This window comes from Malania oleifera, chromosome 1 (genome assembly GCF_029873635.1).
Source record: "Malania oleifera isolate guangnan ecotype guangnan chromosome 1, ASM2987363v1, whole genome shotgun sequence".
Lineage (NCBI taxonomy): Eukaryota > Viridiplantae > Streptophyta > Magnoliopsida > Santalales > Ximeniaceae > Malania > Malania oleifera.
The window spans coordinates 118,088,979-118,161,067 of NC_080417.1; the positions used below are offsets into that span (position 1 = coordinate 118,088,979).

Consider the following 72,089-nt stretch of genomic DNA (forward strand, 5'->3'; position numbering starts at 1 on the left):
AGTATACCATAGGGGCTTTTTAGTAATCAGGTAAGGAAAATATGTTATGCTAGGTAATTTTAAAATATTATACTGTTTATTAAATTATGAATATTATGTATTAAAGTATGGTATGGCTTGAGAATATGAATATAGTACGGAGATATGTTCTACGAATTTCAGTACCATGATTATACTAATTCTAGTACCATGATTATATGAATCTTAATACCATGATTATACGAATTTCAGTACTATGATTATGCAGTTTTCAGTGTTATGATTATACAGTTCTTAGTACCATGACGTATGGATTACAATTACAATTTATGCAATATCATGGTTATTACAGTTATTTCAGAATCATGGTAAATCAGATAGTTGTATATAGAGATATATTATATAGTATCAGACCATGTTGGACTATACAGTTACAGAGCACGGTACCGTTGCTACAGATATTATGTTATGTTATGAGTGCAACCACCTATTTAGATAATACGTGATAGTAGGTCGATCACCTAGGGCCTTGACGTGGACAAGCTCCCCATCAGATATGGGTTAAGGTGGGCAGATCAAACCGATGGAGTATAGTGATTTACCCTGGTCGGCCAGTCAGTGTAGATCCCGCCTATGGGCCGCATAACCCTGTCATGAGGGATTAAATCATGACACACAGTTATCCACAGGGAAAGTTTTCAGCTACTATTACGTATATACAGATTTACAGAAATAGGGAACATACTTATGTACACTAGAAGTATTTGGAATAGTAACCTACGATACTGTTATGTTAAGCAACATGGAAAGGGGTGGTGGATTTTATCACTTGTACTGTATTTACATATTCAGTTATACATGATTATATGAAAACATATTTTCCTAATATTGTAGCTCATTTGCCACACACTAGTAATAGCATATTTCGTCTTACTGAGCGTTGACTCATCCAAGTGTTAAATCATTTTTCAAGTGATCTAGGTAGGCGAGCAGACCAGGCTCGCAGATAGAGGGGCCACAATACTGCCTTGTCAGTAGATAGTGAGTATGTTTGTGGAGGATTTTTGTATATCCTAGTATAGTTGAGGGTATTTTGGGAAACTGATATATGTGTATATTTTGGGGAAACATGTTAGTGCTCTGGTATTGTATTGTATATATATATTTACATATGATTATGTCTATGTGATTTCTGCTTCTCGCTGCTTAGGATGATGATTGGGTTTACCCCCAGTATGGTATTAGAGCATGAAGAATGTTATAGTATATATAAAAAAAAAAAAAAAAACATGGAAATTAAGCAGGTTGTTACACTGATACAATCTATAGTGTCCTGACCCGACCCACCACGTCGCCCTGGAGTGCTAGATAATACATAATTACTCTCTGATACCAACTGTAGCATATATATATATGCAACCCGCCCTAACCAGGGAATCCCAGGTGCACGTGCCATTCCCGAAATTAAACCATACAGCGAAAGATTTCTAAAACATCCAACCACTTTACCAAAGTTCTATCTATTCCTAGATACATACATACCACTATCTGTCTACATATTACAATCCTGAAATAACAAAATAAGACATCTGGTATCTCACCAGTTCTGATAACCACACCTAGAAGTCTAATCCCAGCCCTGAGGAAAGCTAGGTACGGTTCCCTAGAGGACCTGAAAAGTAATTTGTATAATGGGGTGAGACACTTCTCAATAAGATGGATTATATTACTATTAATGTGTGGCTAGCATGAGTTCTCATGTAAATATAAAACTTCCATTATTTAACTGTATATGAAATGGTATTTAAAACTGCACTACACTATATATCTTAAAATACATAAATTTTGAATAATAAATTTTCAGCTCAATATAACCCTTTTTATAGTAAATTTGCCCATATATGCAAAAAAAAAAAATACAACCTGGACTGCTCTATTAGCGTCGTCACGCTATCATAAACTCATACAACATGCTTCCCCTTATGATGGGTTGTGCGGCCCGAAAGGTGGACTCAACATATGGACGGCCGACCATAGCTGAGTCAGTAAAGGTAGTAAGTATGATTGAGCCTACCTATGGTCACCCGGAAACTACCTCGGATGGGGCTTTCCGGCAAAACCTCGAAATAGTACTGTGGCCCAGGTCACCAAATCATCTATCCATCATCACGCTATCATCCCAGTGTGATTGCACTCCCTGCCAACATATAACTACGGTACCGTGCTCATCATATCTCATTTCATATCAACAAGGCTCTAGAATCATATATGGAAATTTACACAATAAAAATTTTATTTTATCTCATTCCATAATAAAACATGTTATTCCATAAAAACCTGGCCCCCAGCCGTTATATCACTCCCTACCTCCGGTCGTTATGTAAAACCCGGCCCCCGGCCGTTATATCACCCCCGGCCCCCGGCTGTTATATCAATCTTGACATATAGTCATCATATCATATTACATAATACTAGTGAAAAACTTCTATTCATATATGCCATTTAAACCTTACTCATGCCACACAAATTTTCATCTGATAAATTATAATTATTTCATCAACTGAAACACGTCATATCATACTAAATATCGGCTTAGATAAAAATACGAGTTTAATTATCTTCACAGATTTTATTTCAATAAAATATATACGTATATAGGAAAACGGAGACAATCAACTCTACTTACTTTGACCATTTATAAAACACCGATAATAATTTGAAATCAATAATTCCAACCGGTCAAAAACTTTAGAAAATCCAGTACTCTAATTCAGTAATCTCATATTTAAATTTAATCGATTGGTTTCGAAAATAATATTTATTAACCGAACCCTAGGCTCGAAAACCTTAGTTTGAATAGTTGGATTGGAAAATAAAAGTCGTAATTAGTTGCATATGAATATGTACTGCATTTTAATCGGTCCATATTCCACAAAATAGCTAACATAATATAATCCCCTTACCTATTTTCTCTGAAACGATCTGAAACGGACGAAACCCCGAAGCCCTAACTTTTTAAACCGGCCAAACCACAAGATCCTACAAGCTGGAAGAAGGGAGAGAGAACCGAGGAGCACTAGCAGAGAGTTCCTGAGGCTAGAGAGAGAGAAAGAGTATTAAAACCCTAATTTTAGAGAAAGAGGAAGAGAGAGAGAGAGAGAGAGAGAGAGAGAGAGAGAGAGAGAGAGAGAGAGAGAGAGAGAGAGAGAGAGAGAGAGAGAGAGAGAGAGAGAAAGTTGTAAGTTATAAAAAATAACTTAACTTAGCCCTTAAGGAAGCCTGCTTGCAGGAAAACCGTCACTGGTTTTCCTAAGCTTCAGAAAAACGGCACCAGTTTGGCAATTGACTCTCCCAATTGACCGAAACTGATGACGGTTTGGGCCTTACCAAACCATCTTCCATATTTTTTCTTTTATTTTCCTTTATTTCTCTCTTTTATATTTATTTTCTTTTATTTTCCGAATTCGGGTTTCTAAAATATAGTTCATGTTAGTATAGAACATCAAAAATGAGTTTTCACATGCATACCGAGTCATAAGATGTCAAATGAGCTTTCAAACATGGTTTCTTAAAACAAGACATCTTATACTCAATTAAAACGTCATTAGGACAAGTTTGAATCATCATTAGAACAAATATATCTCATTGACACTTGTCCTTGCATGGGCTACTTCACTTAGAGGCTTATTAGTGTGAAAAATAGGGGAATAGTCGACTAATGGATTGCATTTGTCGACTAAAAATTCTAGTAGCCTAAGTTGAGTTTCTACCTAGGCGAGTCGTCGACGAATGGGGGCGATTCGTCGACTAGGGAGGCTGACTCATCGACAAATGAGCTCGACTCATCCACAAATGAGCTTGGCTCATCGACAAAAAATTTCAGTAGCTAAATATGCTTTCTTAGCCGAGGTGACTCGTCGACGAAAGAGGGTGACTCGTCGACAACTGAGGGTGACTCATTGACAAATCCATGGCATTCTTTGATGATTAACAATGAACAAACCCGTAATAAATAAGTTTCAAATGACTATTTTTTGCTTTGTCTTGCATTAATAAATTTCCAACGATGAGACAATGGATAGCTCATCCCCTTGCCCATAAATACCAATCATTTGCATTTATTAAAGTCATTGATTGAATATTGGTTGTTGATTAAGTTGGTAGTTACATTCAAAGCTCTTACATTTGCTCAAAGCTCTTTTGCTCTTCATTTTTGTTTATACATCACTTGCTCAAGAGAGTAGTGTGAGGATTTGATTTGTATCATAAACCCAAGAAGGAGCATTTTGTGTATTCTTTACATTTATAATTATTTATTGGTTGTGGGATTAGAGGTTCTTGGTGAGCCATTTGTAAGGAGTTTCTTGGTGAACTCATTGTTTTCAGCTCTTGGTGAGTAGCTGGGTTTGGTACTCGATTTGTAAAGGCTTTTCCGTTTTGAAAGGATATTGTTTAGTGGTTTTGACAATCCTTGAGTTGGTCTCAAGGTGTGGACGCAGGCTGAGTGTCGAACCACGTTAATATCTCGGTGTTAAGCCTCTCTCTCTCTCTCTCTCTCTCTCTCTCCCTCATTTACCTTATTTGTTTTGTGTTATTTACCTTGCTATTTATTGTGATGAAAATCACTTGTATCTTTCCAAGATATTTTGTTTTTGTAGAAAATTACATTATCCGTGAAAAGTGTATATTCACCCCATCCCCCTCTAGATGCATGCTTGGGCCGAAAATGGTCATATGAATTTAAATATAATTAAAATATAAATATAAATAATTTTTTTTTAAAAAAATAATAAAGCCAATTACAAAATACTTTCACCATTTTTCAATTGTCACATTCGAAAAAATTTTTATTGTAAAGTAAAATTTAAAAGTAAAACATTAAGTAAAATAATTATAACAAATTTTATTTTTATTATAGTAATTTTTAAATTTGTATTATTTGTAATGTATTATTTTAATCATATTTTTATAATATTATTTGATTTAAAGATGAAAACAAATATTTTTTTATTAATTTTTAAATTTGTATTAGTTTTATAAATATTAACCAAACAGGTTACTGGTTTCTAGTTTTTGTTTTTGTTTCTAATTTTCAGTTTTCGATTTTTGACAATGATACTAAACGACCTCTTACCTTTCCATTCATTGTCAATTGAATATTCAAAACAAGTCATGCATTTAAATGAACCAAAGTATAAGATGCCTACCTCTTCAATTCATCCTCCTTATTATTTCTGATGTTGTCTCCTTTTGTTTTCTGCTTCCTTTACTTTCAACAATTCCAAGTTGTTCCTTCTTCCTTTGCTGTTTCTCAGTTACTCCCAGGTGCTAAACTTTGGCTTCCTTTACTCTTAAATTTTCAACACTATCTCTATTCCTCAAATTTCAATCTCTCAAATATCTCGCTCATTTTCTTTTCCAATTCTCTCAAAATTTTCCCCCCAACTCTCTGAAAATCACTATTTATAGGCCTAGAGGAAAGCAATACATTAACTCCGATTAATCAATCAAATTTAATCTATCAATCAAATTAATAACAGATTGATTGATTTTTTTAATTTTAATTTTAATTAGCAATTACTATCCATTTCTAACTGAAATCTCGTCCTATGATGTGTGTAGGCACAAGCATGGAGGAGCTGACCCACCAATTTTTTTTTTTATATTTTCCATATAGTTTTTATTCATTTTTTTTAAAAAAAAAATTGTACAGATGAATATTTACAAAATAATATTTGGATTTGAATTGAATGGTGAGTGTGATAAAATAATAAATCTACTTTTCTTTTTTTTTTTTCTATATAAAGTTTCGAACAAAGTATCTACAATTATGCCTCTTTATAAGTTTGTTGCTTAGGATGACAGAAAGATTTTTCTTTTGGCATCCTACAATAACAAATCTATAAAAACAAGAAACATAAATTTTGTACTGGGCATTGTATGGCAAAACCCTGGAAAAAGAGAATGTGTGGATTTACAAAGGTGTGTTGGATTTAGGTCAATTCAACAAACTCACAGAGTAAGGTGTTGACCTAGTTTATGAAGAGATCACTATCCTGGATTTGGAAACTATGTCACATATCTCCGAGGTAGGCAAGCCAACACAACTTGAGAACGACTACCCAAATTTGAAAACTAATGTCATATGTCTTCGAGGTAGACACATAGGATAAACGCCTACTTGAATTTGGGAACTAATGTCATATGCCTCCGAAGCAGACAAATATGATTTGGGAAACGACTATTTGCATTGAAAAACTAATGTCACATGCCTCAGAAGTAGATATCACAACTTGAAAAGTGATTACTTGGATCTCCAAGTAGACATCACAACTTGAAAATAACTACCTGAATTTTTAAGGTAAACAAATAGATTTGAAAAAATTACTACTTGGATTGGGAAGAATCTATCCCTACACCCTAAGTAGAACACAATCATTCTAATTTACACAAGATCGAGTTAGATACAAAAATGATAAAGAGGAACCTTGAAGTGTTAGAGAAAGAAAGGATTTTATGAGATTTTCTTCCAACACATTTTGCTATTTAATTTTGAAGCAGATTGCAATGATGGATCCATTTAACATTTTGATATTTGAATTTTTAACTGAGAAAATTAACATTCTTATCATTTAGTCCATGAAATATCTACAAATCTATCCATGTGGATGAGTGGACCCCTTAGTTGGTAGCATGCAATGGGTGGCCATTCTTTATTGTTGGGATGGCACTATGATAGATTTTGACATAGTATTCTCAAGTCTTATAGAACCTAAGGGCCATTTGGTTTTGAAAAATATTTATTTATTTTTTATTTAATTTTTTTAAAAAATATATTTAAAAATATAGATAAATTTTTTTTTTTACTTTTATAACATTTAAATGAAATAAATAAATAATAATAAATCATTTTGATACTATTTTCTTTGAAAATAGTTTTATTTTTTATTTCTAATTATTTAAAGTAATTAAAAAATGCTACCTTGTTTTCTAATTTTTGAAATTTATATAAAAAAGTTTGAAAACATATTTTCATTATTTTTTTATGTTTCTAACTCATACTTTGCGTATGGAAGCATGGAATTCGTAATTTAAATTTTAGTTTGTGTTAATTATATATGGACTTTTTTCTAAATCCACATTAATTCAAATTGAAGTCCCAAAATCCATAATCCTAAAAACTACCTTATGTAGTTTTTTAATTAAAAAATAAATTACCATTTCTATAATTATTTTAAATTTTATAAATAAATAAAAACTATTTTGCACATTTAAACCAAATCTTTATTTTTCACCATTTTAGTATGAATCTTCAAAGAGTAAATAGAGTCAAAGGGGGGGGGGGTGAATGGACTCTTTTTCACGTAATCAAGATTTTCTCTACAAAACTAAAGTCTTGGCAAGATACAAGCAATTATATCACAATAGATGAAATTTAAATCATGCACAAGACAAAAGTAAAGGGTATATGGAGAGAAAATCAATACCAGTATTTTTACGTGGTTTGACACCAAGCCTATGTCCACCCCTTAGCATCAAGCTAAGGAATCCAATATCCACTAAAATACTCCTTCACCGACGGAGCAAGCCTTACAACTCAGGAACAAATCCCTACAATCGGGAACAGATCCCTACACTCGGGAACAGATCCCTACACTCGGGAACAAATCCCTACTGCTCGCACAAAGCCTTCACCAAACGGTTCACAAAGAACCTTAATAATGGTTCACAAAGAACCTTACAAGAAGAAGATAATTACAATGAAAATGTTCCTTGATTGAGCAAATATCAAATACAAAACAAACCTAACACTTAATCTCTTAAGGAAAGAATCATACAAGATAAGTGTGCAAGAGAGATGAGCACTTGTGAATATGTACTAAATGCAAAGTGTTAGGTTTTGGATTCAAAGATGTTTTTCACTAAATGCTTGTAATAGTAATCAAAACCATTTCAAAACAAGCCTAATAGCTTGTATTTATAGCCAAAACACCCAACTAGCTGTTATTGGACCATTGGGAGCAATTCCCAAACAAAACTAGTTGTTTTTGTTCATTAGCATCATTCGGCCCTTTGGGCTCGTCAATTAGTCCCCTGCACTTGTCGGACTAGTGATACACTGTGACTCGTCGACTAGTGCCCTACACTTGTAAACGAGTGTCCTGAATAAGAAAAAGGCATCAACATGAAAGTTGTGGATTTTTTCTTAACTTTTCAGGGACACCAAGATCGTCCTTTTTAGAATTTTCTAGCAAAAGTTATGCCCCAAATACCAAGGGGTGTTTAGGACTCAAGGTTGCACTACGTTAGTCGACGATTGCTTTATTTTTCTTTGTCAGAAAGCCTTTTAAAGACTTAAAATATTCTTGGACAAAAATATATAAAAGATATTAAGTATATTAAAGATTAAAACTTGTCCAATTAAGTTTCCCCTTGAATATAAGATATCTTGTTTGATAAAACACATTTGAAAGCTCATTTTGATATCTTATATGTCAATATGTCCTCTAATCAAAATATGCTTGACTTCTTGAAGCTTTTGGACATAAGACTCATTTTGATAAAACCATGACTAAGTATGAAGATGTTCAAAATACTAAGATGTTGAAAATTTGTCCCTTTGAAAAATAACTTTGAGTTTAGGATTCTTTTGACAACCTCTTTGATTTAACTTTGAAAACCATGTATGTTGAGTTTGTGACTTTAGGTGAAATCATGTCCTAATATGCATGCATTTGCTCAACTCTTACTCAGAAATCATGTAAAAAACAAAAACGCAAGAGTTACAAAATAGACTACCTCAAACACTCCCCAAATACATATAAGACTACATTTAAGCTTCCTTTGGTCGCACTTAAGTTCTTTCGAGTACATGTTTATTTGATCTTCCTACTCGACATCAACTCGGTCCGATCCTTACCTTTGATCTAATACTTTATGAATGTGTCACTTGTACATATACTAAACATGATCTGTAAAGATAGGAAAACACTAGGAATAACAAATAGGTTAATATCATCAAAACACATTAAACCATGATAGTGTAGCCACTAAGGCTAATAATCTCCCCCTTTTTTATGATGTCTAACCTATTGAGAATCTTCTTAATCTTTGCAATTTGAGTATGACTTACGATATCTTATTATGTAAAGATAAGCTTACCTAGAACCACTAATGAGTTGTTATCATTAAAACAAGACAATTAAGTTCACATAGCCTCTAAGACTAACATTCTCCCCCCTTTTGATGATGACAAACCATTGGTGTTCTCTAAGGGGTATATTTTAAGCTCCCTCTTAAATTATACATATTCTATAATTAGACTAAAATATGCTCCCCCTTACTATATGAATGTCTACAATTTGCTCCCCTTTACTTTATGCATATAATAAACATTTAACTATATTTTTCATATTCGTGGAGCTTTAATATGCAATTCATAAATAGAAAGTTCATGCAGATGAAATAAGTAAGCAAAAGAACTTTCATGCAACCATATGCAATCTACCCCATGTGTGCATTGCATTCTACCCCACATACATTTTTCACTTCTCCCCCACACATAACACCAAACATCTTGTTCCTAACAAATGGAACACCAAATATCTTCTCCCCCTTTGATCATCATAAAAAAGAGAGGTACAATCTATTTAACTAAAATTTCTCTCCCTCAAGATATGATTCCATGGTGGTGAGGTGAGTGTGCAAAAACCATATGCCAAAAAAAATTGGTGCTAAACCATAACATTTGAAATGTCAAGAATTACTTTCTTCAAAACTCGTGAATGATGATCTTTAAGAAAAATATCATATGATGTTGGATCAAACATTCAATGCAAATTTTCAATCGTTGTTATGATTAGCTTTTACTAAAGCTCAATTCCATGAATGGGACATGTTATGTTATGCTTAGACATCTTAAAATGTATCCAAACAAGAGCATATATCATCAAAACAAATCATAGCATATTTTTGAATAAAAATTTGAAAACTTAGTAATTCACATGAGAAAAATAAGGTCTTTCCATTTAATAAGCTTGTAGCACATGCTCTTTCATCCCACAAACAATAGCCAGTATTTCCAACAAGAAACCAATTGATAATGACATATATACAATTAAAGTATTACATTGGTTTTTAATTCCAACTCATCAATATTGACATGATTCTTCAAAAAATTTCTTACAAAATAAATTAAACAAATTAAAATACAAAAAGTGGAATTTTCTTATTTTGAGCTCCATCCTCAAAATAAGTGTTTTAAATTCAACATGATTTCTCTTGGATAACACTTATTTTAATTCACCTAGGTTTGGTTAAATTTACCTAAATCCTATTTCCTAATCCTAGGTTCTAAGGAAACAATTCAAGAATCACGTGTTTCCTTTGGATACTCATTCTTCCTTAGGTGTCAATGGGTTTTTCTTTACTACCCATTCCAACTTCTTTTGTTTGCCTATATATCCTCTATATGGGTAAAAATATCTTATGTGACCCTTTCTTTCACAATATAAATAAATTTTGTTATCATGTGAGGGTCTTGACTTATTTCCATTATTTTTGCTTGTTGAGGCATGACCATGTGATTTACAAGAGATTTTAAAATTCTTTTTGTAAAAATCATTTTTCTTAACTCCCAAAGACTTTTGGGAGTTTTCTTTTCCTCTTGTGGTTTTACCATGATTTTTAACTTTCCTTTTCAAGATAGCATTTTCTTTCAAAATATTTGCCATTTGATTTTTCAAATTCCTTATCTCTTCTTGAGAAGATCCATGGTCTTTTTTAGCCTTTTCAAAAAACTCCTCATTTTCCTTTTTAAGAGAAATATTTTCCTTTTTTAAGGTGGAACAAAGGCAAAATTCTTTTCCTTTCTATTTTGACAATTTATCTTCCAAGTCTTTGATTTTGACTTCTAAAGTTTCATTTTCTTCTTTCAATAAGGATTCCCTTAGTTTAACCATAGCAAGTTCTTTCTCAACATTTTTGTTCCTTTTTTTTTTGTTAAGATTAATTCATCATACAATTTAACCAAATTATTTGCAACTTCATCATATGAAGGAATATATCCATCATCATCATCCGAACTAAATTCATATTCTTGTTCATTAGCCATGAAGCACTAACGTGCTTCTTTCTCATTTTTTCTTGTTTCTTCATTCCTTAAGTGTTGTTTTTCTACAAAGAATTTCCTAAAGTCTCTTATGAGTGATTTCATACCATCCTCACTATCTTCATCATCTTCTAGCATTTCTTTGAATTTTGGATTAGATGATTTAAGAGCAACACATTTATCCTTCCTAGGCTTTTGAGGATCTAAAGTCGTATTTTTCTTAAGTTCATAAGTCATAAGTGATCCAATAAGCTCATAAAGTGTGAATTCAGTTAAATCCTTTGCCTCCTCAATGGTGGTAGATTTAGCATGTCATGACTCGAGTAAAGATCGTAAAACTTTTTTAACATTATTCTCCATAAAATAAGTTCTACCGAGTGCTTTTAATTCATTTATGATGTGTGTGAACCGAGTGAACATGGATGTGATGGATTCTCCCTCATCCATTTTAAACATTTCATACTCATTGACTAACATATAAATTTTGGACTTCTTAACTTGTGAAGTACCTTCATATGTGACTTCAAGTTTTTCCCATATTTCTTTACCGGTATCACAACCACAAACACGATTATATTCATTATCACTTAAAGCACAATAAAGAAAATTTTTGGTTTGAAAGTGTTGGAATTGATGTATTCACAAAGGGGGGGTGAATTGGGTATTTAAAAATTTTTCCTCTTAGGTTTATCCAAATCAGCAGTATTACACAACCTAGGGTCTGTCTAAGAAATTATAAACCTAATCATTCATAATACTAAATTACAAACATTAAAGTGCTGAAATTTAAATTGCAGAAATTAAAAGTAGGCACAAGAAATGTTATCAGGGTTCGGCCAATACTGCCTACGTTCCCGCCTCTGCTCACAAGCCTAAGGATTCTACTACGGCTTACTTAACGGGTGCAGTGGCACCATTTACAACTAGGTCAAAGTCTCAAGGCTAACCTTAACCTTTACAAACTCTCCTTGCGAGGCGGAGAAGGCCCTAACAACTGATCCTTCAGGGTTAGATCAAACCCCCTTAGGTCATGCTTGGAATACAATTAATGAGTATGAAATTTTACGTACAATTCAAATGCTTCTTAACTAAGCAAACTATGTTCCGATTCAGCACAGTATAATCAATGCACATCAATCAGATAAAAACTATAAGCTCAGTGCAAATATGTGCAATACCACTCAATGTAATGTCACTAAGCAATCAAGTGCAAAAATGTATTGTCAATCTATCTTTGAAACAATATACCAATATATATGAACCAAAGAGAGGGTTTCAAAGTTTTTGAATAATGTGATTAAATATCTTAAAATGATATTCTCAAAATATAAGCATAAGAGATATTAGCAATCGAAACTTGCAAAAAATGTTTTCTAGAAGAACACAATACAAGCTCAAGAGTCTTGCAATAATAGTGCAAAGACTCACATGCTCTCAAAATTTCCCCACAAATGAATTTATGGATTAAAATCAATAGGGAAAATTTATAGCTTACTCTCACAAGAAAATCAACACTCAATCAAAACAAAGAGAGTATAGCTTGTGTAGGGGATTGTAGGTACTCTCAAGATAATCTCACTCAACAAGATTTTGCAAAGGAATAAGTAAACGAGGAGTATTTTGGCTTGGAGTATGAAGAAGGGCTCTCAAAAAATTTAGAGAAAATATTTGCTAATTAAATCCCTAATTATATATTAATCTTGCAAATGAGCTCCTATTTATAGACATACCCAAAAAAATAACCGTTGGGGACATAAGGGTAATTATTAAAATTATTTTAAATGTGTTTAATAAAATTAACCTTGTTTAATCCCAATTAATCGCGGTAAAAATTTAGCCAACCCGAGAGTTTCGATCGACTAAGCCTTAGGTTCGGTTGTAATGCCCCGGACCCACCGCGTGGGGCCCGAAGTGTTATGAGACCAACCACACGTCTCTGATACCATTCACACAACAAAACTTAATTAAACAACCTCAAAAAAAATATCAAAGTACTATATTTACATATGCAAACCCATAAAAAGGTACATCCATGTTCCATATTACATAACGAGGACAAAATATTAAACACAGTCTATACACATATCCATTCTTTTATTTACTCACAAAACTACCCCGCCTTGGAGCTTTCTAAGCTCGACCACTTGGAGATCCTGAAAAGATTAAATATCCGTTGGGGTGAGACACCTCTCAGTAAGGAAGAAATAAGTTACAACAGTGTGCGGTTGAAGTGTTTGATATACAATTACAACATATACATACAATTGTATTTCACTATCAATAGCAGCTGAGAAAATGCATTCTTAATCACATCACTGTCGACTTCTCTGTCACCCAATCACATACGCATATACATAATTATTTTTACTGATAATTCCCGATAATAGGGAAGTTTACCAGCCCATACAAGTAGATTCCCTCTACTCTAGTGCTAATACCAGGGCACTCACCTTTCTCAGTAAGCCCTTTGGTTATGTATCCAGGTAAAGTCTCCGAGAATAGGGAAGGTCACCCGCTAATACAAGTGGCTTCCCTCTGCTCTGGTATCCACAAATAATTACCAGAGCACTCGCCTTCCTCAGCAAGCCCTCAGATGGAGAGTTCAACTTTACCATAAATACTCATTTAATTAAAGTTACACATATCCAATGCTGTCATTTTACAAAGTTCCACACATATACGCATACCATAACCAATCCATACAGGATAGTTCGTACAGGTTTCATTCACACCCACACAGGGTTTATATCACACAGAATATAATGTCCACATGTGACTCTAATCCATATAAAATACATGTCCACATAGGATTGGTCCACACAGACTATCAACCACATAGGTTACACAGTCCACACATGACTAATCATCACACAGATTACAACACATACTACCTTATTCATGGTAAATAGGTAAAACAAACTCCTCATACCACTGCCATTGTTTTACCCCCCAATATAAACGCCCATATAACAACCTCCTCATACCACTGCCAACGTTATATGATGGTTATATCAAGTACGATATAACGACCTCCTCATACCATTGTCAACGCCATATTGCAATTTACATGAACCACAAAACAATACACATCCAGTAAGGTAAACACATCAATGCATTCCCATTCACGGTATTTAATTATCCAAACAGCATCACAACCAAACAAAATTTGCAATCCAAATAGTATCCACAAGTATACATCAGTCAAAATCAAGTAGCACCCACAATCATTTAATTGTCAAAGTTGTTTTCATGCCACACAGTTTTTCCCAATATAATATATAATCAAAAATAGTATTTTCTAGGCTTGCACCAATCAGGATAATTGACCTAAATATATAGATTTTTATACCCAAAAATTAACCAGTTTAAAATTAAATAAAAAGCTGTTATAAAGTGTTTCCCCTTACATGCTCCTCAAATTCCTGCCTAAACTGAATGAAAAACGAGACCCTATAATCCAAAATTACCAACTCACTCAAATCTTAGAAAAATGCTCATTTAATGCTTCCTAGGCTCCAAATAATTATATTTAACAAGAAAACTCCAAAATAACTCACTTACCCTGATTTGGGATGGGGTGCCCCGAAACCCCAAATCAACGATCTGCTCCAGCAGCCTTGCTGAGAACAATCCTATGAACCTTATGGCAGTTCTGGATTGTCAAACCAGACTAAATCCAAGCCAAATTCGAAGAGAGAAGGCAGAGGGGCCATTTTTCTAGAGAGAGAAAGGATTCATGCAAGATTTTCTCACTAAAAATGAAAGAAATTGCTATTTATAGGTAGGGACTCGTCGACGAGACACGTGGATTCGTCGATGATCCCATGAAGAACACTCGTCGATGAGATCGTGAGTTCATCGACGAGTTTTAGCATACCTCAAACCCTCTCAGTAACTCCTCATCGACGAGACATTGCCCTCGTCGACAATCCAAAAAAGAATGCTCGTCGATAAGACCAGTCGATTCATCAACGAGTTCTCACTAACACCCTTTTAGATATTCCTTTTTCTTCTCTTCTCTCTTTCCTTTCCTTTCCTTACTATCGGCGTTGCATGGACAAAATGCTATTTGGGTACTTGTGGATTAACTGACGAAGACTGCCCATTTTTTGCCAATTAGAGTTAACTACTCTATGGACAGATTGACTGAATTATATATCTAGGAGATAGTTAGATTCCATGGCGTCCCAGTGTCCATAGTTTCAGATAGAGACTCATGGTTCACATCCCATTTTTTGAGGATTTTGCAAGGAGCCATAGGGTTCTCAGTTGTCATTTAGTACAACTTTTCATCCTCAGACATATGGGCAGACAGAGAGGATGATACAGATTCTGTAGGATATGCTACGAGCATGTGTGCTGGATTTTGGAGGTCTTTGGATGCAGTATTTGCCATTAATCAAGTTTGCGTATAACAACAACTACCAAGTCAGCATTGGGATGGCACCGTATGAGGCATTATATGGCAAGAGGTGCTGATTCCCATTATACTAGGAGGAGATTGGGGAAAGACAGATTTTAGGGCTAGAGCTGATACAACAGACTCGGGATAAAGTCAAATTCATGAGAGACAAGATCAGAACAGTACAAAACTGGTAGAAGAGTTATACAGATTCTCGCTGGCAAAAATTGGAGTTTGACATAGGAGATCACGTATTCCTAAAGGTGGCACCGTTGAAGGGAGTTATAAGGTTTGGGAGGAAGGGTAAACTGAGCCCTATGTATATTGAACCATTCAAGAATCTTAAACGGGTGGGTCCAGTTGCCTATAGGTTGACACTGCCACCGGTCCTATCTAGGATCCATGACGTATTCCACATTTCTATGCTGAGGAAATACGTCCCAGACCCCTCCCATATGATCAACTATGAAGCACTGGAGTGGGGTGATACCTTAGCTTATGAAGAGGTGCTAGTGCAAATTTTAAACTAGAAGGAATAGGAGCTACGCACGAAGAAGATTCCACTAGTAAAGGTGCTATGGCAATCATGCAGTAGAAGAAGTTTCATGAGAATTAGAAGAACATATGCGCTAGAGGTACCTACATCTATTCAATGGAGCTAGAATTGAGCCAATCAGAATAAAAATGAATAATAATGTTATATTTTGATTTGTATAGTGTAATATAGGATAAATATAGTTTTTGGTTTTGGGTGTGAATGGCTTTGGGAGAATTTTGAATAGTTGTAATCTCCCAAGACCCTCTTTGTAATCACGGTGTTCCTCTGCCATAAGTGAGGGTAATTAATAAAATTGGGGTGTTTTCCTTTAAGGATGAAAATGTGAAGAATAGCAAATTTTGAGGATGAAATTTTATAAGGAGGGGAGAATGTAAGGAACCCAAAAATATTTAGGTGTAGTGATCTTAAAAATTAAAAAAATAAATTAAATAATATAATATAAATTATAATATATATATATATATATATATATATATATCATTACTTACCTAAGTCTTCAAGTAAGCTTCAGGATTGTAGAGAAGCTACGTAGCCCCCACTTGACCGTCTCTCACTTGCTCCTCCGTCTCTCTCTCCCACTCTCTTCAATTTCTCAACTTATATTCGCCCGATCGAAAATCAAAAAATATCGCTGGATTCCATTTTTCGCCATCGATATTTCTACCGAAACGGATTTTTCACAGGAGCAACGTAGGCATATTCCTTATGGTAAGCTAAATGCACACTCTTACCTCAATTTTTCGTAAATCTTAAGCCTAATTGACGATCGGACACCACTACGAGAATCTAGGGATGATTCTCTACAAGTCTAGTGGAGCAGATTTCTCGTGGGATCGTTGTAGGCATAACCCCAAAATTAGGATAAGGGAGTTATTAAGGGACTAATTATTATTTAATTAATGTAGATTTAGAAATGTTAAAATATTGGACATTCTGAGGTTGAACTAGAGTTATTGAATTTAGGGTTCAGGTAAGCGTCGCGGGTGTAATTTTGGGACCCTGCAGGTATAATTTGGGAAACCAGGTAAGGGTGTTAAATATTAGTTTAAATGTTAATTTGGAGTATATGAAGTCTAGGGAAGGTTATATGAGTATTATTTTGGGAAATTAATTAATTAATCCGGGGAAAACGTGAATTGCAAGATTTGAGTTTTGGGCGCGAGGGGGCGTAGGATCTGGGTTTTAACAAGACTCTCAGTAAGTCAGGTACGGGGAATAAATTATAGCAGTATTTTTTATATTATTGATTGAATGAGTATGTGAAAAATGAAGTTATGATATTTTTCCCTGTGAAATTAGTATATTATAAATATTAGATGAAAATTGTGTGGCTTATAATGTATATTGAAAAATGTGAAATTTGATGATGAGTATTTTATGAGAAAATGATGAAATGAGAACTATCAATATGTTTGCTGGAAATGATTAAAAAAATATATAAATACATGTATAGAAATGATTTTATGAAAATGGGAAAGTATGAATACTGATTTGAGTATGTTGAGAAGTATTGAAAAACGTAAAATGAGTTATATACTAACGTGAGAATGAAATGAATGTGAAAAGAGATATATATGTATTACTATGAAATGAATTTTGAAATGTGGGAATATTGCAATGTAAATTCTGTAATATGAACATTGAAATGTGGGAGTTGAAATATGAATATTGAAATGTAAATATTGAAATGAGTATACTGGGAAATGTGAACATTACAAAGTGCGAAAGCTGCAATGGGATCATTGGAAATATGATTGATGAAATGCCAATACCGCATAATGATTGCGGGTATGTGGTAATGATAACCCTAATGGATGGATATGGAAACCCTAATGATGGGTTATGATATTGAGCATGGTATCGTTGCTAGTGGTGTTAATGCAACCACACAGACTTGTGGAGCGTGTGGCGTGACAGTCGACTGAGCTGTATAGTAGAGTTGTTGTGTCACCTGAGTCCGAATCAGGGCTATAGGCTAGTCAGTCGTACTACAAATACGGGATATGTGATATGATATTTTGATCTAACCGAGTCGGCCAACTGTAGTTAGATCCAGCCTTCGGGCTGTACAATCCTAACTACAGGAGGAAGCATGGAGTAGTGAATATCCTCAGGGTAGCCATGAGTTACAGACACAAGTATATTGGTTATCAGGGACACTTATGAGCTAGATGAAAATGGAAATGCAATGAAAGAAATGAGAGAAGAAATAGTGTGAGTTAATAATATAAATAAATGAGGCGAAGTAAAACTCTCCGCCTGAGGGCTTACTAAGTAAGGTGAGTGCCCTAATAATTATCAGTTGGAGCTGAACCCGAGTAATCGGGTAAGGTTGCAAACGGCATCAGGGCAGAGGGAAGCTGCTTGCATGGGTGGGTAAGCTTCCCTATTCTCAAGAACTTTGCTGATAAACATGAGTTGTGTACGAATGATTTTAGAAACAAAATTAAAAGCTTTTAAAAGCTTGTGATGTATATCTATACGAGTATGAACATGAACTTGTATATCTCAGATGGAAATCATTTTAATGGGTATTTTAATATAACTGAACTCAAAGTGCCACACACTGTAAATAATTTATTTCGTCTTACTGAAATGTGTCTCACCCAAATTATCTAAACTTTTCAGGGAATAGAGACAGACCAGGTGATAGGTTTCCGAGATAGTGTAAAGTTGATACCCTGATATACAGGGTGAGTGTTGGACTAGGGAGGTGTAATTCCCCTAGGGTTGTGTTGTTTTGGGTATGATAGAAATGTATATGTTTATGTATAATGATACTTAGGGTATTGTATTCTGGATTGTTTGTATTTTATGACTTCTGCTATTAGGTTAATATAAATGAAATACCCATTTACACGGTGCCAAATGTGGTCGGGTCATGTGAGTGGTAGAGGTGTTGACGTGGCCGATATATGATTGTTTAATATTATTTATTTTTTAAAAAATGGTATGAAAAATCGGGGCGTCACAGACATTGTAGCCATGGTGAAAGGAAGAAAAAAATAGCAGAAGATAAGCAAGAGGTGTATGGATAATGCAGGAACCGTGATTTTTTTTTTTTTTGACCTAATGTTCACAATGGCTCTAATACCATAAAGAGAAAATGAGAATAAAGGAAAATTGTATTTCTCATTCCAATGAATGAAACGTGAACACTAAGTAGTTGAGGAGGATACAAGAAGGGGTATTTAAACAAGATTACATGATATGGTTGCAAATCAAGGAGATATCTTAAATCCCATGAAATCTAAGATAAATGACTATTATAAATCCCATAGAATTTGAAATATTTGCAAACTTTCTGAAATATTCATAGATTTTATTAGGAGTCTATAAAATCTGCTTTGTTGACATCTATGCTCGGTTATTTTTTTATTTTTTTGAATCAATAGGCTCTGATTTGTTAACATATATGGTCCTTAGATTTTTATTATGACGATTGACTTCTAGTTTTTGATGCTCCTTAGACTTTATTATGACGATTTACCTCAGATCTTCGACATTTAAATCTGCAGCGGGAAAAATCGTTGATAATTTGATGAAACAGTCAACGGTTTCCTTCTGAGTTTGTTTCTACTTGAAACCGGCGATGTAACCGTCTACAACATCATTCTCATTGAGTGTGCCGAGATGTGATGCATTGCTAATAATAACAACTACAATAATAAATTATTAATTCTAAAAATAATAGTAACTACTATTATAAAAATAAAAATAATAAAGATGTCAGTAACAACAACGATGATGACGACAATACCAACAATACTAACAATAACAATAAACAGCTGCAACAATAACTGTAGAGACCCAAACCTGAATAAGCTGGGTTCGTTGACGAAGGGTCACGTTCGTTGACGAATTCCTTCAGATCCTTATCGACGAAATTCAGAACCTCGTCGACGAGCAAATACCGAGCGGATCAGAGAATATATAGAACTTGGGCTCGGCAACGAAGGGATGGCCTCGTCGACGAACTGTGTGGTGGATTCGTCAACAAAGACTCCGCCTCGTCGACGAGTGGGACTTGGTCAAAGGCCCTATAAATATCTATTTTGGTTGCTTAAGAGCTAAGGTTGCTTCCAAAAGTTTTCTCTCTCTCTCTCTCTCTCTCTCTCTAAGGATGGTCGCCGTTCATCGTCCATTTTCAAAAATGGAGGGTACTGTGTAGATAAGAAGAGGAAATTCTACAATTTTAGTTGACCGGATCATCGTTTTGAAGATTTTCGGGTTTTTTTTCCCAAAAAATCGAAGTAGGGATTTGATCTTAGTTTTGATTGGATATTTGAATAGTAGTAGAAAATATAATAAGATTATATTCTGTGGTTTTAGGTTTTGAGGATCCCGGGTTGTCGGTTTGGATCGTTTTCATACGAAGTTCGTTTTGAGTTTAAGGTAAGGGGAATTTGATACAACAGTATTTTTGGAAAACTAAATCACTAAAAAGTTAGTTTATACTTATATGCATGATTTAACTGCTTATTTGCTAAATTCTACCGAGTAAAGATGTTAGTTTTACGATTTTTCAGTTTCTGGTAAAAATGAGGAATTTCGACGTATGATCTCCAAACTTTACAAAATCATTTATTTGCATTTATACTATAGTAGGAGATACTCGAATTCTTTACTTAACCATTTAAATGAAGTTTACTGAGTTTTATCATTTAGCGGGTTTTGGATTAAACTTGTGTGATATATGTTGAAATGGAAATGTATGAATTTTCTATACTATTGATATAGATATGGGAACGAAGTTCCAATTTTTTATACTGAGTATGTTGAAATGGAAATGTATGAATTTTCTATACTATTGATATAGTTATGGGAACAAAATTCCAATTTGTTATACCGAGAATGTGAAAAACGGAGGCTAGTGAAACACCAAGTTGAATCAGTAAATAAAAATGGGTAAACTAAGTGGAAAGGCGCCAGTTTGAACCCAATGTGATTATTTGAATTTGTGAAAATACTGGAATTACACAGGTTACTGTTTTGTTATAAATTATATATATGATACTAGAACCACAGCTTGTGACTAAAAGAAGTTGAAAGAAACTTCAGTAAAAAGGGGTTGAAAGATACTACAGTTCGGGGGTTGAAATAAACTCTTAGGGCTAGGTATCGATGCTGGCAGTGCAACCATACATGAGAAAATCAGTATGGGTATATTAGATGGTTGACCTGCGAGAAGTTAGTAAGCTGCTGGTAAAAATAAACTAGGGGGCGGTCAGACTATAAAGATGCTCGGCTTTGTCTACACGAACAGGACACTGTTAGAGGCAATCAGTGCACAACCTGTGCCACGGGGTAAATAGGCAACTTGTCATATCAAGGTGGAGGTGTTCTAATAATTATATGCATGATTTAAATATTTGATGTGCAGATAAATGTATATGATACAGTATTATAAATAAATGTTTTAAATGTATGAGTTTGTATGAAAATGTGCATATATGCAGTCATACACCGTTGTAACACTTTCTTCCTTACTGAGAGGTGTCTCAACCTATCTTACAACCTTGTTTTCAGGTCCATCAGTACGTCGGTCCTAGTAGCTAAAGGGACTGAGGAGGTTATTTTTGGTTTAGCTTACATAAGCATATGAATCTTATATTAAACTTAGATGAAGTTCCTTCTTGGAGGGTTGTAATAACATGATTTACTCTATGCCTGAATTTATGTAATTGTGGATGTATTAGTAAACTATGGTATAAGACTAATAGAAATCCCAATGGATGTTTATGTTTTTCTACGACATTTACATCGAAATTATGTATGATTTACACCCGTATGTCCCTATTTAGGGCGGGTTGTCTATGTATCATGAACATGTACAAGTATTTTGTATGAGTGGGTGACACCTGGGTCTGTATAAAGGGTCGGATCGTTATAATAACAACAATAGAATAATAATGGTAGGAATAATTGTAATTTTTATAAAAATAATAAAAATAACAATAACAACAATAGTCACAAGAATAATAAACAACAGTAATACTAACAATAGTAATAATTATTATTATTTTGTGTTATTATGTACTACTACTATTACTCTTGAAAGATAACAAGAAAATCCAAACAATATTATTATTATTATTATTATTATTATTATTATTATTATTATTATTAGTTGAAAATTATAATAGGACTCACAAAATGCATGTGTTTTTAAGGATAAATATGTTGAATTTAAGTATATATTTAGAAGACTATAAAATTAAATAATTTGTACTAGGGGCATTTTTGAAAATTGACATACTTTTCATTATGATATAATCACCATTAAAGAATACCAAATATTTAAAAGGAATAAAAATGCAATTCCTACAATAATTTTGTATTATTAAATAAATGTAGCAATTGTATTTCAACAATGATTCCATTCCTGCCTTGGTTTCGTTCCAATCCCGATTCATTTCTCGCTTCAAATTTCACAAACTAAATAACTAAATAAGGGATTGATTATGGATATAGCGAATTCCTCGATTGGTAAGACCTACTACCATGCATCTATGGAAGGACTTTAAGTTAATATGGGAGAAAAATCCTAGGTAATAAATATAAAACAGTGAATGGAGTCTTAATTCTTTATATATTTACTACTTTTAAAGTAGACACTCTCGTGAATGAAAATGCTCTATGGTCCTCATTGATTAGAGCATGAGACTTCTAATTTAAGAGTAGCTAGCATGACACATGTTATTCATCCGTTTCTCCTAATCTTAGTTATTTAGAAAAGAGGAAGTGTTCCGACGAAACAAAATCAATTGAGAATTTCAGAAAATTCACTCGAGCTTTTACTAGGAAAGATGGACAAAGGCCACAAAGCATATGATTATAACTATATTGGAAGAATCATTTTTTTAAAGTTGACTCCATAATCTATTAATTTAAAAATAATCATGTCTTTTTATTTAAAATTCAAATATATAAACAGACTGACTTGTCATTATTCACTATAAAAATTTTAACCCCCTTTTAATAAAATATTTTCCTTTTATTCAAATTTCAAACATCTAGATTAATTCAACAAATTCATAAAAAAAAAAAAAAAACAAAAGCAAATAGATTAACCTATACAAAAAAAAAAGTGAAAAATTTTGGGCTATATTGTAATAAACCCAAACTTAGGAGAACCAAAAAAAAGGGTCCAAATTAAAATGACTAGTTACAATTCATTCAAAAATTTTCTTTCTTTAGCATTTTCTTTATGGGAAGTATTTTCCTTTCATACAAACAACAAATTCAACAACCCGAGAAAATAAAAAGGCGAAGCCAAATAAAAGAAAGACGTTTGGGCCACAGCGTAATAAGCCCAAAGTTGAGGGAAAACAAAGAAAAAAAGCCCAAAGTTGTTCATTTATTTTCCGAGCGCTTCCCTCCACGTCCATCCGAACTAAAATTCCCTCCTTCCCTCGTTCCCTGGTTTTCTCCTCCCTTTCCCAACCCCTCTCTTTCCCTCTCATCCTAACTCAGATCCCTACTCTCTTTCTCTCTCTAGAAAATCTCTCTCTCTCTCTCTCTCTCTCTCTCTCTCTCTCTCTCTCTGCTTGATTGATTATCTCTGATTCCACAGATTCTCAAGTTCTCTCAACACAATCTCTCTTGGATCCTCTCGGAAGCAGTGTTCGAATGTCTGGCGCTCGAGCCGCCAATCACACGGCGGCGGCGGCGCTGCCTGCGGCGGCTGGTGGCCAGATCCCGCAGCCGCTGAAGCGCCGCCTCCCGTTCTCGACTAAGCCGCCTTTTGTTCCTCCCAACGACTACCACCGCTTCTCCGGTGACCCTTGTGTCGGTGCTGCCGATCGTGAAGTCGAAGCTATTGTTGTCAAATCTCCAGTTAGTTTTTGTCTCTGCTGTTGATTTTAGTTTCTTTAAAACGCATTTATAAGTTCAGGTTTCGCAAATGATGTTTTGGGTATAATTGTAATGAGATTTGCAGTGAAATGTGTCCTAATGCTATTGAGCTTTAACCGTTGCTGGATTTGCCTAGCTTCTACTGTTCGTTCTGGGTTTTGTGAAGTTGATTTAAGGGAAATTTATTTTTTAAGTGGAGTTGATCCAGGGTTGGTGTGTATTTTGCGTGAGCGTTTCTTGTTTTTTATTTTCAGGCACGTACATTTTGGCACCTTGTGCGTTTTTTTGCACAATTTTGTGGCTTTTGTGCCAGATTTTAACAGTGGTTGGTTTCCCCTCACTTCTTTGTTTTCTAACACTTTAACTACGAGAAAATAGAAAAGAAATGATAATGATTTCTTTTAGGCCACGTTTGTAACTTGAAAAATATTAGGGAAAGGAAATGAAAATTTAAAGGAATTCACTTTTTTTATGTTTGGTCAAGGAAAGAGAGAAAGAAAATAAAAAAAAAAAACACCAAATCAATGATCAAAAATTTGATTTTACATTTCATTAAGATTTGATTTTTCTTGGTTTTTAGTCATACTAGAACAAAATTTTATTTTTATTAGTGTTTGATATAGAGAGAAGATGTGGTGAAAATGAGTTTCTTTCTTATTTTTCTTTCTTTTTCTTTACCCAAGCAAAATACTTGATCCAAATGGACCCTTAATAAAGAGAAAATATAAGAAAAGGGAGTGATTTCTTTCCCCTGTTGTTTGGATAACTCAGAGAAAAAAAAAAAAAATTTCTCTCATATATTGTTCAGATAACAAGACAAAATAAAAGATTCCATATTATCTTACCAAATGAACCTTTTATTTATTAACTAAATTAATTAACCTTATTGCTATATTAATTTTCTTTCTTTTTGTTCAATAGCCATTTTTGACATTTGAAATAAAAGCATGACACAATAGATTTCTGTTCTCTCCAAATCTCTCCACTTTTAGAGAGATTCAAAAGCGAGTATTTCTCTCCCTCCTTTTCTCTTCGTTTCTCTTCATTCATTTATAGAAAATGTAACCCAAGCAAGTGATTTGGAGAGGAAAGTTCTCTTTTCTTTTCTTTTCTCTCCAAATCATTCAATCCAAACAAAGTTAATGTGCAAAATTAATCGTATTTGACATCTCCATTTGTCTGCATGAGGTATCATGCTGTCTTCAAGTGAATGATTTTACTTAGCAGTTTGGTTCTTCGAGAGGTTTATGGTGGACTATGTCATGCTAAGACTATTTTTTGAAGTACACGTTGACACATGCACGAATTGTTGCATCCCCTGGATAGTTGTTTATGTTTTGCATTGCTTGATTGGTTCAGGTCACTGGTTTTTTTTTTTTTGTTTTTTAAGTACTGTATTTAGTACATACAATCCAACATATTTAAATAAGAAATTGTGTATATCATTCATTTACTAATGCATTTGCATATATACGTTGCATACATACAACTGTTGAGTTTGAATATTTAGATAATCAACAGATGATACACACATTTTAGGAGAAGGCTGACATAAGGAACTGAAAAACCTGTTGGAGTGTATTGGGTAATCATCCAAATTGGTGTACGTGCAACACATTGCTACCCCCCCGCCCCCTCCTTGCCTTGCAACAATAAAAACAGTGGGATGATTTCAACAGTGAGCTTCTTTTGAAGTTTGAAACAAGGTGATATAGGACTTCTGGTCAAGATTTAGGAAGTTAATCAACAATAGAGTTGTCTTGAACCTTTTCAAGTATTGAGTTTGACATGTTTCATGTGTGGAACTGGATTCACACCGAGATATATAGCTTCCAAATTCTTAGGAAAGTGTGAAGGTGGTTGATGAAGTAGAACATGAAGCTTGCAGAAATTTTTTTTGAAGCTAATGGTAGTATGAGTGTCAGGCTGATCGCTTGAATGGAAATAACCTTCTGCTTGAGAGTTGTTCCACTTACCAAGTTTTGTCTGAAGAATGGTAGCCTGTGGGGAGCAATGGTCATCTGGATTGCTTGCCCAATTTGACCTAAATAGGCATGAAGTGAGAAATCAGTAGGGGCTGAATATGGATGTCAAATTGGGATGACATGTGTAGGTAGCATACCACTTTACAACTTGCCTGTTTACAAGTGGGATTGGTGCATGTATTATAAAATTTGTTGATAGGAAAGTTAATTTCCAGCTGTGTGCCAAAGGGCTTTTAGCTGCATGCATCTGCACCTGAGATAGTAGGTCTTTGATATATATGTATTGGGAAAGAAAGAGGCTGTTTGAGTTCAGTGACCATCAATGCCCAAGAAAATATGCAAGCTATGATGGTCTTTGACAGCCAAGCTTTGCTGAAGATCAATAAGAAGCTATGACTGATGACATAAAATGGAGCTCCTTGTGACAATAATATCATTGATATAGATGATCACCAAAAGAGCACTAGTGGGTGTGTGGTGGACAACGTGAGATGTGTTGGAAACTGCAGGTTGCTATGGAGGAAGGAATCTAATTGCCGCAAATCCCAGCCATTTGAGAGAGCAAGGGATAAAACCACCTATATTGAAGTAGCTTTAATAATGGGACTAAAAGTGGTCCCTAGTCATTATATCAAAGCGTTCTTATTGATGGAACTCCTTATTAAACATTTAATACACTAAACTCATTTGTAGTTGATAACATCGCAAGATTGTAAAGATGGAATGAGTAACCATGTGCCATTGCTCATGAGTGCAGTATATTCCTAATCCATTGCTGCGTGTCAAAATTGTGTCGGTGGCATAGTGTAACAAGTTGGTTCAATTGTGACTAAATCGACATTGTTGGAAGGGTGAGGGACATTGGTTGAGGCATGGGCTTTAGCATGAGTAATCATGGAGTGCATCTTAGTTGGAGGATGTGAAGGGATAGATGGTGCAGTTTTGGGAGTGGGAAAAGTTCATTGTGATGTTGAACTCTTGATGGAGATGTGGATAAGGACAATATATGGGTATGAAATAAAGGATTTGGTGGACTTTTGGGTATGCAAGGATTGTGGAGGATGTGGCAGCAGATATGGATGGTTCTTTTACATGGAACTGAAGCACATATGAGCATGGCACATACAGAAACTGGCGGCAGCAAAACCATGAGCGGATAAGGGGTTGTTTGGCAAGGAGAAGGCTATGATGACAAAGGAACAGGTGCATTAAAAAAAATAGAATAGAAATTTACCTTTGTCAAAACTAATGTGTTGAGAGTTATAAGCCTGCTCAGTGGCAACATGTAGACATTTTAACTTTTGTGGTGGGGGCTATATACTAAGATGAAACATTCCAGCGAACAAAATTATAGGGGGTGAACAACAGCCACAAATGGCATTTAATTGATCAATAAACAACAATTTGGAAGGCGTTATCGTTATCCTAAATAGATACCTATGTTGAAAGGGTTAACTCGATTTCCACCATGTTATAGTGGTGACATTCAATGAAACCATTTTGTTTGTGCATATATGAGCAAGGCTATTGACGTTCTACATTGATAGTGTTGAGAACACATGAAATGGTACAGCAAAGAAAAATAAAATAAGAACAAGAATTCCTCCCTTTACAGAAAGAAAATAGCTATAGAATCACAAAAAACACAACACACTCCAATGAAGCAAAGTCAACCAATCCCGCTGTTAGTCTTCAGAAGTCGCATGACAAAATAAGCCATTTGCTGACACCCACAAGCCACAACGATGAAAGATAAACCACTCAATCCAAAGCAAGTTGTCAGGAGTGGCCACACAGTCTGCACCTTTGAAAATTCTGGCATTCCTCTCCAACCAAACACAGCAGTGCTGTAACGCCCCAACCTTGGTCTGTCAGGGAGCACTGTGTTTCTCCTCTTCCACTTGGACTAGACAAAAGGGGGGCGGGCCTTATCGGACTAATGACTGGCCTCATAGACCAACACGTGTCCTTTTTAGTGTGTTTTGTCCTCATTCACACACTTCCTGAGAAAACTTCCCAGAAGGTCACCCATCCCTAGATTACTCCAAGTCAAGCACGCTTAATTGTGGAGTTCTTATGGAAAGGTTCCCGAAAAGAAAGGTGCATCTTGTCGATATAGGTAGTAACATCTAATCTTTTTAAGCCTTTCTTCCACGGGGTATCACATTCTCCCCCACTTACAGGATGCAACATTCTCGTTGCGAACCCACATTTCCAAACTCAGGCGATGTGAATCTCATCACACTTCCGGTTGGGTAATTGTTTTGATACCATTTTGTAATGCCCCAACCTAGGTTTGTTAGGGAGCACTGTGTCTCTCCTCCTTCACTTGGATCACACAACAGGGGGGCGGGCCTTATTGGACTAATGACTGGCCCCACAAACCAACACGTGTCTTTTTCAATGTGTTTTGTCCTCACTCACACACTTCATGAGAAAAACTTCCCAAAAGGTCATCCATCCCAAGATTACTCCAAGTCAAGCACGCTTAATCGTGGAGTTTTTATGGGAAGGTTCTCGAAAAGAAAGGTGCACCTTATTGATATGGGTTGTAACATCTAATCCTTTTAAGCTTTTCTTCCACGGGGTATCACAAGTGCATTGCCACATTTTATATTTTTTTCCTTACCAAACTTCCTAAACGTAGTACAAAAAGCCTTCAACCTAGACGGGTGGACTCAATTTTCACCAAAAATACCAAATAACTTTTCCCAACCACCAAAGTGAAAGGGCAGTAAAGAAACGAATGTGAACAAATCTCCCCACTCAAACGAAGGACACAAACATGAAGCAACAAGGCCTTATTAGGTCTTCTTTCTAGAAGCAAGTCATTGCTGATTTTCTTAAGGATCATAATCCAGATAAAAACTTTTATTGTTGGTGAGACTTCAATTTTCAAATAAAAAAACACGAGGCAAAAGGGGCGGCATTAGGATCATGAATCACAAAATTCTTCAGAATGATCTCAGATTTTAAGTTCCAAGCCCTTTTTTTTACTCACAAAATGAACATGAAAAGAATCAAGTTAGTCAAAAAAGTGCCAGCTCATCAACCTCTCTCTCATCAAGATTTCTCCCGAAGTGGAAATCCTAAGAATGCTCGTCCTCATGCAAAACAAGAAAAGCAGAAGTTGGGGCTTCATGAATACTTGATAACTAAAAGAGAAGAGGATGTGCAAGAGCCAAAGGCGCCTCCCCCACCCAAAGGTCCTGCCAAAAAAAAAAAATTTCTCTCCCTGCTACCAACTTGTCCTAGACATTAGGGGGGGAAAAAAAAAGAATGGTTCATTTGAGACTCAAACTTCCAAGGACTTGAATAAGAACTATGAACCTCTACTTTGTCATCTTAATTATTATGTAAAGGGTGTTACCTTGGCCACAAGGCTCCCCACTTTGTGAGGGTAGGGGGAGGGTCATTGCAGTGTATGAAGCCTTGCCACTTCCCTACCAAAGAGATGTTTTTGGATATCAAATTACCTAGACCCAAACTTCCTTCCCTTTTAGACCTCCTCACAATCACCTAACCTAAAGATGGTCTCTGCCCTAATCGCCACCACTTGACCCACAAAAAATCCCTTGTCAACTTCTCTAGTCTCCACACATAGGAATTCTAAAAGGGGTAATATAATTCAAAGTGAATGAGAACAGACAAATAAGAGTGATATAACCCCTTGAAGTGAAGAACGCTCCTTTCCACCCATCCAATCTCCAAGCTACTCTCTCAAAAACAAAGTCTTAGAACGAGCAGGCTGTAGGATTACCTAAGGGGATACCCAAGTAGGTGATGGGCCAATTCAAAATGAACCTTCTAGCCAAGCAGAAGGATCCCCAATAATAACTGGACCCTCCAAACTACTCTTAGAAATATTAATTTTCAACCTTGACACTTTTTCGAACAACTGAAAGATGGTCGTCAACTTAGAGAAGCAACCCAAATTTCCACATAGGGATGAGTGTGTATTTTGCAAAGAGGGTTGTACAACCACATTGCTGAGGGGTGAACAAGACCAAGACCCGATCAAATTGTCAACAAGGAAGGCACTCCACCCAAGTTGTAACTGAGAGGACAATATAGGCCAAATCAATACTTGAGGCAATATTTGTTGAACGAGCAATCTTGGAAACAAGTTCTCCAACTGCCACAAGTTGATTGGCAAGTGTTTTTTTTTTTTTTAACGTAATCATGCGTTTTCTAGTTCCTTTAGGTGTAGTCTGGAGATTGAAGGAGGCTATTCCAAACTTCATGGGAGGTGTTTAGGTTGATGACGGGCAAATGCATTTTTGGCAAGTGAAGCACAAGTGAGTCCTGCTTTTGTCATTTGAGAAATTCTGGATTGACAATTTCACCATTGTGATTATCATCAAGGAATTGAGGAGGATAAGGCACAAAGCCATCAATGTAGCCTGTCAATCCATGTCCTATTACACAGGAAGAATCAGTGATTGTCACATAATGTTATTATCATGAGCCAGCATACCGGAAGTGGATGACTATATGCAAATGCGCTCGTTGCAATTATTTTGGTAACGCACCAAGTGGACAAAGTTGCTGATGAAGCAGATGAAGAAGAGGAAAATAGGTTTATGGTGTAGCCATTTTTGGCTTTGATACCATAATACAATGCAACAGATTTGGAAAAGGAGTTGTTTTTGTCATTTATTTACTGATGTATTTGCATTATATATGTTGTAGAGTCCATATAAAATAATGATTTTATTGGCTTGAATATTTATATAAGGGAAGGATAATACAAACAGATAAGAGAAGGTTAACGTGAGGAATTCAAAACCAATTTAGTGTAGCGATAATCACCCAAACTGCTGTGGGTGAATTACATGCTAAAAATTATGCTTCATTTCAATATAGAGGCTTCTATCCAAGGTATTGGTAGTTCATTTTATGAAATGAGTCAGAGTGCTTTGATATTTGTTAGGACAGCTTGCTGAAAGGGTTTCAACTTTTTTTCATTGCATAGGAAATAGCACGTATCAAGCTGATGAAACTTGCTGGCTTGCTGTTGATGGGCGTTTCCTTTTTCCCATTCAAACATTGCACCTTGTTTAGTTATACAGCATGCATTGTAAGATACTTGCATTCAATGAATGAAGGTGGACTGAAGTGGTAATTTACACAAAGGGAGAGATCGAGAAAGATCATTTAAGCATGTATCTGCACCATATTCAGCTCAATCAATGTGAAATTTGGATGTATATGCAACATTTGTTTCTTGATGAAGTGAAGAAAATAATTTTACTCAAGAATTAAGCTATACTCTTATTATGGTTCTTATGATATTGTATTTTGTAGATTCATCGTTTTATTCCTTTATTGCCAATTTTGGGCAAGACATGGTAGTTTTTGCTCGCCCAAAAGAGATCAATGTTTTACCCAACTAAATTGTTTTGAGTTAGGAATTGCATCTTCCTAGATGTTACTCAATGCTTCTTTTAAGAACCTTACTTGTGTGGCAGTGAAGGAATCTGTAGGTAGGGAACTGGTGTGGGCCATGGTCCGTTGGGGTTCAATTCTTGCTAATGACCTTGAAAAAAAATTCTTGGATCGGGTTCTTTGGGTGCCATATGAAGAACTAGTAACCATACTTTAGAAACATTAATGGTTTATAAGGTGATTTCTTCATTTCAGACTAACTTATTTGCAGAGGTTTCAAAATTTTAAATTCTTTAGTCGAATGTTTTAACAATTCCACTGGTTTTTGGTGATTTTGTGTTATGAAAATCGATTTGTTGTTGGCTTTCTACTTATTGTTTGTTTCTTTACTAGAGAAAAACTTTTACTTTATTAGTGAAATTTTCTTTTGTTTTTTAAGTAGTGTTGCGCAAATGCATTATTAAATAGGAAGGATAAAAGGACAGCCTCTCCCTCCAAAATGGTGTCTGAATAGAGTCAGGTTGATGGCACCTTACCCTGCCTCGAGAAAGGCTGTAATTGATATGAAAAGGGAGGATTAATTCATGGGCAAATCATTATGTTTAAATAGGAGGCCCATAGCCTGTGGGAAGATATTCTATGCTACAGTCAGGTGGGTGGGAGGTAAAATATGGACAAGGGGCAGCCTTAAAGAACATGTATGAAATGAGCAAGAAAAGGTTTGGAGATCATGAAATAACTTGCAATCAAAATTCAAGCAAGATGAGCCTTGCTCTTGAGTAATAGCCATATGGTTGTGGTGAAACTCTTTTAACACAATATGTGCTTGTAGTTTGGGAGGAGCGGCTGCACTTAGATAACAAAAAGCTTTTGATGTATGGCATAATATTTTTTATAAAATGGGCTTCTTTCTTTGAACACATCCTAAAATTGTATTGGCAGTCATTCTAAACAGATAATGTGATAGCAAAAAAGAAAAATAGATAGCGAATAAAATTGAGATTAGATGGACTTTGTATTAGCATTTAAAAATAACATTAGATCATCTTTTGAATCTTTTATTTTTTGGACCTCACCATTCAATATCAGTGGTTAACAAACATCTGATTTTAATTTTTTTTTAACTGTTCAGCATAACTCTTCTACTTTTGCAGAAGCAAACATGTGTCCAAGTAATATAGTCCATATAGAAGAATATACAAGTAGATGTGTATATTTGTGATTTGGAAATCACTTTGGCTTATCTTTGTCCATTTTCATGAAAAAGACTGATAATTATGCTACAACTAATACGTTGGGGTTTTACCTGTAAACCTCAGAAGGGGTACAAATGGTGGTTGCATAGTCTTCTATAAAAAAATGGGTGGTCACATAGTCTAGTGACTCTAGCCTCTTCATTTGGATCAAATTGCAATAATCAACATTTTATTGTGTTTGTTTCATAATGTGGAACCTCATAATTACACATTTCAAAAATTCTAATGTGATAGCATGTCTGGTCTGTCATTAATTTGTAATTACAATTCTATGATTGCAATGGTTTTTCTCAGCTATTGAAGCGGAAGAGTAGAACGGACGATAATGAAGTTGAATCCAGCAACTGGACTGCTAGTCCTGGATACGCTGATATAGTTAACAGTCCAATCTGTACCCCAGTGTCTGGAAAAGGGGGAAGGATAGGTGGAAGGTCAAAGGTCTCAAGGGGCAACAGATCGGGGCCGCAAACCCCAGTCTCAAATGCTGGTGAGAATAATCTAATTGCTTTTGCATAGTCTTACATTTAACATGAGCCACACAAATCCTCCAATATGAACTTGAAAGAAAGCATAGTTGTTCGACAGCTATAGTCTTCATAGTTTCTCCACACTAGAAGGAACTATTTTGCCATGTATTGTCAGTATTCCCTGCACTGTGAAGAAAGAAAGATATTAACACGACAGTGTCTGTGTCTTTTGCAGGTTCCCCTTCTCCTCTGACTCCAGCTAGCAGTTGTCGTTATGACAGTTCCCTTGGTAACCTTCAATCTGCTAGCATGTAGAATGATTCATTTGATTCATTTGTTAGTTTTTATCGTCCTCATAAGCTACAGCATTCTAAGTAAAATAACGTGGGGAAAATTTTCAGGTCTTTTGACAAAGAAGTTCATCAATTTGATTAAGCATGCAGAAGATGGTGTTCTTGATCTGAACAATGCTGCAGACACTTTGGAGGTTATTATTTTGCTATTCAATATGTTCTTAGTATGGTTAATGTTCTAACTAGAAGGTTTATATACAGGTCCAAAAAAGGCGGATATACGACATAACAAATGTCCTGGAAGGAATTGGCCTTATCGAAAAGAAGCTCAAGAATAGAATTCGTTGGAAGTAATCTTGAAATGTTTAGCATCTTTGAGAAGTCGATGTTATTTTTCATTTGTATAAATTTGTTTTGAAATTCTAGTGAGCCTCTGAGGATCATGGGAACTTATGTGAGGATTATTTGATTGAACAATTCAATAGGGGAATTGATGTTTCAAGGCCAGGAGAGGTTGGTGTTGATGCTGGCTTGATACAGGTAATAAAGTGGATGTTGGTTTCTTGACATGCAAAAGCACTAGGGATGAAAGTTCATTACCATCCATTGGAATGTTTCTGCTTCTCTGATTTATAAAGGTTTTTAGTGCTTAACAGTTTCTGGACTACCCTATCATCTGTTATTTACCATGATATGGGCCAATGAAATAAGAGGGGGAGGAACAGCGAGAAGCTGCGGTGGCTTTTCAAAATTTGTTTTGATATTGGTGGTTTTTTCCTACAGGAAGATATTCAAAGACTTTCCATGGAAGAGAGTGGATTAGATGCTCAAATAAGGTATGTGGTTTATTCCCTTGTTTTCTCAAATAAGGTGTGTGGTTTATTCCCTTGTTTGAGCAGCCAATACTGTCTTGGCAAACCATGGAAAATGTTAATGCTTCCAAACTGCTGCAGAGAAATGCAGGAAAAATTGAGGAGTTTAAGTGAAGATGAGAACAACCAGAAGTAAAAGTTTCTTTTACCTCCGAACATTTATACAGTTATTCAAAATTAGTCCATACATTTTCTCATATGATGATGCATGTATTCATCTTCCAATTTCCAATCATTTCAGGTGGCTTTTTGTGACTGAAGAAGATATCAAGGGCCTACCATGCTTTCAGGTCAGTTTATTCTGTGCTCTGTAGTTGTATTTGGCAGTGACCACAATGACTTTTTCATAATGTTTTAGATAAGCAGTAATTTATCTTTTTTTTTTTTGCATTGCTTGAAGCAGAATGAGACCCTCATAGCAATTAAAGCACCACATGGAACCACTTTGGAAGTCCCAGATCCTGACGAAGTAAGTTCACAGGAAAGGCTTATTTATGTTCTACATTTCTTGGTTTTTTATGCATGAAAGGAATTTCATGTTCTCTGTGCCAGGCTGTTGATTATCCACAAAGAAGATACAGAATAGTCCTTAGAAGCACAATGGGCCCCATTGATGTCTACCTTGTCAGGTACTGTTGCCTCTTTTTTGGGACAAACGTGTATACTTGTGCACATTTATGACCCTTCTTCCCTTTACAAATAACAATTCAATTATTTGGGCTTTGAATCAGATGAGAGATTGAGCATGTTGCGTCTTGAAATACTCTTCTTCTTACTCTTGATTTATTTAATTTCCCATCGTTCTCTTTGTTTTCTTTTGCTTTGCAGTCAATTTGAGGAGAAGTTTGAGGAAATGAGTAGCGTTGAGCCACCTATAAGCCTCCCTCCTGCTTCGAGTTCAGGATCTAGTGAGAACCCAACAAGAGATATGGTTGCCTTGGAGAACAGTGGGAAGGACATAGAACCTGTGGCACAGGATTGTCATAGACTAAGCTCTGATTTTAATGCTTCACAGGAGAGTCTTGGGGGAATGATGAAGATTCTTCCCTCAGACATGGATGTAAGTATCACATTCTTTTCTGCAATATTTGTGAGTCACTGTCAATACCTCGGTGTAGATCCAGGATAACTCTGGTCTATAGTATTAGGGCTATTTGTAGCTAGCCAATTAAGAATTTTTAGATGTAATAGTACTAGTAGTGCATCAAAGATGCAGCCGCAATCATCTTGTGCCGTCATTCCAAATTGTATATATAGTAGATTATTTTTTTGGGTGCATAACTGCAGAATTACTGAGTGCATAAATAAATTTAAAAAAAAAAAGGCAGCCCGGTGCTCAAAGCTCCAGCGTATGCGGGGTCCGGGGAAGGGGTGGACCACAAAAGGTCTATAGTATGCAGCCTTACCTTGCATTTTTGCAAGAGGCTGTTTCCACACCTCAAACCCGTTACCTCTAGGTCATATGGCGACAACCTTACCTTGCGGATAAGTGGATTATGAAAATAAAAATATAGTTTTAAGTATATAAATGCCTGCTGTATTGTAGCATTCAAGCCTCAAACCTAAATGATCAAGGACCACAGTCGATCAGCTGGCATATGATGTGAAGACCCATCATGGGATGGGCTTTATTTTAATATTTTTTTGCACACAATTGTATGACAACAGAAAATCTGACATAGAATTTGCTTTAACACTCGCCCACACGTGGAGTCTGACAGCACATAGAGACATAAACACATGATTGATAACACCCATTACAAGGAATACGATTATTTTTCATTTAAATGCAGTCAACGAGACTAGAACCCAGGACCTCCTGGTGACCGGCTCTAATACCCATGTTAGATTACCACTTCACCTAAAAGCTTAAGCTGTTAGGTTCTGTGGGCCAGCAATGTATATAGGTAATAATCTCTTTGAAGAACATGGCACTGGATGCAATAATTCTGTTGTAAATAGATTATCAACATACCATTATGGATTCTGTTTATTGATGCGCCCCAATCATTTAATTGCAAGCTATGAACTTCAGAAGTCAAGTGCTCATATAGTTTGCAATGCTGTTAAACTACTCTTTTTTCTTCTTTGCCTTTTGTTTCAAGAATTTTTCATGCTCCAGTGCATATTTTTGTTGAGTAGTTCAATATAGAAAGTAGTCTAAATGTTGTATTTTTCTTATTACATTGCAGACTGATGCAGATTACTGGCTTCTCTCAGATGCTGATGTTAGCATTACAGATATGTGGAGAATGGAGTGTATCCTTTCAAGGCATTGCATATTTATTTATTTATTTATTTATTTTTTTCCGGGTGCTTATTTTTCATTGAGTGTGAGTGCTTAATTCCATGACTGTAACTATAGCTGGTGCCCCAATTATAGAAGGTGTTGAATGGAATGGGATGGATATGCTACATACAGAGTTTGGGATGGTTGATGTCAGTACACCCCGACCGCAAACTCCTCCCTCTGGTATTGCAGAAGTACCATCTGCTGCTGTTAATTCTTCACAGAAATGAGTGGGATTTTCCCGACAAGATGGATAGACCAGGAAATTCAAGTTTCCAGACATGAGCAACCTTTCTTGCCTTTAAAATTCTCTTCTAGATAACTGATTAATCGGGAAGCAAAATGGCAGCAGGTTGCTTACAAATGTGTACTGGGAAGCTTGTGGAAGCAGTTGATGTATAGTGAGCTGAAGATTTCTGCTGTAGTGCATGAGTGGAGCAATATGCATGACCCCTCCGGTAATGTTAGTTTATATGGAAAAAAGCTACCTTTTGATATTCCAAGCAGAAGTGGATGTTTAAGATGGAGTGAGTTTTAACCAGCTGCATAACTTCACTTTGCATGCATCCCTTGTGATGTTATGCAGATGGTTCCTGGGGCTCTATCTTTTGGACGCCAAACACCAAGTCGATCCATGCCCACAGAATTCTACAACTATATTCTGCTGCAAGGCCTAAATTGTTCTCTCCTTGTACTATCATAGGCATTTGATACAGACTACGCAGCATTTCATCATTAATCGTTTAAAAATGATTTTTATATTCAGATGTATTTAGGGTGACTATATTGCTTCACTGAGTAGCGGGGCAGCATTTTGTGTAGGTCTTAAAAATTGATGTCTGGATGAACTTCAAGTGTAATTTAGTGATGGCAGGCAAAGCCTAGTGTAAGAGTAGAAATTGGATCTTCAAATGCAGCAAATTTCCTCGAGCCATCACGGTAGCTCTCTTCTGCAACGGTTATTACTGTATCTTTCAGCTTTCTGTATTTTTCATCAACCATATGAATTTCCTTCCCTTGCTTTTCTTTGGCAAACTATGCTACTTCACACCTATGTCAAATGTATACTATATGTAAAATTAAGAATAGTGTATGCTTATATGCCCTTAATTTTATTTTAAATGACGTATTGTTCTTTTTAATGAAAGTAATTTTATTGTAAATAAGCTATTTTTATGTTTGTAATATGTTAATTTGATTTTTTAAATAAAAATTTTCAAATCAATAAAATTTTCATGAGTTAATATTAAATCTATTTTTGTATAGGACTTAAATTTCATATTGAAGATTATAATAAATTCATCTTATAAGTGGGCATAGTAGCTTTTACATTTTTCTAACTAGGATAAGACAGTAATTAAAGTCCAAATGCACATAAAATTCTTTTAATTGTATTTTTTGAAAAAAATATTACATTCCTATTTTTCAAATGATTTAATTGTCTACTCTAAAATTATTTGCATAGAACTATTGATAATTAATATGCTAGATTAGATACCGAGAAGAAACATAAATTGGTAAGAGTTAGAGATGGAAAATATAAGGATTTAGGCAATGTAAAATATATAAAAAAATCAAAATGAAGCCTTGTTAAAGAAGAAAATGTAAAAGGAGGAGGTGGTGAAGATATTTTCCAAATTGAAAGCTTAACTTCAATCTACAAGTGAAAAATGAGGAAACGGCTAAAAATTTGAAATCAATTTATAAAATTAGAGTTATTGAAGTTAAGATGGCTTTAAAAAGGATAAAAAATCAAAAAGTGTGCAAGACTAGATAACATTCTAATTGAAACTTTGAAATGTCTAGGGGATAAAAAAAGTATATGGTTAATTAATATATTCAATACTATTATAAAAATTAAGAAAATATTGGAGAAATGGATGAAAAGCACGTTAATACTTATATAAAAAACAAAGGTGATATTCAAAATTGTGATAACAATTGCAAAAACAAACTTATAAGCCAAATGATAAAATTGTGGAAAAGGGTAATGAACAAAGAATAAAAATAGAAATAAGGGTCTTGGAAAATCAATTTGGTTTTATGTGTAGGAGATTAATAACATAAGTTATTTATCTTCTAAGCAGGTTAATGAAAAAGTTAAGGAAAAAGAAGGACTTACATATGATTTTTTATTTACTTAGAAAAAGTATATGATAGAGTACCTAAAGAAGTGTTTTGGTAGGTTCTAGAAAAGAGGTGAGTTTGTAGTAGGTGTATTGATGTCATTAAGTATATATATATATGATAAAGTAATGATTAGGGTTAAGACTATAGATGGAGAGTTTGGAAATTTTCTAGTGGCAATAGGTGTACACCAACGTTCTACTTCGAGCCCTTAACTTTTTGCTTTAGTGATTGACGAACTCTTTAGGAATATAAAAAATGAGATCTCATAATATATGTTGTATTAACATAGATGAAAATATTGCTTGTAAAGCTTCATAATGTAGCCCTGTAACCGTAGGGGAATCTTTTCTGTTTTTAACTCCAACTGTATAAAAAGCTATGATTCCCTTTTCTTTTGTATAAATACTTGAGAAATAATCAATAAAATGTGCAGAATATTTTTCAGAAGAAATGCCTTTCTAACATGGTATCAGAGCTTGCAGACCTCAGTCTCAAATGGCCGACGCCTCTGCTGCTACTAATGCCTCATCCCCAGCATCAGCACCCTCCTTCTCTCATGTCGTCACCAGCAAGCTCACTACTGACAATTTTCCTCTCTAGAAGGTTTAGGTCAGTGCCTATCTGCATGGCCAAGACCTATACCAATTTGTCGATGGCACTCCCCCTCCTCCCCCTTAATTTCTCCTTGATCAACTCACTGTTAACCCTAAGTTCTCTGCCATGAAGATAGACCAACTTGTACTGAGCATCCTATTTTCTTCAATTTCAGAATTTGTCCTACGCCGTATCCTCTCCTCTACTACCTCACATAAACTTTGGAGCTCTTTTGACTCCCTTTTCACCTCTAAATCCCAAGCCCAACATTTTCAAGTTCGTTTTCAATTAGCCAACCTTGCTTGCGGTGAGCTCTCCATTGTTAAACGTAACTTACATTCATACCATTTCCATAAAATTGAGTACAAGATATAGAGATACAAGAAAGTATTTTAGGAAGCTATTTTATGTCTGTACAATATTTACAGCTACAATCATGTTTGACCCTTGAATGAAGGTATTCCTAAATCTAAGATTTCCATAGCTGGCTAATGGTGGGACTCACACCAACACTACCCCTCAAGTTGGTGTGTAGATATCTTTAACACCTAACTTTTCAAGTGAGTCATTGAAGTTTCTGCTGGAAACTGCCTTGGTAAGAATGTCAGCTAACTGATCTTCAAATTTAACGAAAGGGAATTGAATGATCTTGTTAGCTTTACTGTGATCCCAAGAAGGGGGGGGGGGGTGAATTGGTATTTTTAAAATTCAACCCCTAAGTATTCTGCCTAAGAGTAGTATGTTCACAACACTATGGTCAATCTAGTGCGAATAACATAAATATATCAGAAATTAAATAAAGCAGTTTAATCAATCACACAAGCACCAGAAAGCAGTAAAGAGAGGGTGACACGCAGATATGTTATCGAGGTTTGGCCAACTGCCTACATCCCCGCCTTGGCTAACTAGCACAAGGATTACCACAATAACTTGCTCACTTAAACGGGTGGAGCGGCACCTATACAAATCAGGATAATTAGCACAGGGCTGACCTCAACCTTCACAACAATCCTTACTGGACTGGATTACTGCCCCCTCAGGTCACGCCTGGAATCACTCAGATTTACAATCAAAAGGAACAATATAAAAGTGCTTTCACGTAAAGCAGATTTGTACCCAAATGCGTTCAATCACATACACCACAGATGATTTAAAATGGAAGCTCAGTGTGGTCTAAATAGTTCAACTCTCAAATGCATTTTCTAGCAGTGTAGTGAGTATGTGAGAGTGTCAACAACAATCTGTGTATTTCAAAATATTCAATTAAACGTGCTCACACAGAATATCAAGCAAAACTCAAGAGTATCAATCAACAGAATATCTCAATCACGTGAATTTGTATATGCTTGGATAGCAAAATATATATGATCTTTATATTCAGCGAATAATATGTGAGAATAAATATTGCAACAAAGATGTTTCACCTCAAAAACAAATATCTCTTCAAATGGTTTTCAAAATAAAACACAATAGATATTTAAAAATGATTTTGAAAATATTTTGCAACCAAAAGCAAATAAGAGCTTCTTAAGATGTTGCAACGAATATGCAATCTCAGAAGATCTAACAAAGTCTTCTTAGGATGAACTTATTAGCAAAGTCCCCTAAGAATCCTTTTGGGTTTGGCTCTTAATAAAAACGAATCAATCTTACAACAATGAGAGAGCAAACCTTCCTATTTAAACATTCAAGAACACTTACAGATGATTTAGTAACCTTTGAAGGTAAGCTAGAGTGTTTGTAGAAAGAGTATGAGTAGTAGAGGGTATTTTTCTTGAGAGAGAAATTTTGAATTTGTTTGCTTAATCAACTCTCTAATCTTTCCAAATGAAGGGGTATATATAGACACCCCATGATTTTTGACCGTTGGGGACCTATTAGGAATTATTAGAAAAGTTTAATGATCTTTCAAATGTTTTAAACCTGTTTAAAAGTATTAACTGTGGTAAAAAATGAGGGGCAACCCGAGAGGTCTGGTCAACCAGAAAGGTTTCGGTCGACCAGGAGGATTTTGAACTAAAGGCTCGGTCGATCGAAAGTGGGCGATTTCCCATTTCTCCGAGGTTCAGTCAATCGAGCCATTTTGAACTGGCTGGTTTGGTTGACTAGACCATTGGGATTTTTCCCGAGGACCCTCGGTCGACCAGGTAGTTGGAGTACAAAATTGGCTCGGTCGACCAGATGGTCAAATTGTTGACCTTTGTGGGTTTCGGTCGATCGGGGGGTTTTGAACTACATTGGTTCAGTCGACTAGGGCCTTGGTCAACTATTGACCCAGGCCTGTTTCGATAGACTAGGGCAAAATGAACTGCCTTGGCCGGTCAACTGAAAGTGTACAATGTGTGCATTTCGGTCCTGTTATGAATCACACAAACCCTAATCAAGTGCCTAACAAACATAGGTGCAAATGTGTGTGTCCTAGGGTAATTTATGTCCAAAATCAAGACACCGATTTTGTTCGTATTTGGTTTGAGCTTACATAATAAACCATGCATGTGTTGTGTGTGCTTATTACAAACCAAATATCCTAATTACTATTACAGAAAAATTTCACTACTGAATATTATAATTGAAAACATGAATTTATCTTCAAGCTTTAAGCTTTCACGTGCTATCAATGTATCTGCTAATATAGACCTACACATGAACTAGATATTTATTAAATACATGAGTATTTGTCATTATCAAAACCAGGCGTGACCTATAAGGTCAACAGATCTTCTCTTCCAGGTTTTGTTTGATGAAATTTCGGTCTATCTCCATGTGCTTGGTGCGGTCATGTTGAACTGGGTTGTGAGATATGTCGATGGTAGCATTGTTATCACAGAATAAATTCATTGCAGAGTCAGGAGGAAAACCGACCTCTGTTAGCAAACCTCTAAGCCAAAGAAGCTCACATAATCCTTTCGCCATGCCTCGGAACTCAGCTTCAGCACTGGATAATGCTACCACCTTCTACTTTTTACTCCTCCATGTAACTAAGTTTCCTCCAATAAATGTAAAGTAGCCTAAAGTAGACTTTCTATCTAATATATTCCCAACCCAGTCTGCATCTGTGTACCCTTCAATCTTCATATGAGCATTCTTGGAGAACATTAGTCCTCTTCCTGGTGATGACTTTAGATAGCGGAGAATTCGAATTACGGCACCCATATGGTCTTCACTTGGATTATGCATAAATTGGCTTACCACACTTACGACGTAAGCAATGTCTGGACAAGTGTGAGATAAGTAAATAAGCTTCACCACTAGTCTTTGATACCTCACCTTATCGGCTGGCACCTAATCTGAATATTCTCCAAGCCTATGGTTCTGCATAATTGGCGTATCCATAGGTTTACACTCTACTAATCCCACTTTTGTTAATAAGTCTAGTATGTATTTCCGCTGAGAGAGGAATATGCCTTTTCTTGACCTCGCCACCTCTATTCCCAGAAAATACTTAAGCCCTCCCAAGTTTTTCATTTCAAATTCAGTAGACAATTGTTCTTGTAGCCTCGAGATCTTATCAGCGTTATCCCCCGTAATTATCATATCATCCACATAGACTATTAATGCTGTCACCTTGTTTTGTCGGTGTTTCAGGAGGAGAGTATGGTCAGAGTTACTTTGGTGATAGCCATACTTCCTCATAGCTGAACTAAGTCGGCCAAAACATGCTCGTGGTGTCTGTTTTAGCCCATACAATGCCCTATCCAGTTTACAAACAATTTTTTTCCCAGTCGATCCTGTATATCTTGGCGGGATATCCATGTATACCTCCTCGTCAAGGTTGCCATGAAGGAAAGCATTCTTCACATCGAGTTGATGTAGTGGCTAGTCCAAATTTTCTGTAAGAGATAGTAAGACTCTAATAGTATTTAGTTTAGCTACTGGTGAGAAGGTTTCTGAGTAGTCTATGCCATACGTTTGGGTAAAACCCTTCGCCACAAGTCTTGCCTTGTATCGATCAATTGATCCATCAGCCTTGTACTTTATAGAGAACACCCATTTGCATCTGACTATTTTTTTCCTTCCGGTAATGGGACCAACTTCTAGGTATTATTTTTCTTTAAGGCTTCTAGTTCTTCTTGCATTGCTTGCGCCCACTCTGGATTAGATAACGCATTTTCAGCACTACTGGCAATATGGCAGGAGGATAGTGTTTGAGTGAAATTCTTGAGCGGCTTGGACAAACCTTGAGTAGATACATAATTGGCAATTGGGTATTTGGACTTCCTTCCTTCTTCATCTGAGTTGTATTTGTTCGGCAGTTTCCCACGATTGTGTCTAAAAGGCAACACATAACTAGTAGAGGAATCCAAAATATTAGCATGTAAAGGTGCAGTAGGAGTACTTACCTCAGGGACATTCTCAGGAGGAGGAGGGTCTTCGGGTACTGAGGAGTGAGGGTACTTTGTATTTTCTGCTTCTTCATTTTCGGCTTCTTCATTTCCAGGTTCTTTGGCTTCGTCATTCCTCAATTCGACATATTCAATCTCTGGTGGTACCTCATGCGGTTCAACCTCTCTATTTCCCATTCCAAGCTCGCTTACGGGGGCCATCAACCAATTCGTCTCTTCTACTTGAGTCTCCCCCTGAAGGGAAGAATTGGGTATCGGCGAAGGATAGAAATTCTCGGACTCAAGAAATGTAACGTCCATGGTGATATAGGTTCGGTTGGTAGTGGGGTCATAGCAATGGAAGCCTTTTTTATGTAAACCATATCCCAAAAATAAGCACCGAACAACACATGGGTCCAGTTTGGTACGTTGATTCTTGTGGAGGTGGAAAAAAGCAACACACCTGAAAATTCTAGGAGGAAGCATCAATATTGAGGGAAGGGATATATGAGTAGAGAGGATTTGTAAGGGGGTTTTGAAGCTTAAAATTTTAGATGGCATACAGTTGATTAAGTACACTGCAGTAGCCACAGCATCCCCCCAATGGCAACTCGGCACCATTGCTCCAAGGAGTAGGGCACGGGATGTTTCCAAAATATGCCAATTTTTCCTCTCGGCAACACCATTTTGTTGTGGTGTTTGAGAGCATGAGGTCTCATAGAGGAGGCCATATTGTTGGAAATAGGTCTGAAAGCTTTGGTTGATGAATTAGCCACCATTATTGGAATGAAGAATTTTTATCTTGGAAGAGAATTGAGTTTAAACCATGGCATGAAATGCTTGAAAAATAGTGAAAACTTTGTCTTTGGTTTTTAGTTGATAAAGCCATGTCATTCGAGTACAATCGTCGACAAAAATTACAAACCAACGGTGACCAGAGGAAGTAGGTATTAGGGATGGTCCCCACACATCAGAGTGTATCAATGCAAACGGAATATTAGTTTTATTCAAGCTAACTGGATAAGAAACTCATTGGCTTTTAGCCTTAATACATGTATCACATTTAAAGTCCACATTCTACAAATGAGAAAATAAAGATGGGAGTAGATGCCGGAGATAGCCGAATGATGGGTGCCCCAAGCGCTTATGCCATAGCCAAATTTGTTGTTCATGGCGACTGGTTTGATGGTGCATGTGATTTGCTTTGATTGGATTGAAGTCATCAAGGTAGTACAACCTCCCCCCCCTTAGTACCACGCTCAATAATCTCCTTGCTGAGAACATCCTGAAGAAGACAAAAATTAGAGTATATCAGCACAACACAATTAAGCTCTTCAGTAACTTGACTCACAGACATCAATTTGTTGGAGAGAGATGGAACAAGAAGTGTGTGAGTTAGAGAGAGAGAGAGAGGGAGTTAGGGGCACGATTCAGCCCCTGTGACTGGGTAAGTGGCCCCATTGGAATTGGCAATGCAAGTCCTCTATAACTGAGTTGTGTTGGAGAAGTCATTTGGATCAAATGTCATATGATTCGTAGCTCCAAAGTCGATAATCTAGGCATCATTATTCCGACTAGTAGAGCTGCAAAAAACTTGACCACAATTACCTTGATATGGGGTTGAGGTAGATGGTTCAGCCACAAGAATAAGAGAGTGTTGAGATTCAGCCATGGCCACCGCTGCTCGACCTAGAACGTCTTCAGTTGCAGGAGCATCTCGTTTCTTTTGGGCTTGTAATTCATGCCACCAGTTTGGGTAGCCATGTAATTTGAAACAAGTTCCCAAGTATGTTTTGTACTCCCACAGTGAGTGCATTTATTCCCATCAGAATGACCTTTGGATCGTGAGGAGGACCCAGACTTTTATGATTGGCCAGATTTCACGCCTTTGATGGCCATAACAGCACCACTAGCCACTGCTTCTGCTCCAAATATCATCACAGATTGTTAGAAATCTTCCTTTTGAACGTGAGCATATGCCTGCTCAATTGAAGGGAAAGGTTTTAGGCGAAGAACATCACTCCGAACATGATCCAATTGATCATCTAGTCCGTCAAGAAAAGTGTATACTCACTCCTCTTGTAAAATGGAGTTGTAGCTTTGTATGTTAGTTGCACATTTCATTGGATTCGGTCGACGAAAATTGATCTCTCGCCACAAAACCTGTAGATCGTTATAGTATTTTTCTATAGATCCGCCTGCTTGTTTCATTCGAGATACACGACATCGGAGCTCGTATACCTGCGAGGTGTCAGTTCCATCGAAGTATGTTGTGGTAGCAGAACCCCATACCTGCTTAGCCGTTGGGTAGCGAATAAAGTTCACGACCAAGGAATGATCCATGGAGTTGATCAACTAGCCTTTCACCATGGCATTCTCAGTGCGCCACTTATGAAAGGAGGGGTCGGTTTCTGGAGGTTGGGGGTAGTCTCCATTAATGTATCCTAGTTTGTCTTTTCCTGAGATATACATCTCAACAACCTGGGACCATAATCCATAGTTGGAACCATCAAACTTGATGCTAATTGGAACCATCGGGGAATCAGTGATGGGAGAGGAAGAGGTCTGGACCCTTGACAAAACCTCCGTCATTTTTTATGTTAGACTATCCAGGATTTTTTCGGTGGAGTCAGCCATGAAGGCCGAGCAAAAACTTGACCCCTACCTGGTAAAAAAACAAGGAGCCCAAGATCATGCTCTGATACCATGTCAAACGTAACTTTCATTCATACCATTTCCATAAAATTAAGCACAAGATATAGAGATACAAGAAACTATTTTAGGAAGCTATTTTATGTCTGTACAATATTTACGACTACAATCATGTTTGACCCTTGAATGAAGGAATTCCTAAATCTAAGATTTTCATAGCTGGCTAATGGCGGGACTCACGCCAACATCTATCTCAGATTTCTTTTTCAAAGTTCAAGCACTAGCTGATATCTTAGCTTCAGTTGGAAGTCCTCTTCCTGACCAAGACGTTGTCACCTACGTGCTCACTGGGCTTGGTCCCTCTTATGATTCATTCATGACCTCCATCACCACAAAATCCAACCCCATCTCCTCCCAAGAACTATTTCAGCTCCTTCTTGTTCATGAGAGCAGATTAGCTCACTCAAACAGGAACATGCTCCACTATGACCCTTTGGTGAATGTCACAACATCGGAGGTCGAGACCATCGTGGTCGAGGCTACTTTAGATGGGGCAGATATGGTAGAAATGGCAATACTAGAGGATGCTCATACTCCTATAACAGAGGAGGCCGCAGTAGCGGCAATCCACCATCATTTACTTACCCTACCCCATCCACTTGCCCAACTAGCGAGGTGTGTAGTAAGCTTTGTGCTTCAATGTCGGCATTGCTTCAACCATTCCTACCAATATGAGGCCCCTCCATCTTTTTCAGCCAATTTCACTAACACCTATCAGCCATCCCCTACCTCCCTCGACACCTCTTGGTACTTTGACTCAACCGCAACTCACCACATCACAAAATCCTTTGATAACCTCAATCTATCACGACACTGCTCTATCCATCCAAAATATCGGTGAATCAACCTTTCTCTCTTCCTCTTCCTCATTTACTTCATGTTCCTTCCATCACAAAAAATCTTGTCTTTGTTTGTAAATTTTGCTCCGATAATAATTGTTTCTTTGAATTTCACTCCTCTTTTTTCTCTGTAAAGGACACTATGACTGGGAAACTCCTCCTCACCAGTCCCAACATTAATGGTCTCCATATATTTTCACCTATGCCGGCGCTCTCCTCTTCCCCTTCCATCCACGTCGGCGAAAGGACCTCCCCTGCTCAATGGCATTGTCGTTTAGGTCACCCCTCTCTTCAACTTGTGTCTTGCATCCTGCATCAATACCGACTGCTCTCTGGTCATATAAACCACTCTTACTTATGCTTAGATTGCCCCTTGGCCAAAAGTCACCAACAACCTTTCTTCCGTAATCGGGCCTAGGCCTCAAAGCCCCTTGAGCTCATTTGTGTTGATGTTTGGGACCCTGCCCCTTATTTGTCTAGAAATGGCTTTCGTTTTTACTTATCTCTTGTTGATCAATACACTCGTTTCTGTTGGTTTTTCCCTATCAAACTTAAATTTGATGTTTATCATGTTTTCACTACTTTCATACCATATGTTGAACATTTATTCAATTCCAAACTAATTTCTATTCAAACGGATGGTGGTGGCGAATTTAAATCACTCACCCTTTTTTTTTCCAAAAACTTGGCATCACACATCAATTAACATGCCCACATACCTATCAACAAAATGGACTTATGGAACGGAAGCATAGACATATTGTTGAAATCGGCTTTGCCTTAATGGCACATGCACAATTACCTTACAAATATTGGGCCAATGCTTTTGACACCTCAGTTTATCTCATAAATCATCTTCCCTCTCTTACTCTAAACAATAACTCCCCTTATTCCTTAGTCTTTAATAAAGATTTGGACTACAAATTTCTCAAAGTATTTGGGTGTGAATGTTGTCTTAACCTTCGGGCTTATAATAATCACAAAATGCATTTTCGATCCAAATCTTGTCTATATCTGGGCTACAGCTCATCACACAAAGGCTATAAGTGTTTGGACCTCTCCTCAAATAGCTTATATATCTCCAGAGATGTCTTATTCAATGAGGCCTCCTTTCTATATGCTCATGTCTAGGCCCAACCGACCTTATCTCTTACACACTCATTTGACGCTTTCCTTCCTCTCCTTACTCCCTCCATTCTGGGCCCAGGCCCAAACCCCTTAGCTTCAGTCAATCCGGCCTCTTCCCCCTCCAACCCTTCACCCATCTTACCCCCTCCTGTGCCCTCTTCCCTGAATACCTCTCCAAATTCCCCAGCTAAGAAATAATCAATAAAATGTGTAGAATATTTTTTAGTAGAAGTGTCTTTCTGACATGTTGTGTTTGATATTATTTTGATTAATGAAAGTAGGAGTGGAGTAGAGATTAACTTGGAACTTTGGAGAATAAATTTAGGCTCTAGAGGTTTTAGGATAAGTGAAACAATGCTAAATATATTAAATGTAATTTCAACAATGTAAAGAGGTACATTGAAAAGATAAAATTAAACTTGATAATCAAAAAATCAATGACACTAACCTAATATTTGGGAGATGCCTTGAAATTGGGTTTGTGTGAATTTGGACAAAGTGTAATATAAAATTGTATGAGTTTTATCTAAATCCAATCAAATCTAAATCCAAAACTTGAAATCCATACGCTCACAATATCTTGGATCTATTATGCAAGTGGAAGGAGGAATTGAAGAGTATGTAGTAGATAGACTTAAAGCAGGTCAGGTGAAATGAAGAAGTGTTTTAGGCATGCTATGTGATCATCGATTACAGGTGAAATTAAAAGGAAAATTCTATATGATGGCTATAAGACCAACCATGTTATATTAACAAGAATATTGGGCAATTAAGAAACAACATATGAAAAAAGTAAGAGTTGTAAAAATGCAAATGCTAAGATAAATAAGTGGTAAAAACATTAAAGAATAATTATGAAATGAACATATTCACAAATATGTTGAAGATAAGATAAGGGAAGAGTGACTTGCATGGTTTGGACATTTGAAGCAATAGCCAAACAGTGTACTAGTGAGGACTAAATTAATTACTGTTAACGGTGGTAGAAGAGGTTGTGAGGAAGCATTTAACAACTCTTAAGTCAGGAAAATGTCTTTAATTGTGAATTGGGAAAAGATTCATACAACCAAATGAGACTTAATACTTGTTATTGTTGTTGTTACTATAGATATTGATTTTATTTGTTAAAATGATTAAAATTTTATACTACATAATGTTAATATCCCTATCTATGCTATTTTTTTTTTTTTATCAGTACATGATAAAATTATATTGTTGGATATGTACAGAAACTCCAGGAGGGAGATTTGGTTTCCCAATCAACAAAAATGAAATACACTCAACGTGGGCATCCCAGGGGCATAAAGCCATCAAAGCTTAAAAAAAAAAAAACAGAATAAAACATTAAAAACAAATTAACTCAGCAAGGCACTAAAAGTTGTGAACCTTAAAATAAAATCAAGTCTCCACCGGATAGAAACCCATGATGAAAAGAACCAGGACATACTTCAGAGAATCTCAAGCATAAACCAGCACCAATCTTCAAAGAGTCTCAAGCCTCCACTGGAGAGAAAACCGTGTTGGGAACCAAAACAGAATCTTATAACTTCATGTAGGAGTGTCAAGCTTGATCTAGGACAGATCTGAGCCGTCCACACTGCTGCAGATCAAATGGCTGCTATGATTTTTTATTTGTCAGGAGGGCATTGTTGTAATTTACTTTATCCTTCCTTTAGTTGTAAAATTGAACAGTAGAGAGTAAGGGCGCTGGATCTGGGGAGGCGTCTTCGCAGTTTTAGGAAAAACAGCAACACGGGGGAGGGGGGGTTCTTGACAATTCTGTTTACAGGTTCAGAGCGCAGCCACACCCGAGCCCAAGAGAGGGTTTTTAGCGGCCGTGAGCGAGAGCACCTGCAGCCGAGGGTTCTTCAGCCGCGCGGGAGAGTGAGGCCGCACTGAAGAAGGATCCGGCAGGAGGTGGGTGCGGCTTCCCTTGTAGAGCCATGAGGCTTCTTCCTCCACCAGCTGTGTGAGAGACACCTGCGACCCGAGGAGGCCATCACCACCGAGAGAGAGCACCTGTAGCCGTGATAGATCCTTCGCTTGCGCACGGGAGAGAAGGAGACGGCAGGAGGGTGGTCAGCGCTGGGTATCTCCAACGGATGTGTACGCAAGGGTAAGTGAAGGTAAAGACACAGATTTGATTTCTAGGGAGGGGTTTCTTGTAGGGAAATTAGGGAGAACAATAGGAAGAAACCTAGGGTTATTCGCAGGTGCGAAGGGTAGATTTCTTGGGTTGTTCTTGGGCTGATTTTCAGAAGAAATCGGTAAGACAAGAAAGGGTAAATCTGTGTGTACTTGTATTTATTTCCGCCGGTTTAATATAGAGTCTCTGGAGGTGAGTTTCTACCGTGGATGTATGCCAAGTTTTGGGCCGAACCACGTAAATGTGTTCTTGTGGATTGTGCTTGTGACATGTTTATGCTTTGCTGAATTTTGGATTGGTGAACATATATTTTTCTTGATCAGGCTTAGCACACATGCGTCAATATAAACAGGTTTATGTTTAGGTGTTATTGTGGCTGGTTTGGAATTAATTAAAATTTGAAAATAGAATTAGCAATCAGCTGGAATTATACACAACACTTCAAATGAGAAGCTATAAGACATGCCTAATATCATAACTCATCAGCTGAGATGCAGCAGCTTAAACTGAGAAAAACGAAACAAAACTGCACCATCAAATGCTGCGGCAATTATCAGCTCCAACTGCACACACAGCACCCTCCGGAACACTAAAACCCAACACCGAAGGGAAACCATCAAGGAACCAACAAAAATATAATTTAAATATTTTGTATCGCAATCAACAACAAAACTGAAGACCAGCTTCGGCACCAAAATCTGACTAAGAAGTATCAAGTCACACTTCGAAGAAACACGAAACCTTCCAAATTCAAACCACCTCATTGCAAGAGAGTCAACACTGAAAGTCAGAAAATGAATTAGTTCCAGAACAGAAATAGAAATCATACTAGCTCCAAGCACTCAAACCCATTGTCAAAAACCAAAACAGCAACTTCACGGCTTCAAATGAGAAGCTTAAAGGCCACCTGAACCATGTAATGCTGCAGCATTTATAAAAACAACTCCCCAAATAGAATCAAAACCCTCACTGTAACTTCAGAACTGTATCAGGGAACTTCAGAAACACAGGAAAACATATTGCCCTTCTAAGACACTCAGCTTCAAAGTTTAGACCACAGCACAGCAAGGGAGTCATAAACAGGACACACAACTGACTTCAGGAAATTCAGAGAAGACCACCCTAACCAAACTATCATTCTGAGCACAAATTCTGAAACATCTTCAAAAGATAAGCTATAAGACAAACTGCACCATCAAAAGCATCACTACAACTTCAGAGCTGCCCCAGGGAGCTTCAAAATCAAACAGCATTATCATCACCATTAAAACATCTGCAAGCCACTGATAAAATATGTTTATTTTTATTTATTTATTGTGGCTTTTATCATAGCCGTTGGATCGTCTCCAAAATCCAACGGTTGTGTGGTGTCATATATATGTTTGTAAACCATGGAAAAATATAGGGAGTGCTTGGATTGCTCCAAGCACTCAAACCCATTATCAAAAACCAAAACAGCAACTTCACAGCTTCAAATGAGAAGCTTAAAGGCCACCTGAACCATGTAATGCTGCAGCATTTATAAAAACAACTCCCCAAACAGAATCAAAACCCTCACTATAACTTCAGAACTGTATCAGGGAACTTCAGAAACACAGGAAAACATATTGCCCTTCTATGACACTCAGCTTCAAAGTTCAGACCACAGCACAGCAAGGGAGTCATAAACAAGACACACAACTGACTTCAGGAAATTCAGAGAAGACCACCCTAACCAAACTGTCATTCTGAGCACAAATTCTGAAACATCCTCAAAAGATAAGCTATAAGACAAACTGCACCATCAAAAGCATCACTACAACTTCAGAGCTGCACCAAGGAGCTTCAAAATCAAACAGCATTATCATCACCATCACCATTAAAACATCTGCAAGCCACTGTTAAAATATGTTTATTTTTATTTATTTATTGTGGCTTTTATCATAGCCGTTGGATCATCTCCAAAATCCAACGGTTGTGTGGTGTCATATATATGTTTGTAAACCATGGAAAAATATAGGGATTGCTTGTCATTTTGTGCAAGGAGAGCTAGAGGTGAGTTCTCTCTAGGAAGAACTTTTCTTCAACGGGTTGAAGGTGAAGGGGTGTACAAGGGATCTAGGATTGGGGAGAGACTGATCAGATCTTATACTGCCATCATTTCATAGTAAATTTTTCTCTTGGTGCACGCTCTGTGGACGTAGGCAATTGTGTCGAATCACGTAAAATCTCTTGTCTCCATTTTTCTGTGAATGTTCTTTGTGTGATTTATTTTGTTGATCGGAAGATTAAAATCGCTGTGCATCAACAAGTGGTATCAAAGCACGATTTCGATTGGGTGTGTTGGCCTTACTAGGTTTGATACTCCATTTTGATGCTAACAAACAAGTAAGATCTAACATGCTTTAGTTGAGTGTTGTGTTTTCTCAGGAATTCAAATTGAAGGTACTCATGTAGCATGAATCAATAAATGATAGCATGGAACAAAGTCTGAGAACCATAAGAGCATGATGATTAAAGAAGATTATCATGAGAACTCAAAGTTCAGAATATTCTATGAGATCAGAAATTAGCAACAAAGAAAGTTCAGAACAAAGGAGAATTTTTGAGAAATTAGGACAAGTCCCTGTAAGTACTTTAAGTTTATTCAAGTATGAAGTTTTCTTCTTGAAGCTTATTAAACAAAGAGACTTAGAGACCATAAGAAAATAACTTGGAACATGTTTTCAAAGTTAAAACAAATTTATATTCCAAGTAAAAATGAGAGAGAAATCAAAAAGTGACTAAGGAAGAAATCTGTTCAGTTGACAGATGATTGTGTGGTTAGGCAGACAACTGACTAAATGAAAGACTTAAAGTTGAAACACAGAAGCCTGATAGACGACTGTTAAGGCTCTCATAGACGATTGTCAGTGAAAGGTGAGAAGTCTGTGAAGGTTTCACCAGACGATTGTCCACCTTATATGTTACTAAAAGGCTCAAGATTTCACATGGACAGATGACTGTCATCATATGGACAGACGACTGTCACCTTATATTTTGATGACAGACGACTGCCACTCAAGGGATAGACGACTGCCCCTTTTTGCCTATGAATCTTACCGTTGTAATTAATGGACAGACAACTGTCAAAACTTCACAGTTGTCTGCCTCACGGAAATTTTTTGTTTTCCAACGGATATAATTTTTATTCAAATATTTGGAAACTTAAATAAATTTATTTTATGGAAACAAGCCTGAGTATCCTTTGGGGAACAAGGAAAGAGGTTTTATACATCTATAAATACCCCCAAGACTCATTGAATTATACACCAAGATTATTAAGAGCTCACAATCTACTGTTATACTCTCTCTCACTCTGAAATTCTGAAAGTGCCTCATATTGCTTTCATTCTTGCTCGAAATTAAGAAGTTCTTGCTGAATCCCACTGTGTTTGATCATTGAATTGCTGATTCTTTCATTGAAAGATATCCATGGTGATAAATTTCTAAGAGCTTCATCATGAAAATTCATATTTTGAATTTACTGAAGTGCATTAGTGTTTCAAACTTGTACTAATCAGCTCTTTGAGGAGCAAGTTTTTGTACGTGTTGTTTTTCTATCATTGTAACAGGGCTTGTTGATGATTTGAGTATTGAATCATTGGACCAAACAAGGGGAGATTGTTTGGAGAAGGCAGGCCCTAGCCTTATCCAAGGAGTTCTTGTAATTGCTTTGTTCCGACTAATAAAGGAATGGTAATAGTGAATCCTTTGGTGGTTTGGCCAAAGGCGAGGACGTAGGCTGTGTTAAAGTCGAACCTCGTAAAAATCCTTGTGTTCTTCTTTCTTTACTCTACTCTTTAATTTTCAAGGATATAATCTGCGTGGTTGTTTTAAATTTCAATTCTGAATGTTTGGTAGTTAAATAGACCAGAAGGTAATTCATTTTGGATAAATCAGCATTGATTGCGGAAACCGAAAGGGACTACTTTAGTTGATTATCCTTGACCTATTAATCTGAAAGTTTATTTAAAAGCTGAACATTGGGAAGAAAAATAATTGTGATAGATGGCTTAAACTGAGTGCAGAAAATTTTCACATATATTGTTACTTAAATTAAGAGTTTGATCTTATTATGGTTGATTGTGATTGTTTCTAAGATTTGCAACTTAAAAGAACTAATTCTAAAAGAAAAAAATTTTTTAAAACCAATTCACCCCCCCTCTTGGGAAGTTATTCCTAATTTCAATTGGTATCAGAGCCTAGTTATAGTAATTCCTAACAAGAAACTATAAAAAGATCAAATGACAAATATAGGAGTAGCACCCTTCGGTGAAAGCCAATCCTCAACTCGTCCACCAATATTTTGTGGACATAATTATACGTTTTGGAAAAAGAGAATGCAAATCTATCTCCAACACATGGATTGGAGAGCATGGGAAGTAGTTATGGATGGAGACCTTATTCCCACCAAAACAGTTGATGGAAAATAGATTCCAAAAGAGAAAAGGGATATGATCGATTCAGAGTATAAAATGCTTCAAATCAATTCAAGTCCTATAAATGCTTTATACTGTGCCTTAGATGCTAACGAATTTAATAAGGTCATGGCATGCATGACGGCTAAAGAAATATGGGACAAATTAGAAGTGACATATGAAGGAACTATTGATGTTAGAGACAATAGGATAGACATGTTAACAAGCGAATATGAAACATTCAAGATGAATTTTGATGAAACAATATCAAGTATGTACACCAGATTTACCCACATAATAAATTCCTTAAGTTCCTTAGGGAAAACTTCTACTACCTACGAAATGATTAGAAAATCCTAAGAGGCCTTCCCTCAATATAGGAACCAAAGGCTACGACTATCACTGAAGGTAGAAACCTTAAGACTACCTCTTTAGATGAACTCATAGGTTCACTTCTTACCTATGAAATGACTTTAAAAGAGAGGAATCCTGAACCAAAGCATAAAAGATCCGTTGTACTAAAAGCCTCTAGCCACAGCTCTAGTGAAGAAGAAAGTGAGACAAGTGACTTAGATCAAGATGAGTTGGCATTCGTCACTAAGAGACTAGGCAAATTTTATAGAAGAAATAAAAGATTTCCTAGGAAGTTCAATAAAAAGAAACTTGAAAAAGGAGAGACAAGTAGGAAGGAAAATAAAAGTACGAATGAAACTCCAATATGTTATCACTGCAAGAAACTAGGGTATATCAAACCAGATTGTCCATTGTTCAAGAAAGACAAGAAGAAAAATAAGGAAGCTATGAAAGCTACGTGGGATGATTCAAGCTCCAGCGAGACAGAAAATGAATCAAGCAAACAAAAGATGGCAAACATATGTTTCATGGCAAATGATGAAGAGGTAAACTCCTACTATTCCTCTACAGAATCTCAAAATGAGTCATGCGATGAGTCATGTGACAGCATGCCTTCCTATAAGGAATTGCAAGTTGACTTGTTTTCTTTGCATAAGAGATTCATAAAAATTTCTAAGAGAAATATAACTTTGAAAGATCAAAATAAAGATCTAGTGAAGCAACTTGAATCATTCAAAGCTATTGAAGAAGAAAAAAATTCTTGTATTAAGAAGTTGGAAGAAAAAATAGATATAGCAACTCAAGAATTAGGCAAAACTCATAAGGATAGTTTGAATAAAAAGGATTTAGAAGTAAATGAACTCAAAAAGGTAGTAGAGGATAAAGAAAAAATTATCCATAACTTTACCAAAGGAAAAGAAAACTTTGAAAAGATGATTGGGCAGCAAAGGCTTCATGGGAACAAAGAAGGTATAGGCTATAATGGTAAACCAAATAAAAAGAACAAAAAGCTATACATGGGATACTTTGTTAAGGAAGCTAAATATTACGCTAGCACTTCATCAAACAAGAAACATGAACACACCACTTGCTATATGTGCAAGACTAAAGGTCATGTAATGTTTAATTACCCACTAAAGAGGACGTATGTTAAAGTGCAAGGAGAATAGAAAGTCAATAATGGAACTAACAACAAAACAAAGAAAATTAAAAGAATTTGGGTTCCAAAGACTAACACAAAAAATCCTCCATTGTAGGTATGCTTTCGGACAACACCGTCAATGGATAAATGGTACTTGGACAGCGGGTGCTCAAGACACATGACCGGTGACAAGACCAAGTTCACTACATTAAAACAAAAGGATGGAGGATACGTCACCTTCGGCGATAATCCTAAAGGTAAAATCATTGGCATCGGTAAAATTGGTAAAGAATCTTCACTCACTATAGATAATGTGCTATTAGTAGAATGATTAAAACATAACCTTTTAAGTATTGGTCAACTAAGTGATAAAGGATTCGAAATAATCTTTAAGAAAGAAAAATGAGTTATTCAAAATCCTAAGAACAATGAAACTTTATTTATAGCTCATAGGTTAAACAATGTGTACTATATAAACTTTGAGAACTTAGTAAATCAGAATGTAACTTGTTTGACAGCAATGAATGAAATAAGTTGGTTATGGCATAGGAAACTAGGACATGCTAGCATGGACCTATTATCCAATTTATCAAAGAAAAATCTTGTCAAATGACTACCTAATACAAAATTCATAAAAGACAAGATATGTGATGCATGTCAAAAGGGAAAGCAAGTTAAAACAAGTTTCAAAAAGAAAAAAATACTTTTCTACAAAAGGACCCCTAGAATTGTTGCATCTTGACTTATTTGGTCCAACTAGAATCTCAAGTCTAGGAGGAAAACAATATGCTTTTGTAATAGTGGATGATTATTCAAGATTCACTTGGGTATTATTTCTAGCAAACAAAGATGAAGCCTATGACATGCTTATTACTTTATGTAAGAAATTACAAAATGAAAAGGACCATAACATAACAAGATTTAGGAGTGATCAAGGTAGGGAATTTATAAACAAAAATGTTGAAAAATACTGTAATGAATATGGAATAAACCATAATTTTTCCGCACCTAGGACTTCACAACAAAATGGAGTTGTAGAAAGAAAAAATCGAACTTTACAAGAAATGGCAAGAAGAATGTTAAATGAAAACAATCTACCTAAATACTTTTGGGCAGAAGCTGTAAACACAACATGCTACATTGTAAATAGGGTATCAATAAGATAAAAAATGGACAAAACACCATATGACCTTTGGAAAGGAAGAAAACCTAATATTTCCTACTTTCATGTATTCGGATGCAAATGCTTTATTCTTAATACTAAAGATGATTTAGGAAAATTTGATACAAAATATGATGAAGGTATCTTCCTAGGGTACTCTATAAATAGTAAAGCTTATAGGGTTTATAATAAAAGAACCTTTACTATTATGGAATCAATGCACATGACATTTGATGAAACAAACAATCATAACAATAAAAATGAGAATGATGAAAAAGAAGATACTCCACAAAAAGAAGAAAATCTTGAAATAAAAGAAGAAATCAACCATGATGCTTCAAATGAAAACCTTACAGAAAATCTGAAGCTTCCTAAAGAATGGAGATATGATAAAAATCACCCAAAAGAACAAATTCTTGGTGAAACTTCAAAAGGAATAACTAGTAGAGCCTCATTAAAAAATATTTACAATCATTATGCTTTTTTATCTCAAGATGAACCCAAAAATATTGAAGAAGCCTTAAAAGATGATTCTTGGATCATAGCTATGCAGGAGGAGCTAAATCAATTTGAAAGAAGCCAAGTTTGAAAAATTATACCTAAACCCAAAGACAAGTCAATCATAGGAACTAAATGGGTGTTTAGAAATAAAAAGGATGAAACTGGAGTAGTTGTAAGAAATAAAGCTAGGCTTGTAGCACAAGGCTACAATCAAGAAGAAGGCATTGATTATGAAGAAACCTTTGCCCCTGTAGCAAGAATGGAAGCTATAAGGATGCTTCTGACCTATGCAGCCTATAAAGACTTCAAATTATACCAAATGGATGTAAAAAGTGCATTTCTAAATGGATATATTAATGAAGAAGTCTATGTTAAACAACCTACAGGTTTTGAAGACTCTAAAAATCCAAATCATGTATTTAAGTTAACTAAGGCCCTATATGGATTGAAACAAGCTCCAAGAGCTTGGTATGATAGGCTAAGCAAATTTCTACTCCAAAATAATTGTTCAAGAGGAAAGATAGACAACACCTTATTTATAAAAAAACAAAGATAATAATATGCTTATAGTTAAAATTTATGTTGATGATATAATATTTGGAGCAACTCATGAAGACTTGTGTAATGAATTTGCTAAAACTATGCAGAAAGAGTTTGAAATGAGCATGATGAGAGAATTAAATTACTTTCTAGGTTTGCAAATCAAACAAGCTAAAAATGGAACTTTCATAAATCAAACTAAGTATATTAAAAACATGCTAAAGAAGTTTGATATGGAAGAAAGTAAACCTATAGGAACTCCTATGAGCACTTCAACTAGTCTAGATAAGGATGAAAAAGGGAAACAAGTTGATACCAAACAATATCGAGGTATGATAGGAAGTTTACATTACTTAACAACAAGTAGATGTTCAGTGTGTGTATGTGTGCTAGGTTCCAATTGGCTCCTAAGGAATCACATCAAACAACAGTAAAATGAATTCTTAGATATTTGTTAGGCACACTTGATTTGGGGTTATGGTATCCAAAAGGAACTGATTTCGAAATGATGAGTTATTTAGATGCAGATTATGCAGGATGCAAAATAGATAGAAAAAGCATTAGTGGAACTTGTCACTTTTTAGGACACTCGTTAGTTTCATGGTTTTCAAAGAAACAAAATTTCATAGCATTATCTACAGCTGAAGTAGAATACATAGCAGCTGGGAGCTGTTGTGCTCAAATTTTATACAGGAAACAACAATTAAAAGACTTTAAATTCAATACCAAAAAATCCCCATAAAATTCGATAATACAAGTGCGATAAATATTTCAAAGAATCCAGTATCACATTCAAGAACTAAACATATTGATATATGTCACCACTTTTTAAGAGATAATGTTGACAAGAAAGAAAGAGTTCTTGAATTTGTAAATACTCATGCTCAATTAGTTGATATGTTTACCAAACCATTAGCTGAGGATCAATTTATACTTATTCAACGAGAGTTAGGCATGTTACATATAAGAGAAGTTAACTAAAAAGGGGGAGAAGCTGAGTTTGGTCAGGACAAACGACTGCTAGGGAGGTGACATACGACTGGCAGGCTACTGTCTGTGTAAAAGACAGTAGACAGACGACTGCCACTAAGCTCGCAGTCGAATGGCAGGCTACTGTCTGTGGACAGACGACTATCCAATTAGAGACAAACGACTGTCTCGCGGAGGGTAAGACACTTTTCACTTAAAAACATGCTTTTTAAACCCTACAGACGACAGACCATTCGTCTTCCTTCCTCTAAAAAATTTTCTCTTCTCTTTTTTTCCAGTTCTTTCTCTTTCGAGCTTCACAAACCGATTATCCATCATACCTTACTCCATACATATCTAGGGTTTCAACATGTCACGATGGTTCGTACCAAAACTGTGGGAAAGAAGGACAAAGCTTCATCGTCTTCTTCAAAGCCTACAAGCAATGATGACATCGACAAATGGTTGGTATCTTCACATGAAAAATCATTGTATCAGAATCATCTATCATCTATTGAACCTATGTTCTGTAAGATTTTAGATGTTACCTTCTTTGAAGAAAATTTTCCAGAAATTTTAGATATGTTCAAAGCTATAGGACGGGACAAGTTTATCCTTCATCAAGTAAAAGGATATTATCTAGATCAAATTAAGATTTTTTACTCTAATTTGGTTAAGAAGGAAGATGGCATTACCTTTGAAATTTATGGTCAAAGGATAACACTTACCCCACACTCTTTACGAAAAATTCTCCATATCAAGCATGGGAATTTTGAGTGTACACCAGTTGAGAAGCATTGGACCACGGAACAAGGGTTTACACCTCAAGAATTTCTGCCTCTTGTGATGAATGATGCACCTGTGTATTTTGGACATCCTCCACCATACAAGCAGCTCAATCTTCAAGCACAAATTCTGCATAAGATCATTGCATACAACATCATTCCGAGGTCTGGATCTTTTGATCATGTGTCGTATTTTGATTGTTTTGTTATGTGGTGTTTGCTCAAAGGAAAGAAACTAGACTTATCAAGTATCATACTGAAGTGGATGGTAATGAAGCTTGAATCACCTAGAACTGGGCTTCCATATGGTGGTATTCTTTCCTTGATCTTTGCCTATTTTCAAGTCCTCTCTCCTACTTCAAAAGTTGTAAAAAGAACCCATTATCATGTTTTTTTATCTACTACATTAGAATGAATGGGTTACAAGAAGTATACCGAGGGTTGGATGTTCCGAGGCAATAAACTGGCAAAACCTGCACCTGAGGCAAGGAGTCTAGATCCTGAAGAAGCTGATATGCCACCTTGGTTTGTTCCATTTTATCAGAATTATACTAGCTTCAGTTTTGAAATGAGAGAAAATTTTTCGTCTCTTCAAGATAAACTCTCCACCATTGATGACAAGTATACCTCATTAGACACTTGTATTGCTAAAATAGAACATCATGTCACTCAACATGACACTAATTCAAATAATGAGGATAGTAAAATTTTGATGAGGAAGAAGCTGAATCTGAAGAAGGTGAAAGAGAAGAAGAAGAAAAAGAAGAATATGCAGGAGATGATAAAGCAGCAACTGAAGAAGAAGAGGAAGAAGAAGAAGATGGTTCACAGCAATCCAAAGGGAAAGGAATTGCTGAAGACAGTGACACTAACTCTGACATATAAGAGTTATGTTAGGTGTTTTTGCTCTTTTGTATGCTTAAATTCTGGATGTATTTTTGTATTTGTTGAACAAAAGGGGAGAATGTGTAAGCTAAAGACTATGAGTCTCTATGTGTATTCTATTCTAGCTTTGAAACTCTAAACTTTTTGCACTATTTTTTTTTCATGTTCTAATATGAATGATAATTCTGAAAACTTTGCAAGTTCTAAATTGAGTATGCTGATTGGTAGGGGGAGTATTATGAGTTCTCATTTGAGCATAATTCTTAATCAATTGATACATTAACAATGGCTTCACACATACTTAAACTGCTATGTGTCCTTGATCATTATAGACTCAAACTTTATTTTTTGAATGATGTCAAAGGGGGAGAAGTGTTTTAACCAAAATTTTGAGAATTTTTCTTGAAAATTGATAAAAGCATGAATGATATTGAAGCTTATTGAAAGGAGAAGTCTTTTTAAGGTTCACTCACATTTTTGCTTCTTGTTTGTCATCATCAAAAAGGGGGAGATTGTTGGCCTTACTAGGTTTGATATTCCATTTTGATGCTAACAAACAAGTAGGATCTAACATGCTTTAGTTGAGTGTTGTTTTTTCTCAGGAATTCAGATTGAAGGTACTCATGTAGCATGAATCAATAACTGATAGCATGGAACAAAGTCTGAAGACCGTAAGAGCATGATGATTAAAGAAGATTATCATGAGAGCTCAAAGTTCAGAATATTCTGTAAGATCGGAGATTAGCAACAAAGAAAGTTCATAACAAAGGAGAATTTTTGAGAAATTAGGACAAGTCTCTGTAAGTACTTTAAGTTTATTTAAGTATGAAGTTTTCTTCTTGAAGCTCATTAAACAAAGAGACTTAGAGACCATAAGAAAATAACTTGGAACATGTTTTCAAAGTTAAAACAAATTTATATTCCAAGTAAAAACGAGAGAGAAATCAAAAAGTGACTAAGGAAGAAATCTGTTCAGTTGACAGACAACTGTGTGGTTATAGGCAGATGACTGACTAAATTAAAGAATTAAAGTTGAAACACAGAAGCCTGACAGACGACTATTAAGGCTCTCACAAACGACTATCAGTGAAAGGTGAGAAGTCTGTGAAGGTTTTACCAGACGACTGTCCACCTTATATGTTACTAAAAGGCTCAAGATTTCACATGGACAGACGACTATCATCATATGGACAAACGACTGTCACCTTATATTTTGATGACAGACGACTGCCACTCAAGGGACAGACGACCGCCATCTTTTTGCCTATGAATCTTATTGTTGTGATTAATGGACAGACGACTGTCAGGACTTCACAGTCGTTTGCCTCGCGAAAATTTTCTGTTTTCCAACGGATATAATTTTTATTCAAATATTTGGAAACTTAAATGAGTTTATTTTATGGAAACAAGCCTGAGTATCCTTTGGGGAACAAGCAAAGAGGTTTTACACATCTATAAATACCCCCAAGACTCATTGAATTATACACCAAGATTATTAAGAGCTCACAATCTGCTGTTATACTCTCTCTCACTCTAAAATTCTGAAAGTACCTCATATTGCTTTCATCCTTGCTCAAAATTAAGAAGTTCTTGCTGAATCCCACTGCGTTTGATCATAGAATTGCTTATTCTTTCATTGAAAGATATCCAAGGTGATAAATTTCTAAGAGCTTCATCCTGAAAATTCATATTTTGAATTTACTGAAGTGCATTAGTGTTTCAAACTTGTACTAATCAGCTCTTTGAGGAGCAAGTTTTTGTACGTGTTTTTTTTCTATCATTGCAACAAGGCTTGTTGACGATTTGAGTATTGAATCGTTGGACCAAACAAGGGGAGATTGTTTGGAGAAGGCAGACTCTAGCCTTATCCAAGGAGTGTTTGTAATTGCTTTGTTCCTGCTAATAAAGGAACGGTAATAGTGAATCCTTTGGCGGTTTGGCCAAGGGCGAGGACGTAGGCTGTGTTGAAGCCGAACCTCGTAAAAATCCTTGTGTTCTTCTTTCTCTACTCTACTCTTTAATTTTCAAGGATATAATCTGCGTGGTTGTTTTAAATTTCAATTCTGAATGTTTGGTGGTTAAATAGACCGGAAGGTAATTCGTTTTTGATAAATCAGCATTGATTTCGGAAACCGAAAGGGACTATGTTGGTTGATTATCCTTGACCTATTAATCTAAAAGTTTATTTAAAAGTTGAACATTGGGAAGAAAAATAATTGTGATACAATGCTTAAACTGAGTGCAGCAAATTTTCGCATATATTGTTACTTAAATTAAGAGTTTGATCTTGTTGTGATTGATTGTGATTGTTTCTAAGATTTGCAACTTAAAAGAACTAATTCTAAAAGAAAAAAAAATTTTTAAAACCAATTCACCCCCCCTCTTTGGAAGCTATTCCTAATTTCAATTGGTATTAGAGCCTAGTTATAGTAATTCCTAACAAGAAACTATAAAAAGATCAAATGGCAAACATAGGAGTAGCACCCTTCGGTGAAGGCCGATCCTCAACTCGTCCACCAATATTTTGTGGACATAATTATACGTTTTGGAAAAAGAGAATGCAAATCTATCTCCAACACATGGATTGGAGAGCATGGGAAGTAGTTATGGATGGAGACCTTATTCCCACCAAAATAGTTGATGGAAAACAGATTCCAAAAGAGAAAAGCGATGTAACGACCTCAAATTTCTTAACATAAAATATAATATATTAAATGGAAAAGTCGACCAGCACCTGTGGGAAACAGGGACGTCTGTCAATCACTGCGAAAACCTAAGCAGCAGTAAGTATAAAATCTGAATCATTCATCCATCAAGCATAATACCAGAGTTTACTACAATATCATAACACTGTATTTATATACATCCTCCAAAACATCAAAATAACTTTAGGATCAAACAAAAAATACTCCTGATCCTAGTACAAAATCTTACCCTCCTAACGGGGTAATATTACTGACTCAACGGCGGCCACGACCCGTTGGTCACTCAGGGTCTCCTGAAAAATTAATTAGTGTTGGGGGTGAGACACATATTAGTAAGGGAAAATAAACTAAATACAGATGTGTAGCAACATGAATATTTAATGTAATTATACATATACAGTACATTTCATATTTCTGTAAGCGTTCAGCATATCATACTGAATAATCACATGCTTTCATATTCTCTAATAAGTCATAGCATACATAAAACATCAGTTATAACTGATAATACTGAAAACATACCCAAGATGAATAGCTAGCTAAGGTCATGTATTAGCCCCCATGACGGTTTGTGCAACCCGAAGGCAGGACCCGATAATGGCTGGCTAACCACTGCCAAGTCAAAAATATGTCTGTAAGTACGATGAGCCCGTCACACCTTGGTCCGGACTGCCAGGTCGACGTCTACAACTCTACACTAAAAGCCACATTGACTATCCATCTCCCATCCACTTGTGGGGTGGTTAGCACTAATCTGAACATAGATATCTGATCTATATAGTTACGATACCGAGCTCCTGAAAATGAACTAAACTAACATTCGGATTCTGATAACATATAATACGTGATATTATAGCATTTTTCATAATTACGGCCTTGTTCCGAACATTTCATAATTGCGGCCTTGCGCTGAACATTTCATAAATATGGCCTTGTGCCGAACATTTCATAGATACGGCCTTGTGTCAAAATCATACATGCATACGTCATTCTGAAAATAATCATTTAATCATATATTTGTCAGAATCATAATGTACTGTATACTTTCATAACTTCTCAAATCATACTGCATTCATATCATCATCATATCATAATATTTTTTCACGTAAAATAATATTCATGCCACACATTTGCTGTATAAAACCATACGTTGCATTTTAAAATCATACTTTCTGGCGTCTCATACATATATATATACATTTCAGCATATTAGCAGTATTTTTCTCAAACGTACATTTCCTTCGTAATCTATAGATATAATACATGTTTTTCAGAAAATAAATTTTTTCATAAATAATAATAATTTGCATGAAAATAACTACTTTAGTTTATTCACTTACCTGGCTACTGAGAAAACCCCTAACCCTGGTTTAACACCCATAGAATTTCCTGGTCAATATACTAAAAATGAAAACTCCTAGTACTAAACTTCTATATTTCTACATGTACATTATTTCCTATAACTACCGTAAGATCAAATTTGGTTTAAAAAACCTTACCTCAACTTAGGGATGATTTCCAACTTGCTTTCACCAACGATCCACTCCGGCAGATTTGGAGAGAACTTCCCTAGGAGCGTCGTGGTGACTTCGGAATGTCAATCTGGCATAAATTTGGCCCAAAATCGATGAAAGAGAGAGAGGGGGCCGAATGGAGGAGAGAGAGAAAAGTTTGCTTAGTTGTGAAGTAAAGAATATTTGAATTTTTAGTATTTTTTATAGAACTGGATTCGTCGACGAGCCACGTCATTCGTCGACGAATCCTTTAATATTTTGGTCGATGAAATTCAGTTGGTTCAAAACCTCTCTCGGTATTTCTTCATCGACGAATCCTGTCTTCGTCGACGACGAATCCCCTGTATTTGTCGAAGAAGCCCTGATGATTTCTCTCGATTATTCCTTTCAAAGTGCAATGTCATCGACGAACGCCTCGCGTTCATCGACGAAGTTGACTTCCTCCTTCTGTTACCATCTCCATTTCCTTCCTTCTTTATTATTTAACTCCCATTATTATTCGGGTTGTCACATTCTCCCCTCCTTATTAAATTTCATCCTCAAAATTTACTATTCATATATTTCATCATCCCTTATTAAGCAAAATGGTCTACTTACTTTATTACTTACCCTCACTTGTGGCGGAAGAATCCTGTGGTTACAACTCAAGTCCTGAGAGATTACATATATCAAAAGAAAATTTCCCCCAAAACTAAAAGATCACATACCAATTAAAGTATTACATGTACCTCAAAATAAAACTACATATTTATTCACATTTCTAATTACATTTAAACTTCTTGCAACATTTGCGGATATTTCTATCTGATCTGTTCCTCGAGTCAAGAAGCCTCTTCTATCGCATGATTCCTCCATAGAACTTTTACTAGAGGAATCTTCTTACTACGTAATTCCTATTCTCTCTTGTCCAGAATCTGTACTGGTACCTCCTTATAGACTAGCGAGTCACTGAGCTCTAAATCACCATAGCTAATAATATAAGAAGGATTTGGGACGTATTTCCTCAACATAGATACGTGGAATATGTCATGTATTCTAGATAGTGTGGGTGGTAAAGCTAGCCTGTAAGCCACCGGCCCCACTTTCTCTAAATTCTCAAATGGACCGATAAACGTAGGGCTAAGTTTACCCTTCCTACCAAACCTCATAACTTCTTTTAATGGAGCTATCTTCAAAAATACGTGATCACCCACATCAAACTCCAAATTCCTACGGCGATGATTGGTATAACTCTTCTATCGGCTCTGAGCTGCACCGATTCTTTCCTTGATAAGCCGAACCTTATCGTACGCCTGTTGTACTAGCTCTGGTCCCACAACTCGCCGCTCACCTATCTCATCCCAATATAAAGGAGATCGACATCTCCTACCGTACAAGGCCTCAAATGGTGCCATGCCAATACCAGACTGGTAAATGTTATTGTATGTGAACTCTACCAACGGCATGAACTGAGTCCAGCTACCCTCAAAATCTAATACGCATGTATGGAGCATATCCTCTAGTATCTGTATCGTCCTCTCAGTTTGTTCGTCTGATTGAGGATGGAATGCCATGCTAAACGATAATTGAGACCCCAGAGCCTCCTGCAAGCTCCTCCAAAATCATGACGTGAATCACAGGTCTCGATCTAACACAATAGATACAGGTACCCCATGAGAACGAACTATCTCTTGAATGTAAATCTCTGCCAATCGGCTGAGGGAATAGTTGATCTTGATAGGGAGAAAATGGGTGGACTTAGTCAACTGATCTACTATCACCCAAATCGCATTCTGGCTATGCGATGTCGACGACAGCCCTGAAACGAAATCCATGGATATATGATCCCACTTCCACTCTAAGATAAATAGCAGCTGCAACTGACCCGTTGGCCTCTGGTGCTTAGCTTTTACCTGCTGGCACGTCAAGCACTGGGCTACATACTTAGCAATCTCTCTCTTCATACCACTCCGCCAATAAATTGCTCGTAAATCCCTGTACATTTTCGTACTACCAGGATGAATCGTATACAAAGATCTGTGAGCCTCATCTAAAATAGTCCTCCTAATGTCAGCATCATCAGAAATACACAATCTGGAACAGAACCGTAAAGCTCTGTCATCTAAAATACAGAATTCCTCTCCCTGACTACTCTGCACTCTGTCCATTACTTCCACCAATTCTGGATCTTCTTTCTGGGCAGCTTTAATTCTTTCCTGTAGCGTAGGTTGCACCACTAAACTGGCAATATATACCAGAGTATTACTTTTTATCAATTCAATGCCGAATCTTTCTAGATCCATCATAATCGGACGCTGGATCTCCATAGCTACCAAAGCTGATACTCTAGACTTCCTGCTTAGTGCATTAGCTACCACGTTTGCTTTCCTTGAGTGGTAACTAATAGTACAGTCAAAATCCTTAATCAACTCTAACCACATTCTTTGTCACATATTCAATTCCTTCTGGGTGAAGAAATATTTTAAATCTTGTGGTTGGAGAAAATCTTGCATTGCTTACCGTACAAATAATGCCTTCAAATTTTCAATGCATGTACCACTGCAGCTAACTCAAGATCGTGGGTAGGGTAGTTCTTTTCATATTCTTTCAACTGTCTAGACGTATACACCACTACTCTGCCATGCTGCATCAACACACAGCTAAGTCCGTTCAAGGACACATCACTGTAGATAGTATAACCCTTACCCCTAGACGAGATGATCAATACTGGAGCTGTAACTAACCTTTGCTTTAGCTCTTGAAAACTCTGCTCACAGCTGTCGTCCCATTCAAATCTAGAATTCTTCTTCGTCAGTCGTGTCAAAGGTCCTGATAAAGCTGAGAACCCCTCGACAAAATGATGATAATAATCGGTTAACCCCAAGAAACTCCTAATCTCCTGGACGTTCATCGGTCTAGCCCAGTTCACTACCGCCTCAATCTTGCTGGGATCTACAAAAATTCCACCTCCTGAGATAACATGCCCCAAAAACACAACTTTCTCGAGCCAAAAGTCATATTTACTGAACTTGGCATTCAACTTCTTCTCCTTGAGCATCTGCAAAACCTGCCTCAAATGTATCTTGTGCTCCTCATAGCTCCTCCAATAGACCAGTACATCATCAATAAAAACAACCACAAACTGATCTAAATAAGGATGAAAAATCCTATTCATCAAATCCATAAATATCGCAGGAGCATTCGTTAGACCAAATGGCATAACCAGAAACTCATAATGCCCATATCTGGTCCTGAAAGTCGTCTTCAATACATCTTCCGCTCTCACCTTTACTTGATGATAGCCTGACCTGAGATCGATCTTGGAATACACCCATGTACCCTGGAGCTGGTCAAACAAATCATCGATACGGGGTATAGGATACTTGTTCTTGGTGGTCACCTTATTAATCTCTCAGTAATCTATGCACATCCTCATAGACCCGTCCTTTTTCTTTACAAACAGCACTGGAGCTCCCCACGGTGATACACTAGGTCGTATGAAGCCCTTATCAAGCAAATCTTGCAATTGATCTTTCAATTTTGCCAACTCCGTTGGTGCCATTACGTACGGTGCCCTAGAAATTGGTACTGTACCTAGAAGTAGATCAATGGAAAAATCTACTTCACGATCAGGCGGCAAACCCGGTAATTCATTTGGGAACACATCTGTAAATTCTTTCACCACAGGCATATTAGTAAGCTTTAATTCATTTTCTGATATTTCCTTCACAAAAGCCACGAATCCCAAACAGCCATTCTGAAGTAGTCTCCTTGCCTGAACAGCTGTGACCATCTGAGGTAAGGATTGCACTCGTGACCCTACAAATCTAAATTCTGGTTTCCCTGGAGGTCTGAATAGCACTTCCCTTGCACGACAATCTATAATAGCAGAATTAGCTGCTGGCCAATCCATGCTGAAGATGATATCAAACCCATGCATATCCAGCACCACCAAATCAACAGATAAAATTCTTCCCTGAATATCCACTGGACAACCATAAAGCATCCTACTACATCTCACCGCTGACCTGGTCGGTGTTGCCACTAACAGTTTAACATTTAATGATTACTTTTTGGCCCCACATAATTTAACACACCCCAAAGACACAAACGAATGTGTGGCTCCAGAATCAAAAAGTGCAATAAATTTAAATGAAAACATATTAACAATACCTGTCACCATGTCGCCGGCCGCTTCAGCGTCACTCGGCGTCAAAGTGAAAACCCTGGCTGGGGCCATATTCCTCTACTGGCCTCCTCATGGTGCCTGGTAACCTTCTCGTGCAGATCTAGGCACAGGAGCAGCACCAATCTGCGTCAGACACTCCCTTATCATATGTCCTGGCTCCCCACATCGATAGCAAACGCCTTGCCCGGCACGACACTCTCCTGGGTGCCTCTTCGCACAAGTCGGGCAAACTAGAGGTGGCTGCACACCCTGAAAACCGCGATTCCCAGTTTCCTGTCTCCAGTCTCTATAATAGCCACCTCTCTTCCATGAACCACGTCCAACCCCCTACTGGTAACCAGAAGGTATGGATCTCTTCTTTTGTCTCTACTCCTCAGCCTCCATTCGCTCACCAACCTCTACTATAATGGCCCTATCCACTAGTTGAGCAAAATCCTGCAACTTCAAAATCGATACCTGTTTGTAAATTTCTCTCCTCAGACCTCTCTCTAACTGTTGTACCTTCTTCACCTCATTTGGAATGATGTACGGGGCGAAGCGAGATAGCTCAATGAACCTCGCCGCATACTGCTGTACTAACAACTGTCCCTGTTTCAGATTCAGGAACTCCTCAATCTTAGCCTCCCTAGAAAAGGTTGGAAAATATCTGTCGGAGAATATTTCTTTAAACCGCTCCCACGTCATCTCCACAGGAATAGTTCTCTGCTGCTCTAAAAGTCTCACTGTTGACCACCATCTCTCGGCCTTCCTAGTCAGTCTATAGGTGGCAAACAGCACCTTCTGCTCCTCTGAACACTATAGTACTGTAAATATTTTCTCTATCTCCTGCACCCATTTTTTCGCGACTGCAGGATCTGTTCCCCCCGAGAAAGCTGAAGGATTCATCTTAATAAACTTCTCGATCGAGCTACCGTAGCCTGCCGATGGACCACCCTGTTCCCTCGAACTCCTGGCAATTTCTTCCATAACCTATTGTGCTACGCTGCGTAAAACAGCATCTGAATCACTACCTGCAACGCTTGAGGGTCCAGCACCCTCACTCCCACTGGCGTGGGTACTATTTCCACCAAGGTCCATCCTGAAAAAAAATAACTTAACTTAAGACCCCTTCACTATACATATCACTCAACTTATATAGTATATTTTCCTAATTAACTTGTCACTCCTGATCTTAATTCAAGGTTCAATCCTGCAACCTAGATACCCAATCCGATGATAGTTTACAATGACTTTCCTGAAATCATCACCCTAGGAAAATCACACAAACCACCATGGAAGTCCTACATTTAGCCTACAAAACCATGCCTCAAATCCCCTTATCCTATGCTCTGGTATTATTACTGCTATAGTCTAGAGTCTGCAGAACCTAGTATCCTAAGCTCTGATACCAAATGTAACGACCTCAAATTTCTTAACATAAAATGTAATATATTAAATGGAAAAGTCGACCCGTACCCATGGGAAATGGGGACGTCTGTCAATCACAGCGGAAACCTAAGCAGCAGTAAGTATAAAATCTAAATCATTCATCCATCAAGCATAATACCAGAGTTTACTACAACATCATAATACTGTATTTATATACATCCTTCAAAACATCAATATAACTCTAGGATCAAACACAAAATACTCATGATCCTAGTACAAAATCTTACCCTCCTAATGGGGTAATATTACTGACTTAACGGCGGCCACGACCCGCCAGTCACTTAGAGTCTTCTGAAAAATTAATTAATGTTGGGGGTGAGACACATCTCAGTAAGGGAAAATAAACTAAATACAGCTGTATAGTAACATGAATATTTAATGTAATTATACATATACAGTACATTTCATATTTTCGTAAGCGTTCGTCATATCATACTGAATAATCACATGCTTTCATATTCTCTAATAAGTCATATCATACATAAAACATCTGTTATAATTGATAATACTGAAAACATACCCAGGATGAATAGCTAGCTAATGTCATGTATTGACCCCCATAACGGGTTGTGCAGCCCGAAGGCGGGACCCGATAATGGCTGGCTGACCATTGCCGAATAAAAAATATGTCTATAAGTACGATGGGCCCGTCACACCCTGGTCCGGACTGCCAGGTGGAGTTCTACAACTCTACACTAAAAGCCACATCGACTATCCATCTCCCACCCCCTTGTGGGGTGGTTAGCACTAATCTGAACATAGATACCTGATCTATATAGCTATGGTACCGAGCTCCTAAAACTGAACTAAACTAATATATGGGTTCTAATAACATATAATACATGATATTATAGCATTTTTCATAATTACGGCCTTGTGCCGAACATTTCATAATTTTGGCCTTACGTCGAACATTTCATAAATACGACCTTGTGCCGAACATTTCATAGATACGACCTTGCGCCGAAATCATACATAAATATGGCCTTGAGCTGAAATCATACATACATTCGGCCTTGCGCCGAAATCATACATGCATACGTCATTCTGAAAATAATCATTTAATCATATATTTGTCAGAATCATAATGTACTGTATACTTTCATAACTTCTTAAATCATACTGCATTTATATCATCATTATATCATAATATTTTCCATGTAAAATAA

General features: G+C 36.5%; 1 protein-coding gene across 1 annotated transcript; it reads left to right on the forward strand.

Moving 5' to 3' along the window:
* The first annotated feature begins 23,439 nt into the window (after positions 1 to 23,439).
* On the forward strand, positions 23,440 to 37,417 carry LOC131167114 (transcription factor E2FA). The gene is made up of 14 exons (XM_058125934.1): positions 23,440 to 23,889; positions 32,831 to 33,023; positions 33,239 to 33,292; positions 33,405 to 33,490; positions 33,558 to 33,646; positions 33,782 to 33,836; positions 34,080 to 34,132; positions 34,250 to 34,300; positions 34,410 to 34,458; positions 34,572 to 34,637; positions 34,721 to 34,797; positions 34,997 to 35,228; positions 36,361 to 36,427; positions 36,534 to 37,417. Exons 1-14 carry the CDS (start codon positions 23,683 to 23,685, stop codon positions 36,686 to 36,688), a joined length of 1,434 nt encoding a protein of 477 aa, XP_057981917.1. The 5' UTR covers positions 23,440 to 23,682; the 3' UTR covers positions 36,689 to 37,417.
* The last annotated feature ends 34,672 nt before the right edge of the window (positions 37,418 to 72,089 follow it).

Excerpts from the sequence above, each read along its gene's own strand:
- LOC131167114 (XM_058125934.1), top strand. The coding sequence starts at position 23,683 with ATGTCTGGCGCTCGAGCCGCCAATCACACGGCGGCGGCGGCGCTGCCT. Across the intron at positions 33,024-33,238 it reads AACCCCAGTCTCAAATGCTG|GTTCCCCTTCTCCTCTGACT; the intron begins GTGAGAATAATC and ends TGTCTTTTGCAG. Across the intron at positions 33,647-33,781 it reads AAGAATAGAATTCGTTGGAA|GGGAATTGATGTTTCAAGGC; the intron begins GTAATCTTGAAA and ends ACAATTCAATAG.